Source organism: Ostrinia furnacalis, unplaced genomic scaffold (assembly GCF_004193835.3).
Source record: "Ostrinia furnacalis isolate ACB-3 unplaced genomic scaffold, ASM419383v2 OfSCF0631, whole genome shotgun sequence".
Taxonomy (NCBI): Eukaryota; Metazoa; Arthropoda; class Insecta; order Lepidoptera; family Crambidae; genus Ostrinia; species Ostrinia furnacalis.
The window spans coordinates 14,637-86,725 of record NW_021130870.1 but is presented as its reverse complement, the minus strand read 5'-3'; the positions used below and the strand labels follow the sequence as shown (position 1 = coordinate 86,725).

Below are 72,089 nucleotides of genomic sequence, written 5' to 3'. Positions count from 1 at the left end.
TGGCAATAGTCAAAATGTGACCAGGACTTAACAATTCAGCCGTTCAGCAGTATTGTGTCTCATTTTGTGGTCAAAAATATTAGATACTTAGTTAACTTCAAAAGATTGTATTTCGGTAATTGCTAAGAAACGCCTCATGGACAATTTGTGAACTCCTTCAAGATACTTCATTATGATAATTGTGACTTCAAACTCTGCTCACCTTCCGCCCATTAGCCACTAACTTTGTTATTGACTTGTTCCCAAGCGTTTCTTTTGACTCAGTATTTATTTTTCATCAAGCGGTCCAAATATTTGGTTAGTTCACTTTGCGGCTTTTGGAGTGGTTTACATAAAGACAAAAGAACAAATAAATCAATAGATAAATCATTTATTGTGTCAGTTATGGGTAATGACCCAGTATCAATACCAGTTTAATCGGTATATTAAAGTCCTATTTGATGTTTACGATATCACAATCAATACAATGTTTGTAGTTTTTAGGTAAATACTGACTGACGCATCAAAGGAGGAACAATAATTGACTATACAACTTGAAACAATGGATTTATAATTAAACTACAATCACCCTTGCTGTCACCATATACGGTCAAAGGTCAAATTGATGGTATTCATCATCATTTCAGCCACAGGACGTCCACTGCCGATCATAGGCCTTCCCCAACGATTGATGGTATAAGGTAATGCTTCCAAACATGTTCTAAAGTTTATGAATTCTTAAGTTACTTCTTTTCGAAATTTGAAGCATTTTAGCATTCTTAACAATGATTTAACTAGAGCAGTTCATACTGACTAAATTCATGTAACTGAAAATCATTTGATACGAGTACCTACTTAAATTGAAACTTACTTTATTGTTTTACTTTTACTGATGACGTCTCGGCGAAGAACAATTTAATTTTGTAGGTAATTAAAAAACGATGAAATGATTTAAAAATGTTTCAGTGATAGAAACAGTGATTTCATGGACAGGGTACACCAACCAAGCAGTGGTATTTAGCAGATGTAGAAATTACTTAATTTTTAGGGTTCCGTACCTCCTAAGGAAAAAACGGAACCCTTATAGGATCACTTTGTTGTCCGTCCGTCCGTCTGTCAAGACCCTTTATCTCAAGAACGCGTGAACGTATCAAGCTGAAATTCACATGAAATACTCAGGTCTATTGTCCCTTTAAGCTGTGAAAATATCAAACTTCTAAGCCAAGCCAATCAAAAGATACAGCCGATTATGTCGATATTTTCAACAAATTTTCGACACTCGCAAAGGAATCAAAACCTACAGGATACTTCCCGTAAACTCAGAATCTTGAAATTTGGCATAAAGCATTGTCATATAATGCAAATATAGGAAAAATTGCGAAAATTACATTTTTTTAGTTATATAATATAATAAAAATATTTTAATAAAATGAAACTTACTACCTTATTTCTCACGAACGAATAAAGGTATCAAATTGAAATTTATACCAAATACCTAGATCTATTGTCCCTTTAAGAAGTAAAAAAATCAAACTTCTAAGTTAACGCGATCAAAAGATACAGCAGTTTATACCGACACCTTAGACGAATTTCCGTCACACGCTAGGGAATCAAAACCTACAAGGTACTTCCTGTGAACTCAGAATCTTGAAATTCGGCACGAAGCAACGTTATATAGTACAGATAAAGGAAAAATTGCGAAAATGATAAATTTGAAGTTATATAAAATTTAAAATATTATTTTTGCTTACATGACATAAAATATTTAAAATCGGAAATACTGAAAACAGCATATAATAATAACGACACGTTTCGAAAAACCAGATTCGACAGAAATAACGCTAGCAATACAAGGCCAAACAATTCGGGATTTGCAGGAAACAATGCTAATATTAGATGTTTCAATTATTGTAATCAGGTAGGACATCGAAGTTTTAGTGCGATAAACATCTTGTTAAGTGTACAAATTGCGACAGACTGGGGCACCAGGCGGCAAACCGTTACCGAAATAAAATCACTGAAACTTCTAACGACAAAAATGAAAAAGACGTTTCTGAAGTGTGCATAGATTGCCTAGATATATAGATTAGATTGTTTATATCTAGATTGGATTGTCTATATATCTAGATTAGATTGTTTTACTAAGCAAGCAATAAATATAATATGAATGTAAAAGTTAACGATTTAATATTGCAAAGTCACTTGGATTTGGATAGTCAATGCGATGCTAAAATTGCTATACACCAATCTTATGACTGACGAAGTTATATTTATATGAATTGTTAAGAGGTATTGGCTTTAATCTTATTCAACCATTAGATCTCTTAGCTGCAATGGTCGAAGTAGGNTATCTGGGCGGATAGTTACCGGATATCCGTTTCATCTCTAGTTTAAACTCAATATTATGATCTACTACATAAATAAATAGATAATATTTATAAGTAATTTTTAAGTGACCCCTATGGTAACACAAAACAGGAATTTTGTTTCAAGTCTTTGATTGGAAAATAACTAATATTCCAAAACAATGAGACCCTACTCTATAAAACAATATCAGGGCAATTTATTAAAAACCTTACAATTTAACACATTACCATGGAAATGTGTTTATCTATTCTTAATTAATTACTTCGAAAATGTAAAAACTAGTTACTAAGTACGAGTACCTATGTTGTTTCTTATCTATAAGAACCTTGTGGCTCATGTCACGCGGGCGAAGCCGTGAAAAAAGCTACTTAGGCTGGGTTGCGCCATCTTACTTTAACTTTGACAAACGTCAAAAATCTGTCAAACTCCATACAAAAAGCACCCGTTAAAGTAATAGTGCGTGCGATGTGGAAGTCATTGGGGAAGGCCTATGTTCAGCAGTGGATGTCCTGTGGCTGAAATGATGATGATGATGAACGTAATAGTTACAGTATACAGTTAAAATATTGTGTGAACACTAGTTAGGGTCCATAGTTCGATGCACACTCGCGACAAAACATCTGTGAGCCCAATTGCGTAGAGGATGTTGTAATATGCGCCGACACGGCGTGTACAGGATGTTTTATAATTTAATTCGTTGTTATTTTGGTTGGGCTTGTTAGAGTCGTTAGAATGTCAGGAGCTAGGGCAATGGCTGTTATGGGACAGTAATTTATGACGTCACACCCTATTATTTAATGGTGTAATGTAATCATGTGATAGGGACGAGGAAATAAAATGAATATAATTTTGTTGTCTTCCAGCGACTTGGCCCACTTTTAGCTTGGTCCAACGTTTGACCGTGGGCCATGTCGCTGGAAGACAACAAAATTATGGGCATACTTACTCATCTTTCTTCAATATAATTCAAAATATTTTTTTATTAATACAAAAACTCGGATGGGTGACTAAGATACTGATTAAAACAAAGAAACATGACTCAGAATCCCAGAACAAATAGCAAATCGTAATAAATATTGTCCTTGCAAGTTTTTAAACAAATGAATAAGTTAAAAATATTCATTTTATATTAATGAATGTAAAATTAATCATTTATGTACGAGCGTGTCGGTCGGTTTTAGAGAAAAAAAAATACAAACAGCCGAACATATTTTATAACCTCCTCCTTTTTTGAAGTCGGTTAAAAATAACAAAAAATAACGTATCAAATTAATACTACTGCTTTCACAGGTATAAATTGGTCTAAATTGTATCAATGGCCTCTAAGTGGCATGGCAGCATACAGGGTGTCCCACTTTTGATTCATAAACAAGTCTCAATTACTTGTGATGATTTGGGGCAATCGAAGGCACAGATTGGTATGAATAAATATTAATATGCATGACTAATGCTATAAATGTGAAAGAATGTCTGTCTATTGTTTTATTTGAAATGCTTGAAATACAAAACCATTTAAAATGAAAAGATAGATTGGGCCTCAGAAAAGAACTGCCTGAATTTTAAGATCTAATGTGAATGCGCTATGAATGTGGCAAAACAATATTTGATTATTTCTAAAGTCTGAAATATTCAAATTAACATTAGTATTGGTATCAAACAGAGTGATTTAAGAGCCTTATTTTTGATCGTGAGATATCCTTGACGATTTGTTATAAGTTGACATTTACGTATTCTAAAATGTGTCATATATTTTGGGTATTTCTTTCGTTTCTTGTTTTGTTTAGTGTACAAAGTGCACATGTGTACATGTTTATCTATCAGCTACAGTCATAGTCATAAACGTTTATAGGCAAAGTCACGGGCAATAGCTAGTCATGATAATACAATAATACCTTCTATCGTTCTCAATGGACTCTCCTCAACAATAACGGTCAAACGCAGTTATGAATATTGATGGTTTACTCTCTATACCCTGGTTAGGGCAGTGGGTTCGATTACCAACACGTGCCATGATTCATGTGTCGGGGGCAAGGATCAAGTAGGTGATACGTGATATGATGACTCCGTGGAAAGGTTATCTGGAGGTAGGTATTTAAAAATAGTTAATCATCGGTAACATGCATGCGTTTGGTGGCAGGTAAGTGATAAATGTGATTCAATTTGCTTATTGCGTTTCTGTAACTTTTCAATCAAAAACATATTTTTAACGAAAACATCATTGTATGGACGATTTCAGAAACATTTTACAGTTAATGTTTTTATAAGCCGGTGTATGCTTTTGATCTTAATCAGAGGTTGTGTACACTTAAGTACCTCATTAAAATATTCGAGTTTTAAGACACCCAGCTTATAAGAGTGTGGGACGACAGACGATGGAAGAGAATTCCATTCCGCATACTAAACGTAAAGGTAAATAAAATAGCTTCGTTCGTATCAAATCGTATATCGTTGTAGGACTTGAAGGGTATGAATGCTCATTTCATGTGGTATATACTCGTAATAAAGAGTAGGTACTTGCCTATTTATCTACATATATCTAGCTTTATACCGTTGTACTTTCTCATAATCTAAAACTAGGTTGCCGGAATCGATCAGATAAATAAAATCTAGCTGATATCGAACATGATAAACTAGACAGGTAGTACTCGACGTACATTTTGGGCTCAGTAGATTACACTATGAATTGTTAGGTNCTTCTTGAGTAACGCGATGGGACTCGCGCATTACAGGATGGCCGAGCTGTTAGGTTATACATAATTATAATATACTTGAGTTAGACTGTCTAATAATATTATTAATGTTTTCTAAGCAATAACTTTCAGTGTCCATTTAATTGTCTCATTATGATAATTTTACACTGCACTTCCGGTTTGTGATCTCATGTTGTGATTTGTAGTCTTGTATAAATTAAAATCAAAACAGTAAAATGTTAATATCAATTTTATTTAAAATAATGATTTATTACAATATTTTTAGAACATTGTTATAATAAGAAATAATTTATATCAAAATGCGCCGGGGTTTCCGCTTCCGATCACACTGTAGCGAAAACCACGTTAGCATTGTGTGGCCAATGGCGGGCAGTCGTTGGTGAACTATCGTGTCGAACGGACTATTCTGCCGAAATGTAATTGTGTAATACTGATGAGTAATGTTGTTGTACAAGTTATTCAATAAATACTATGAAAAGTATCAACCAGCGTTTGAACTTAAAAGGAGGACAAAAGTATGTATTGGTAAAGATAGTGACCTACTCGTAATTCTTGAAAAGCAAATAAAAACAGTGTTTTTTCTTATAATTCGTTTAATCTTTGACAAATAAATTAATATTTTGCTCATAAGCGACTTTTATGTCCGATGAGTTTTTTACTAGCGCTTTGAGACAAACATTGAGCATTTGTGTTGGAAAGAAGCGCCGCAACAAACTCAGTCACCACTGTCTCAGGTTTAAAAAATAAGTGAATTATCCGTTGATGTAACAATATTTTCAGTAGAAAGTTGCAGTACTGACTACACCTATTCTTTGACAGTTATGTAGTCTTTTTGGCCTATTTGCAACGATACTGCTTGTTTTTTATTTATTTTAAAGACCTGCTGATGTCTAGTTTAATGTTAGACGAATACACCCTTTAGATTAAGAGATGGTATTCTACCCAATCTACATACAGGGTGTCGAAAACAGGTCACTTGATTTAAAACACATTTGGCCAAACAATCTGTAACTACACGAACAAGTTTGATTTAAACAAGTGTCAAATTGAGTCCAAACCAGCCAGTGTGATGTCATACGACAATTAAAACGAATTTATACTAACAAGCGTCGCGCAAAACAGTTTTGTTGAATATTGATGAACTGTTGACTCATATTTATTAGTGGAAAGTGTATCCAACCGCTTTCAATTCGATAAAAGCGAGTATGTTTTAACAATATCTTTTAAACAATAGGGTATAGTTGTCCAACACTGAACCGTCCGCGTCCCACCTATGGGCTATTAGATCCGATTTTTGCCGCTTGACGTTTCAGAATCTAAAACTGTCATACCATAGAGTAGTAGTCACCCTAGTTAATTGACTTACTTTTTATGGACTGCCAAAACGCGACTTCCATAGAGTTTTTACGGAAGTGACGTATTTGATTTTAAGTATAATAAAAATTAATTTAACAGCTAAGTAGCTTCAATTTCAGCACTAGAATGAAGCGTTTTTTAAAGAAAATCTGTCTTGAAATGATTGGTTATTTGTGTCAACTGGGTACCAAACTATGTTACCCAATTTAGAGCATTAACAAAATAAGGATGTCAGCATTCATAGGTTTGCCTTTTATAATAGCAATTACCTACGCATTCATTCAGGGCAGAGTACAGTCTACAAAAAAGTTATTGTTAACTAAATTATAGTAGTAGTAGTAACTTTCAATACACACTAATTTCCTCAAAATGGAAAAGCAAGCATTTGCAAATATGATGAATAAAATACACTTTAGTTTTTTAATCGTAATGAAATATTAAATCTCTCTCATTTTCAGTAAAAAATGATCGTTCCTATGAATCCGGTAACTCTAATACTCAATATGAATTAATAAAATACATAATAGAGATGTAATCGTGTATTTAGATGTTTTATTTTTGGCTAATTGCAGGGCATTTAGAGCAGTCTTGACGTTAAGTAGGGACCAAACTTTTTTTGTTTCTGACTGTACAGACAGACTACAACACTCCATAAAATATGTAGCTTAAGCAGTTCTGATATGAGCTACTTTGCTACAACAATTGTTAAGTCTGTTATGCTAGAGTCTAGAATTGCTAGAATTTGTGGAGTCTAGAATTGCTTCCTGATTAACAAAATTTCAAGAATTACCTAGAATCTCGACTAACGCCCGTATTCACAAACTAACTATGAGGTCTCACAGTGCGCGTGGACGCACAGGGGTCACCCTGTGTGTGTTCGTGTGTCAACACGAACCAATCATAGAGATCTATTCAACGCTGTGCGTTCGATTTGCTGCTCCACTTAAGCAAGCACCGTTTGTGAATACAGGCTTAAGTCCTTACGTCAGATTAGATTGTTTAAGAAGATAGTAGTTAGAAATGTTAGGATTGTGAGCTAAATGCTAAAAATAATAGATTCAATAACATAAACTTATCATACCAGTCAATCTGGTTTCTAGCGTCTTTCTCCAATTCTTATACTAGTTGAATGCATTAAAACTGTGGCTAGAATTCATATTATTGTCTAAAATGTTAAACGGTCGAGTTGTGGCGCCATGTACAGTCGCGGAATGAAAAGGTTCGTCACCTTAGTGTCGGTTTTCGCTTGCACTAGGTACTGTAAGAGTCAAACCTGCCAACATAACAGTGCAAGAAACAGTGCTGCTAACATTTAAATAAATATGACGTTTGCTAACGAATAAGGTTTTGCTTGTTTATTTTTCTATCCCATCAGTGCAATGCAATGATGACATTGACCAATTGACAATAGTTTTTGAAATAATAATGGCAGATTGAACCAACAAGAAGGTTTTAGTTTATCAATCATAGTAACCTTCTTGACAAGATAAATCGTCAAACAACATTGATCTGAATAATTTTGAACTTTACTGACGAACAGTTAAAGATTATTTTCTCTAACTCGAGATTATTCTGTAACATAGTTTCAAAAGGTAATATGTGCTCGCGATTCGTTGAAGGAATCAATTTGAAAACTGACGAACCTTTTCATTCCGTGACTGTACCTACCTACTTCAAAATCAAATCATATCTATTTCTAAGAGACACTTAAAAGTATAAGTTAAATTAGCTAGACAATAAAATCGAACTGTTGGTTTGTATGTTATTTAAGTATTTTCACATACATCTAGCTCTGTGACAAATCTAGATTCATGCGGGAAAATGCAATATTTCTATATTGTTGTAAGGGATTGATATCCACTTAATTAATTTGCAAATAGATTACATAATTTAGGTGACCTACTTATTTGTGAAAATCTGCCGTGTCACAGAATATCTTGGGTTATCTAGTACAGTCAGCTTCAAATAGTTCGTAATAGTAGTAGCCAAGAAGTTCGCAACATTTCTTTGTTACTTCGAATAAGTTTGTGTTGTCAACTTTTTGGCCACTTTGGGTCACGAAATATTTGACGCTGACTGTACCTACTTCGTACTGCTTTACTTAGGTGCTGCATTACAACAGAACGAATCGATAAACGAACTTGAAATGAATCAAAACGCTCGATCAATGTCACGGGTTTACCTTGATCCTAAACGTTAAGATAACGATTTCCTCAAACTCTACCAAACGTTGCAATTACTGGTATTTCTTATAATATTTTTTTCTAAATTGTAGTCACAACCAGGCCTAGCTTAACTCATTCAGTGCCTATGGGCCTATGGTATGGAATCGCCACGGGATGGTCTTTGTTCTGTCAAACGTCAGCGAGACTTCAGATCCCTTCAGATTTATATATGCTCTGTCACGTCATAATATGTCAATGTCACTTCTCCCTCGCCGCTCCCTCCCATACCATGAACCGACATCAATTTCTGACATGACACCCCTCGTTTGGATTATTCCCAAAGGTCCACGACTCTATTTTTCTTTTTTTCCCACCGAGTCCATGTAATATTAACGTGACCTTAGAAAAGGGAATCATACTCCCTATCGATTAAGTTGGTTGAATCCTGTAATTATGGTGACTACTCCACCATGGATCAATACAAGAAATTACATGAGTGATTTTTTGGAAGCAAAGAAAAAGTATTAGGTTTTAGAATAACCTATTTATACTGTAGCACAAACTCTCCTATTAATTTGAAGTTCATTAAGTTTTAAATAGTTGTATGTAGTAGGTCTGGCCATCGTGGGGAGTGTAGACCAAATCCTGCATCTGGTAAATTAGACTGCAGCGGTTCCCGAATGGTGGTCCACGGAACCCCAGAAAGGCCGCAAGGGTTCCGTAAAAAATATTATCCCACGTTTCGTGACCGACGTTGTTCGCTCGCACCGACTTGTTTACGCACAAGGGAGGGGCAGGGCGTGCGGGCGGAGTAGTACGGGGGTTCCGCTAGGAAAAGTATAATCAATTAGGGTTCCTTGGCAAAAAAAAATTGGGAAACCCTGAATTAGAGGGTCGTGCTCCTGCAATGGAGACTAAATGACCTGATCATGACTGTAGTTATGGATTAATATTAATCCTTAATCAACTGCTACAAAATACGATTTCTCCCAAAATATACCTGTACACATAACACACTTAATTTATTTATTCCTAAATACAACCACTAAGTTCCACAATTCCTCCAATATTTTCCACCATCACACAAAAATAGTAAATTCCACACACATCAATCACCCAATTTCACTATCCTATCATGTTTTCAAACATATTTTTATCACATAACAATATTACACGTAAATATGTAATAGGTACCGGTCGCGGCACGATCTACGATGCGACTGTACTCGAATAGTCGTATAGTATCTTATCACTGCTGATTGTGAGTGCATTGTGTCCATGTGTGTATGTTACAGTCAAAATTCCTAGTCGGTCAAAACCACTTTTGACTGGAAAAATCAGTCAAATGGTTTTGACCAAGGGCGTTAGAAAAACCACTTTTAACTGCAAAGAATCAGGCGAAAGTGGTTTCGCCTGATTAAAAAAATTACCAATCAGTAAAAAAAAGTGTTATGATTAGTGAAAATGAATAGAAAAACCATCAAAAATTATAAAACCATTTTAAAACGTAACGTTTATGTGATTTGATCACACCTCTTAGTTACTACAATAATGTTGTTTTTTATTCTTTCTCATATTTTAAAGAAATCTAGGCATTCATCAGGTAAAAGATAAGTAGTATCATGCGAAAGCTATTTTGACTGATTGTTTGCAGTCAAAAGTGGTTTTGACTAACGCCCTTGGTCATAACCACTTCTGACTGCAAACAATCAGTCAAGTGGTTTTGACCGATGCCCTTGTTCAGTATCTTTTTTTTTACTGATTTTCCCAGTCAGTCATTTTGACCGATTATGAGTTTTGACTGCAACATGTACACATAAACCTACACATTGTCATAGCAATATAGACTCAATTATAGTCACATAAGGGTCTATATCCCATCGTGTAGACTGTGTAATGATGTGTAGAAGTTTTTGATACGCCCAATAAGCGGAACGGGTTGGACGTAACAGTTAATCTACGGGAATAAGTATTTTCTGACATTAGTTAGTTAAATGGAATATAATTTATATTTTGAAAAAATCACCTGTCGCTTTCTTTATTCCTTTTATGGGTAAAAAAATAAACCTAGGTAGTTACACTAATTATAACAAAATAATTTTTAATAGCTCGCTCTAGTTAATTAACTAGGTTGTCTGGAAGAGATCGTTGTATACCGATAAGACCGTCTAAATTGTGCCGAGACTTTTGTGTATTTCTTTCTTTTCTTGAGTCCGGTATCACTCACCCCCCAAGCTAATTTACTAATTGAATTGCGATTTCATACTTTTATGAGTCTTGAATTCGCGAATAATTTTAGGGACCAACAAATTTTTGGGACTCTTTTTGGTGCCTCCCAAGACCTGATGCCCTAAGCAAATGCTTAATTTGCTTATGGGTTAATAAGGCAATGTCAATATGTATGTAGGTACGCTGTTCCTATTTGGAAAAGTCCCTTTGTATAAAAACGACAAATAAATTAAGTCAGGTGCAGGTGACGAACGCGTTATAAATTAACTTATAAGTAACTAGCACATTTCCTGAACCACAGCACATCAACCGTGACACGACCACCGCCCTTATAGCCATCGTAATAAGAGCTACTATCGCGTGCATCTGTCACACTTGACTGGCTGTGTGTAAATATACTAGTAGACAAGCTGTCAACACAGTCGCGTCGCTTTCACTGATGTTTGTAAACACAGGTGTGACTAATTGCTACTACATTCAAAGATGGGTGTAAAATTAGCTGGTGAGGATAGACTAGTGCATTTGGTAGGATATTACAATGTTATGTATGTATTGTTTCTTTTTTTCTCAATAAATGCATTAACATCTGTAACTAATAGCACAAAATAGTCCCGATAACGCGTACGTGAGCGGTGTCTATGTGTGTGTGGCTCGAGCGCACTTAGTATGGAGTTTACCTTCTGTTATGTTTTGTGCTAATAGTCATTACATAAACATTAATATATTTACTTCTCGGTTGTTTGCTCCTATAATATACGTGTAAATACCTACTAACAATGAAATTTTAGCTACAACCAACACCGCGAGAAACAATACTGAAGGAAGGAAGCCCGGTATATTACTTTGAACTGTTTAAATATAAAATAGATTCTTATCTTTTTTTTTTTTGAAGATTTGTTTTACACTCAACAACACTTAGTAAAGGACATAGCACACTTATCAACCCGGAAATGAATCGTAAGTTAACCGTATCAACTCGAGGCGGTATGTAACTCTATACAGCAACGCACACTTTTCCACACCGCAACGTAAACTACTCGCCTCGCAGTTGACAAGGCGATGACAGCTCGCAAAAGGCGATACGGTGTTGAACCTTTCCGAGTTGATAAGTCTGCTATGATCTTAATCCGGTAAAAAAGTATTTATGTTGCATTAGAAAAATAACTAAAAATCTTTTCGTCATAAAATAACAAAAACAAAACACTTACCTCTCCTCAAAAATGGCCGAGCTCATGAAGCTATCATCAATCAGACTGGAATCCTCCACAGCGCTTCTGTCAAATCTGTCATTGGTCCTGTCAAACTCGTCGTAGTGGCTCGGCTGGATCTGACAGGTCTCGTCGAAGGACCGGGCCTGTTCGGACCGGTACTTCTGGTCCCAGAGTTTCTTGGTCTCATCCTGGACCCGCCTTTTGAGTTCTGATATCTTCTCACGTTCGTTTTCTATTACTTGGCAGCCTGTGGAAAAAAATGGGATGAGCTAACTTCATGAAACTTACAGGTCAAACTAAAAATGCCGACCATGACATATGACGTCAAAAGCCTGGTGTCAGACTCAATGAGCCGCGTCTTATAGTTCCAAAATACTGGACTGTCCTGTCGATGACATTGACAGTGGGGCGCCACCGTCAATACCCGATCGCTGGTTCAGATTTTTGCCATGTTGGAAACCATATAGTTGAACGATGGTAGCGCCCCCCTGTCATTGAGTTTGGTGGGACAGTTCAGCGTGGGTCATCTATACATGGCTCAATCGGACCAATTCACGAAGCACAGATTTCATATCATTTTTTGGACTAGCTTGCAATGTCCAAACCAAACTGAGAATACATACAATATACAAGTGATTTAATACTGTGTTCCCTGTACTGTACTGTATCCCATATGTAAAAATAGAGCTAGAAACTTCGAGTAAATAAATAAGGTGGAAATAAAGTGATATTATTTTGAAATATGAATGTTACAGCGCGGTTTCATAAGAGTAACCATTTCGGGTTGCCGTTTTCCCCTAAAGAACACAAGTAACTATGGAGTCAATTTCAAAATAAATTAATTATGCTTGTGTTACGAGTGGGTTCGCCACAATCGGCGAGATAACGAATCGGCTTTCCGACACCTATACCGTTCAGCTATCGTCGCTTCAATATTCTTCCACTCACCTTGTTCTTCCAGCATTTCCATCCTCTTCCTCTCGATCTCCATTAGACTATCCAGTGTCCTCTTCCCAAGCGAATTCATGTCAGTATCGCTTGACAATATCGGGGCGTCCATCGTCACCTTGGAAATCCTATCTATATCATCCTGAGAAGGAATCTTCCCGGAATCAGATATCCTTTGCGCATCCACAGCGGTTTTAATACTAGGTTCATCCCCACAGCTCTTTCTGTGTAGGATTTTGGCAGAATTCGCGTTGTCTATGGACGCTTTACGCATGGTTTCAAATGTCACGTGCCCTTTTTGATTCTGATTCGCCTCTTTTACTTCTTCTGCTGTTTCTTCTTTTAAATCTTCTGTGTAGTTTATTTTGTCCGGAGAAAGCGACTTTGCTTTGATGTATTTGTTATCTGTTAGGATTGGTTTCGGGTTTTTCACGTAGCGGTTTTTGATATTGTTTTCGGTTACGTCATCGTTTTTGACGTGATCCTTGGATTTTTTGCCAAAAGAGTCTTTCTTCATGATCTTCCCTAACGCGGCAAATGTAGGGATTTTCGATGAGGAGTTACTTTTGACAGGTCCAGTATCTTTCTTCTCTTTCTTCTTGGAATGTCTCAAGCTGTTGAACTTGTCGAAATCGGTCTCAATGTTCTCAGTATTGAAGAGCATATTCTCGTTCAAGCTCTGAGACATGATGTCGATTTTCTCCGGTGTCTTTTGTTTCTTCTTACGTTTGAGCGAATCGAAGTTCCTTTCCCAAAATCCTTTCTTCTCCTTCGAAGAAGTGGAAGACTTAGACGGACTTTCGCTGTATCGATTATCGTTATCAATAGGATCGATGTCACCAATCACTCGCCTTTCGATTTCTACGAACATCGACTGCGACATCTGATCTATCGAGTTGAACTTATCCTTCATTTGTTTAGTGTGATCTTCGGATATCTTTGTTATATCAATTTCGTCGCTGTCCGAACTTTGCGGGGAATACCCGAACTCGCCGGATTTGGTTCGCGTTTGGTCCGTGTAAAACGCGCTATCTGGCGATTGGGTTCGTTCGATGTCGTTTAGCTTCGCCACGATTGGTTTGAGTTCTTTCTCTATGGTCTGCACTTTGCCCGTCAGTTCTTCGACGCGGTTGAGCAGTTTTAAGTACTCCGCCCGTAGGACTTTGGTCTCGTCTAAAGCTGAAGTGAGGTTATTGTTCGCTTCCGACTTCAAGTTAAGTATTCGAGATTTCTGTGCTTCGATCTTCTTGGTCAGGACTATGATTTCGTTCTGGATGTCTTCTCTGTTCGCCAATCTGTGAAACATTAATATTGTTAGAAGAATAAATTATTTAATAAAGGAGTAGGGTTTTTACATTTGCTGAATTCATCGCTTAAAATCAGTGTTTTTATCAATATCACGTCTATACCTGCTCAAAAATACAATTTAGAATGAACCTTTTCTATTGTTTTAGGTACTTTTCTGATGATATTTACTATCAGACATTTAACCGTACTCCAAATGATCCAGTTGCCCTGCAAAAACCGTACTTATTCTATTTAATTAAAGTACTACTTACAATTCAGACTCCTCCTCCAAATGCTGGAACTCCAGGTCCTCAGATATTTTGGTCTCGTTGTCTAAGATATCTTGCGCGTTTTGAAGCTCTTCCAAAGTCGCTGTGTTGTCTTTCATGTCTTTCTCCAGCCTATACATAAATATACAGTTTAGATAAAAACAGAATATATATACACTCGACATCAAATAAATCGCACCTCCCGCGACAAGCATTTTCAAACGTATGCATCCCCACTTCCTACCAATATTGGCACTATTTAAAAGTCTAGTTCTAAACTTCATTTCATTAAAGGAAAGGTTTCTTCCAAAGTCGCTGTGTTGTCTTTCATGTCTTTCTCCAGCCTATACATAAATATACAGTTTAGATAAAAACAGAATATATATACACTCGACATCAAATAAATCGCACCTCCCGCGACAAGCATTTTCAAACGTATGCATCCCCACTTCCTACCAATATTGGCACTATTTAAAAGTCTAGTTCTAAACTTCATTTCATTAAAGGAAAGGTTTTTACCCCAAAAATGCGTCTTTAGAAGGATCCAGAGTCACTTCTTCAAAAAATAGGTAGTTATACTTGAGCCACCTTTTATGGCTATAAAACTGTTAAGTTGGGATTAATCGCTATCCATCTGTTAAAGAGGACACGTGCGATCATTATTTGGTTTTATATCCATACAATTTGGTCTAATTGATCCCAGAGGTGAGCCCAAAGTGAGGTCTTTTTTCAAGTCACATTATGGTATATGTTAATCGTTTATTAAGAAATTAAATGTGTTTTTCTTTAAGGATATTTATTAAGCTTTCAAATAACACCAATATTGTTTGGGCACCATGATTATGTCAGGAGAAAATCTTCAAAGTTCGCGTCGCGGAAGGTGCGGTTTATTTGATGTTGAGTGTATATGGTGCTACAGATCGTTTCATCCACTCGGACGCGCCCCACCAATGTTTGGTCTCGGTCGCGCGGGTGCGGGGAGTTTGATCCGAGCAATCCGTAAGGCATTATTGTAGTGTGCGTGTGCACTCATGGATGATTTAGCGTGTACCGATAACACTCAAACATTAGCGGAAGAATGGTGGGGCGCGTCTTCGTGGATGAAACGATCTATACTTTACAACCCAATCGAGGTTACTACACACCTCGCTCCCTCCCGCTCCCCCTCACACCTCCCCGTCCGTACCAGAGCGTCGATGTGACGTCACGGCTGTTAGGTGCGCAGTTAACACAACCGGGTTGTATATTAATTTACGAGTACAAGAAAATTATTCGAATAGCGACACCACACAACACGAAATGGACAATCACAATGAGAATCTACTTCATAACATTTTGATTCAGTACCTTTGATTTATCCTATTAGGACTGCTATAAATATATAAATTAGTTTAAGATAGGTTTAGAATCATAAATGAAAAAATCCTATACATTCAACACTAAGGAAGTTAGAAAACAATACATGAATGTTTATAAGGTATTCAATATTTCTTTTTGTTTTTGAATGACTTAAGATTTCGACTTTTAGAGTAAGCGCACACCGTTGATTTTTCGTCGGCCGATAGTTTAGTCGGGCAGTTGATCAGTATGGGCATGTATGGGAGTGCGCACACTACGCCGATTCGATTTGGCCGATTCTTCATACAAATGAAAATCGGGCACAACTATCGGCCAACTAAAAATCAACGGTGTGCGTCTACTCTTATAAGGCAGAGCAAATATAGTTCTCAACATATTTTCAACCTTATTCCCTTGCCTTAAGGTCCACAAATTAAACAGACATATAAAAATAACTTACCTTTCAACCTTCATAGTAGCGATCTCCACCCGATCTCGCATCTCGTTCTGACGCGCCTCTTGCTTCTCTTTCAGTTGCCGTATTTCTTCTTCTATCCTCTTCGCACTCTCAGCCAGTTCTATTTTCTTCTTCTGTTCTATATTTAAGATGGCGATTTCGGAGTCGTATTCGCCTTTGATCAGTGCCTTTTCCATTTCAAGCTGTAAATAAATTGTTGGTATTATTACAGTGATAAGAAAATTTTAATAGATGGTGGAACACTATAAATGACTAGCTTTTGCCCGCGGCTTCACCCGCGTGAACTATGGTTGTCACAGATCGTGATAATTTATAGCCTATAATATGTTATTCAGGGTTATAAACAATAACACTGTAAAGTTTCATCAAAATCCGTTCAGTAGTTTTTGCGTGAAAGAGTAACAAACATCCAAACTTTCGCTTTTATAATATTAGTAGGACAAAATACATAAATTATATACATCAACATGGATTTTACTATGGGATTGGGGACCTGTCACAACCTATAAAAAACTCATTTGTTTTTGCAAACAGGCATTTAAAAATGCCTATAAATGGCTTTTGTATGCTTATAAAATATTAGTTAGAAAGGTAATTTTTAAAACTTACCTCTCTCAAAATATCATCCTCTTGCGCCCTAATCTCAGTCATCTTGCATTTGATTTCATGGATTTCAGCCACCAATTTCCTTCTTTCATCTTTCAAACTATCGTACTTGGTCTTCAGATCATCCGTATTATCGTCCACGACCGCACTGTCTATAGAATCAGCTTCTACGTCGACCTTTTTGATAGTTTCAGTGATATGCTTCATTAGTTTCTCTTGTTTGTTCTGTTTTAAGTCTTTTTCGAATTCTTCTAACTCCGGGATATCAGCCATTAATTCCTTTTTGACGTCATCAAAGCTCAGATTCTTCGTCAGAACTATCTCAGGCTCTTTAGGCCAATCCTTTTTTACTTCTTCGTCTTTATCTGTGATGATTTTAGAATATCTAAACTCAATATCATTAGTTACATCTGAATCATCGATCATTGGGATTTCTTCTTCTAAACTAAGTTGCTTTTCTATTCCTTCACACTTATTTCTTCTTGTTACTTCAGTGTGGTCATTTGGACTATTTTCATTACTTTTGACTTCATTTTGAGTTGGACTCTTTTGACTGTCACTAGGAGAACTACTTTGACCGAATTCAGGAATTTTCGAATTATCTTTAGGAGGCGGCGTTGGGAATATAAAATATTGTGGTGAAGGTAGAATTTTGTGAGCGAAAGTCGTCTTTATCCGCGTCCTGGGACTTTGGGTGTTAGGCGATTTTGGCTTGAGATTCCCATACACATTGTTCCTGTAATACACGTTTTCGTAAGGACTGCCTATCGGGGAGGACATATTGGGTATTCTATCGGTGCTTTGGTTGTATTTCCTAATCATAATGGGACTAGATAGTTCGTTGGGGTCATCGAACACTGGGATTCCGATTTCGTCCATCCTCCCTACGTTTTCGTAGTTGCTTTGGTTTCTGATCGTCACTTCTGGGGTGGTTTGTTCGGGGGATTGGGAGAGGTCGAAGTTCTCGTAGCTTGATAGGTTCCTCTGGATTGGGAGGGATTTGCTAATGGAATTGTTGCGGTTTTGACTAGTATCGAACCTGAAATGAGAGAGAAATAGACGTGGATAAATAAATAGTTTTAATACATGATATTTGAAAATTAAATAAGGATTGACTGTTTGAATAGATTTCTGAGAAGGTTGCTTGACTTACATCTTTCTTGGTCAATAAACAGAAATGTTTCTTACGCAAAAATCGATATTAAGCTCAAATTACTATTTATGATTATTAAAACATAGGTATAAATTAGGCTCAAAATATAACTCCAACTGTTTAACCATTGCCTTGAGGGTTAATCACCTTAGTTTTCTTTAGTCCTACTCTTTGACACGCATCTTGATAAGGATGCTATAGTTCTTGCAACACGAAGGCGAGTGAGCTTTACTTGTGCGTACGTGTACATGCACATAACGGTAGTGTAATGTCTATTAAAACTTGAAAAAGAGCGTTTGCGATCCACCACAGATTCGTGAATTGCAACAACTATAATCTGAGAAGTTGTTCGGAAATGGAATGATGATGATGTTAGTGATGATGATAATGATAAATCCACTTACTTATAGTACCCGTCGCTGGTTTGCACGAAGTTAGGGTTATTCAGGGCTCCACTCCGAGGCAGTGAGCCGTTGGTTATTATCTTGTTGTGCGACCGCTTCTCTGTCGGTGTGATGGGGATACCTGTAAATAGCAACATACTTAGCTATTGAACTGAGATACATTTAGGCTGGATTGCACCATCTTATTTTAATTTTGACAAACGTCAAAAATCTGTCAAACTCCATACAAAAAACACCGGTTATCGTCATAGTAACGGTCAAAGTTAGGTGGTGCAACTCAGCCTAAATTTCTAATTTGTGTCGCATGTCAACAACAATCTTGAAGCGACTATAGCCCAAGGGTGTCGATATCGAGATTCGAGGAACGTGGGTTCGAACCCTACCGCCACTGAACTATTGTGATGAACCCACTCGTACCACAAACATATTTTAGCTTACCACAAGGGGTTGAACGACTATAAAAATTGTAGGTTGCAAGCTAGCGAGAGGAGGAGACAGTTAACTAATGGCGAAAATACTAATTAGTGGTTAAATATAAACAAAGCACAAATAAATGAATTACGTTTAATATTGGACCAAGAGTCAATGTAGGTAATATCGAGCCTTTACCGCCAAATTATCGTAAGCGACACTTTTGTCAAAAAACCGTTTTTTATCGAAACTAGTATTTCAAACCGTAACGGACCCATCCCTGTTGGTGTTTCCCGCCAAAAAAAACCGTTACAAAGTTATAGCAAGTGCTAAAATTATCGTGAATACACATTTTTTCTAAAACTTAACGTAAGCGACACACGCATTTTGTCGCAAGCGACCGCACTTGTTATCGCAAGCAACATTAGCGCTTCACTGTGGGTGTTTATTGATGCAATTAGAGATTGCAATCGAATATTCGAATTTTTAATTTCAAATTAGTATTCGAATAGTAAATTAACATGTATTCGAATATTACAAAAATAAACAGAAAAGAAAGAAAAAAGACAACTTAGTGTTTGCAAATGCAGTCGGAAGCATAAAAAAAAACTAGTCATTGATGCTTCCAGTAGGTATAATTTGATCTCATTATTCCTAACGATTACTATGAATAAATATTTTTTGATTATTATGTGGATATTTCATTTAAAAACCTTTTAAAATGCCTATTTTTTAACTATTATAATTTCTTGGACATAGTAACTTTGATAGGTAATGTTATCGTAAACGCCCGAATATCTAAAGACTGTGACAGCAAAAATATTGTATGCGCCATAAATGGTATAAATACTCATTATTTTTGTTTTATTTTCAGTCATGTATTTAAATCTCTAAAAATCATTAACGTATGTCATTTTTCTTGTTATTAGCACACTTCTGATTAAAGATAATTAAAAAAAACCTTCTCATGTAAAATTTGGTTTTTGTCGGTTGCGCTAAAATGGCGGTAAAGGCTCGATATTTGTTGTTATTGTAATCCATTATGTATGCAAGCCAAATATCCAGTGTTTCTTGTAAATACGGAATTTTTGAGTGAACACATTCCCTAAGGTAGCTAAAAAATCTATATTTAACACTTTACCTGACGCGATCTGCCTCTCGTACTCAGCGCACATATTCAGTATTTCCTCGAGGCGTGCTGTCTCGGCTTCCTTCTGCTCTTCTTCCTTCACTCTGTCCTGGTACGCCTAGAAAGGGAATAGTGTATTCTTAACGCAATTGTCATACGGTCTTGCACACTAGGACACTTTGGCTGCAAAATCGAACGTATTAGAACTAGGTATGTAAGGTCCAGTGGTAAGCTTTATGTACAGAAGACGTCCATACGTCTATATAAACAATTGAAGTCTAGACTTGTTTACATATTATTTGTTGACACTTAGCTTAATCAAAGTATACAAAGCTAATAATAGAATTTAACTAGGCTACGGTCACAGTTCATTGTCCTTTAATAAAATAACGTAGAATAGGCTGTCAAAATTTAGAAAAGTCTTTGTTATGTAAGAGTTACCTTATTTAAAGGCTGCTTCACAAAAAATTAAGTAAATGAATGCATTGCAATTAGAAAAAGAATATTTAAAAGTACCTATGTCTAATTCATTTACAGATAAGTACAGATTACTTGCTATCCTACACAGGCTACACTAAATCGCAAAATGTATTTAATTATTGATCATTTAGATTAATTAACACAGTTATCAGTCTTTTACACATTTCATTAATCCACATGATAAAATAAATAGAAGTAACAATGTCTTGATTTAAAGTTAGTGTAAAAAATATTGAGCAAAGATAAAACGTGACAGAATTAAACTTACCATACCACAAAAGAGCTTATCAATTTTCTTAATAATGCTGTTGTATATTTCATTTCTAATATACAATTGATTATATTGACTGTATTTAATATCATTTCCTACCACAAAAACGTTGCTATTTTCAATAGAAGCAAGCTTATTTAATTTAGGATCTTTATTTTTATCAGTGGCAACACCATCCGTGATTTTTGAAATGTCTTTCCTCAAATCTTCATAGGATTGTTTTATTTGTTTTTCTAGTCTAATAATTTTTCCATCCACACTATTTTCATGGTCTCTCGTTTCTTTTATGTAGTGGTTGGTTAAAATTGTGTTTATCGTACGAAATATTTTAATATCATTTCGCAGTTTGTGCACTACGTCTAATTTTTCGTTCACATTGTTCGTTAGGTCGATAATTTTCTCGTAGTCTTTTCGCTGATTGTCTATATCAATTGAGGCCTTCAACTGTTTTAACGCTAGTGTATTTTTCTTCAGATTTGCAACGAAGAGTTTAAGCAGATCTTTATTTGATAGTTCTTTTTTTGGACTTGTCTTTTTACACATTTTTTGCACTGTCAACAATCGATGTTTTCAAAACACAACACTCATTATTATACTAGTGCTGTCTTCACAAAAACCAAACGTAGACTGCCGTTTCGTTTTCCTAAACGAAAGTTGTAATGGATATTTTTGACACTGGTTCAGGTATTATGTTACAATAACAAAGAATTTGATTTCGATACACTTGACTGATCATTTGATAGCTTTATTCAGTTCAAATCTAACATAATTTTGAATTAGCGAGTGATTTTGTTCGTTGTGAAGCCACTTTTGTATTAACATTAATTGGTTTTGCTTTTTTCACCTTCACATTGTAAGAATTATTTTTAATTGCATTTCAAAGGTCACTTCTAGTTGTAAATTGTTTAATACTTTTTACTAAGTTTTCAAGTTAGTTAATCACGTTTAACTTTTGAACTTTTTTCACTAGCACTTTTTTTGTTTCAACGCTATCATTTGTTTTACGAAGTACACTTTAAAATAACTCGGCAATTAATTTTGGTCTGATAATCTCGGCCTTGTAAGGTTGAATGTAATCACATCTGCAATGTTATCAATACGTCACAATCACGATAACTGATAACGGTATTGTTTCCTCAACTAAACTACACGTGTGTTTGGTTTGTTCGTTTGTTTTTATTATCAGTTTAATTAAAAGTTGTATAAGTAGGAGGAACATTAACTATTCAGAGAACCTAAAAGAAGAGAACTGACCTAAAACAGAAAGAAGAAAGGCAGAGCTAATAAATAAGAATGATAGATACTTTTTTAATAGAAACCACGCAGTTATGAAACTTGAACAATTTTACTTAACGACCTACAAAGCGATTTGGTCCTTCGAGCCGGATATGTCGTGTCGATAAGACGATGTTACAAGAGAAAGATAGAGCAAGTATTTCCGTGTCAAATAAAGATTTTCTATTTCTATAAGAGTACTTTAAGATTCATTAAAGTACCTCCTTTTTGAAGTCGGTTAAAAAAGTAACGAAACCAGGAATATAAGCAATAGTTTTGCAAAACATGTTTCTATTATCACATTTTAGTGTTTGACAAAGTCTATCTATATTCTATAGAGATAACAATGTATTCGGAGGCTTAGACCTACAAATAATTGTTTTAATTGTCGCGGCGTAGTAAGTCAGTGTGTTATGAACTGAGATACATGGAATTGGTTAGGATAAAGGTATTTCACATTTATGCCAGCCGCGGGACGATGATAAGTCAATAGATTTTGAGCCTTATATTAAAGTAATAAAGTTGATATTTTATTGAGACATACGTATTTGCGTATTGATCTGCTGTTGGTATCCCTACATCTTGTTCAATGAAATGGAAAATGTCTGACTACATAGAAGAAGTTATAAATGTTGCTTTAACTTTTACCAATTATGATTAGTAGCCAATTTATTTTGAACTTTATTTCGTTTGGTATACGATTCCAAACCTAGAAAAAATCTGAATTTTTCTCTATATCGTGGTTATTAGTAAACATACCTCGTTTTAATTGATAGTATATTAAGGCTGAGTTGCACCACCTTACTTTAACTATAACAAACGTCGAAAATCTGTCAAACTCCATACAAAAAACACCGGTTTTCGTGTTAAAATTAGGTGGTGCAACTCAGCCTTAAGATTATAATTCCATATAGATTTGGTTACATACCTTGATCCTCTTATTTTCGGCCTCCAAATTTCTGTCATAGTTATGGAAGTTCGCATACACCGGTGAGTACTGAGGATTCCTGTCAAACGCCGGTGATGGCAGCGTCAAAGTCTTCGTGAGATTCACATTCCTATCGCCAATCCTTCCATATGCTTCATTTCTAGACTGTTCTGTATCACTTCTCGCAGTTTCGACGTTGTTCTTGCAAGTTTCAACATTGTTCTTGCCAGTTTCGACATTATTCTTGCCAGTTTCGACATTATTCTTGCAAGTTTCAATGTTATTCTTGCCGTTGTCCACATTATTCTTGCAAGTTTCAAAATTATTCTTGTCGCTTTCTTGCTTCGCGTTTATTCTACCGTAAATATGATCGTTTTTCACTTGATCATTGTTGACTTTTTTTGGTAATCTATGATCGTTTCTTGTACTGTCATCGAAATTTCTTACAATATCGTCTATTTTTGTTTTATTCCTAATAGCTACGTTGGCGTATGAGCAGTTTTTGGGGTCTACTGAATTATTTTCGTTTAGTAATATAACTTTTTGATCTTGTTTTGTTTTATTCATGTAATTAGGCACTGTTTTGCCCCCTAAGACATCTTTTGCAGGGGTGTTGACTGTAAGAGAGTTTGAACTGAATACTTTAGGAGATATTTCGTTTTCATTTGAAGTGTAAAACTGGCTTCTTCCAATACTCTTTTGCTGTTTCGCGTAATACTCGAATTTTGACACTTTGGCCATGATACTAGAGACTTTGGGCCTGGATTCTTGGTCTGAATTGGAATCTGATTGGTCTAGGTCTTTATAGGGTTTCCTAGGTGCTACAGGCGGCTTTTTTCTAGACATTTCTTTGAGGGTCATGTCTAGTTCTTGGTCTAGCTGCGATAGGACGGTGTCGGCGTAGACTTTCTGCATATAGGTGTTCTGGTAACATTGGTTGGTCGGTTCTGAATGGTGATTCGCGTAAGCTGAAATAAAACGTTAAGGTTATAAGCATTTGTTACTGATAAAATATTGTTATAAGTATGTATTGTTTAAAAGATGCGAAAGTGTAACATGGTGGCCATCATTTGATTAGGTGAGATGTCTGAAAAAATTATAATAATATTCCGACCCGGTCAACTACTCAAGGAATGCTAGTAAGATTTAATATACAGGGTGGAATCGATCTCACTCGATTATTTCTAAACTATACAAGATATTGAAAAACTGGTTACTGATCCTGAAAGTGCTATTAAAAGAAAATAATAATAGTACATTCATAACAGGAATAAAAGAGCTATTAACTACGAAATGCTATTACACCATAAAAGAATATCTAGACGATAAAATTAATTAACGATGTACCTAACTAAACTATAACTTTCTATCTATAAAAAGAAGCCTCCTCTCCTTAGATTTTAAGTTTGCAGCGCCCAACAGGGTCCTTAATGATCTCCAAATATATGTAACACCTAAATGTACTTAAGGAAGCAATAAACATATTGAGTATTGAGTTTACAGAATAAACTCAATCTATCCGAAAATTCAGTGTTTCCAGCTGGGACTTGGCAGCTCTGGTGAGCTTCCATACTTACAGTTCTTATTATCTTTATATCCAGCAGTGGACTGGCTTTAAATAGGCTGATGATGATGACCTTAAACCTAAGCTTTACCAGGCACACACTCGCTTGGCTGAAACTGCAGAGGCGCCATGGAGAGGTGGCCAGAAGGCAGCACACTTCATCAGCTTGGCCTCCTCCGGGTGCTCGAAGACATGGTAAATAACGAAATAGAAGCCTATGTCCAGTCACAGGCCTGTTAAAAAGGCGCGTAGACGCTTATCCAGTGGTTTTCTAAAGGATGATGATGATGACCTTACTCTTAAAGGTAGTTTTACCTGGCACACACTCGCTTGGTTCGAACTGTGATGTGACAAGCTGAAGACAGGGTAAAACCGCGTAAACGCCTATATCCAGTGGACTGCTATAGGCTGTTGAGCAAGAGTTTACTCCTAACTGCTATAAGCTGTTGAAAAAGACCGTATTCTTAGTGTTGTTTTACCTGGCACACACTCGCTTGGCTGAAACTGCAGAGGCGCCATGGAGAGGTGGCCAGAAGGGAGCACAGACATCTTCAGCTTGGCCTCCTCCGGGTGGTTGAAGCTGGTCCGAAGACAGGGTAAATGACGAAATAGAAGCCAATGTCCAGGACTGTTAGAATGACGCGTAAACGCTTATGTCCAGTGGTCTTCTAAAGGATGATGATGATGACCTTACTCTTAAAGGTAGTTTTACCTGGCACATACTCGCTTGGCTGGGACTGTGATGTGACAAGCTGAAGACAGGGTAAAACCGCGTAAACGCCTATATCCAGTGGACTGCTATAGGCTGTTGAGCAAGAGCTTACTCCTAACTGCTATAAGCTGTTGAAAAAGACCGTATTCTTAATGTTGTTTTACCTGGCACACAGTCGCTTGGCTGAAACTGCAGAGGCGCCATGGAGAGGTGGCCAGAAGGCAGCACAGACTTCTTCAGCTTGGCCTCCTCCGGGTGGTTGAAGCTGGTCCGAAGACATGGTAAATAACGAAATAGAAGCCTATGTCCAGGACTGTTAGAATGACGCGTAGACGCTTATCCGGTAGTCTTCTAAAGGATGATGATGATGACCTTACTCTTAAAAGTAGTTTTACCTGGCACACACTCGCTTGGTTCGAACTGTGATGTGACAAGCTGAAGACAGTGTAAAACCGCGAAAACGCCTATATCCAGCGGACTGGTATAGGCTGTTAAGTAAGAGCTTACTCCTAACTGCTAAACTGCTATATGCTGTGTTCTCAGTGTTGTTTTACCTGGCACACAGTCGCTTGGCTGAAACTGTAAAGGCGCCATGGAGAGGTGGCCAGAAGGCAGCACAGACTTCATCAGCTTGGCCTCCTCTGGGTGGTTGAAACGGAGGTAGTTGGAGCGGCCGATGGTTAACATGCTACCTGTGGAGGTAAGAATGATGGGTAAGTAAGGAACATATCAAGACAGTTTAGACTGGACGGTTGATATAACAATTTATTTATTTATGCGAAAGAAACCTTAATCTCAAAGAGTGTATTATTATAGGCTCCTCTGGGCATCGTCAGATGTGACATACCTTCTGACATCATACAGCAGATGACTAACATTGGGAGGGCCTGGACCCCCCACACTAGAACACTTGATCATTGTGAGAGCTTTGTGTAATTAACCTTGAGATAGCCTGGACACAGACGCTGGAAGACTCGACTATGGAAGAGCCTGATGAGCTAGATGATAATCCTTGGAATAGCCTGGCCTGGATACATGCTAGAAGACTAACCATAAGGGATCCTGAATACAGACGCTAGAAGAACCTTTAGAGAGCCTGGACACTGACGCTAGAAGAACCTTGGGAGAGCCTGGACACAGGCGCTTAAAGAATAACCTTGGAAAAGCCTGGATCAAACTGCTAGAAGACTGACCTTGGGAGAGCCTGGACTCACACGCTAGATGACAGTCCTTGGAAGAACCTGGCCTGGATATACTATAGGAGACTAAGCTTGTGGGAGCTTGGACAGGGACTCTGGAAGACTAAACTTGCGAGAGCCGGGTCGGCTTGTCCTGAACCCACACGCTAGAAGACTGATCTTGAGAAATCCTGGACACAGAACGCTAGAAGACTACCTTTGCAAGAGTTTTGATTATACAGGAGGGCACAGCGTCATCATGCCACGCTAGTTGAAGTCTGGCTTCACACAGTCGAAGATTGACCTTGAGGGAGCCTGAGAAGCTTGGACACACAGAACAGAAGACTTACTGACCTTGCGAGAGCCTGGTGGGCTTGTCGACAGGTAGACCGTCGAGCATGGTGCTTTCACTCACTGGGTATAGCGTGACCACACCATGCGAGTTCTCCACGCGGCAGTGCACACGCCCGTGCCCAGGACATAGATGTCGCATGTAAGAGCCTGAACACACACGCTAGAAGAACCTTTAGAGAGCCTGGATACAGACCCTAAAAGAACCTTTGGAGAGCCTGGATACAGGCTCTAGAAGAGTAACCTTGCAACAGCTTAGAGCCCCGCTCGAAGAATGATCTTGGGAGTGCCTGGACTTACACACTTGTCTTTGGAAGAGCCTGGCCTAGATTCACGCCAGAAGACCACGAGAGTCTGGATTTACACGCTAGAAGCCTGACGTTGAGAGATAGCCTGGACAATGCACGCACAGCAGAAGCTTTTGAGAACACTGGCATTGCTAGAACAGAAACAAGCGGCATAAGACTAATCTTGCTAGAGCCTTCAAGACCAGAATTGAGAGGACCGATGTAAATCTATGCATGTAAGCATGAAGATTGACCTTGGAAAAGCCTGGATGTCCAGGCTTTTCCACTAGAAGTTTGCACATATGAGGCAGGATACTAACCTTGCGAGAGCCTGGTGGGCTTGTCGACAGGCAGACCGTCGAGCATGGTGCTCCCGCTCACTGGGTATAGAGTGACCACACCATGCCAGTTATCCACGCGGCAGTGCACGTTGGATACGCCCGTGCCCAGGACATAGATGTCTAATAGCCTGGATACAATACAAACCCTAGAAGAATAACCTAACAAAAGCCTGAACTCATACGCTAGAAGACTGACTATGGGAGAGCCTGGATTCACACGCTAGCCGACAGTCCTTGGAAGAGCCTGGCTAGGATACATGCTAGAAGACTAAGCTTGAGGGATCCTGGATACAGACGCTAGAAGACTGATGTTGCAAGAGTCGGGTTGGCTTAGACCATCAAGCAAGACTGACCTTGGGAGAGTCTGGTGGGCTTTTCCTGGACCCACACGATAGAAGACTAATCTTAAAACAGTCTTAGAAACACGTGGCATAAGACTACCCTTAAATAACAGTCAGCTTGTCCTGGACTCACACACTATAAGACAAACCTTGGGGGAACCTGGACATAATAATATACACTAGGAGCCTGGACACAAAGGACAGAAGACTTACTGACCTTGCGAGAGCCTGGTGGGCTTGTCGACAGGCAGACCGTCGAGCATGGTGCTTCCACTCACTGGGTATAGCGTGACCACACCATGCGAGTTCTCCACGCGGCAGTGCACGTTGGACACGCCCGTGCCCAGGACGTAGATGTCGCATGTGAGAGCCTGAACACATACGCTAGAAGAACCATTAAAGAGCCTGGATACAGACCCTAGAGGAACCTTTGGAGAGCCTGGATACCGGCTCTAGAAGAGTAACCTTGCTTAGAGCCCCGCTTGAAGAAAGCTCTTGGGAGTGCCTGGACTCACACACTTGTCTTTGGAAGAGCCTGGCCTAGATACACGCTAGAATACAAACCTTGGGGGAGTCTGGATTTACACGCCAGAAGCCTGACCTTGAGAGAGAGCCTAGACAGTGGACACACAGCAGAAGCTTTTGAGAACACTGGCATTGCTAGAACAGAAACAAGCGGCATAAGACTAACCTTGCGAGAGCCTTCAAGACTAGAATTGAGAGGAACGATGTAAATCTATGCATGTAAGCATGAAGATTGACCTTGGAAAAGCCTGGATGTCCAGGCTTTTCCACTAGAAGTTTGCACATATGAGGCAGGATACTAACCTTGCGAGAGCCTTGTGGGCTTATCGACAGGTAGACCATCGAGCATGGTGCTCCCGCTCACAGGGTATAGCGTGACCACACCATGCGAGTTCTCCACGCGGCAGTGCACGTTTGACACGCCCATGCCCAGGACATAGATGTCGCATGTGAGAGCCTGAACACATACGCTAGAAGAACCATTAAAGAGCCTGGATACAGACCCTAGAAGAATCTTTGGAGAGCCTGGATACAAGCTCTAGAAGAGTAAACTTGCAAAAGCTTAGAGGCCCGCTTGAAGACTGACCTTGAAAAATCCTGGATAGAGAACGCTAAAAGAATAGCCTTGTTAAAGCCTAGACACAGACGCCAGAAGACTAACCATGCGAGAGCCTTATACAGGAGGCTACAGCGTCACCACGCCGTTCTAGTTCTCCAACCCTAGCCTGAAGTCTTCACACAGTCGAAGATTGACCTTGAGGGAGCCTTAGAAGCTTGAACACACAGAACAGAAGACTTACTAACCTTGCGAGAGCCTGGTGGGCTTGTCGACAGGCAGACCGTCGAGCATGGTGCTCCCGCTCACTGAGTATAGAGTGAACACACCATGCGAGTTCTCCACGCGGCAGTGCACTTTGGACACGCCCGTGCCCAGGATATAGATGTCGCATGTGAGAGCCTGAACACATACGCTAGAAGAACCATTAAAGAGCCTGGATACAGACCCTAGAAGAACCTTTGGAGAGCCTGGATACAGGCTCTAGAAGAGTAACCTTGCAAAAGTTTAGAGCCCCGCTCGAAGAATGATCTTGGGAGTGCCTGGACTCACACACTTGTCTTTGGAAGAGCCTGGCCTAGATCCACGCTAGAGGACCACGAGAGTCTGGATCTACATGCTAGAAGCCTGACCTTGAGAGTGAGCCTGGACAGTGGACACACAGCAGAAGCTTTTGAGAACACTGGCATTGCTAGAACAGAAACAAGCGGCATAAGACTAACCTTGCGAGAGCCTTCAAGACTAGAATTGAGAGGGCCGATGTAAATCTATGCATGTAAGCATGAAGATTGATCTTGGAAAAGCCTAGGTATCCAGATTTTTCCACTGGAAGCTTGCACATACGAGGCAGGATACTAACCTTGCGAGAGCCTGGTGGGCTTGTCCACAGGCAGACCGTCGAGCATGGTGCTTCCACTCACTGGGCATAGAGTGACCACACCATGCGAGTTCTCCACGCGGCAGTGCACGTTGGACACGCCCGTACTCAGGACATACTCGTAGATGTCTAGTAGCCTGGATACAAACCCTAGAAGAATAACCTAAGAAAAACCTGAACGCATACGCTAGAAGACTGACTATGGGAGAGCCTGGACTCACACGCTAGATGACAGTTCCTTGGAAGAGCCTGGCTAGGATACATGCTAGAAGACTAAGCTTGAGGGATCCTGGATACAGACGCTAGAAGACTGATGTTGCAAGAGTCGGGTTGGCTTAGAGCATCAAGCAAGACTGACCTTGGGAGAGTCTGGTGGGCTTTTCCTGGACCCACACGGTAGAAGACTAATCTTAAAACAGTTTTAGAAACACGTGGCATAAGACTACCCTTAAATAACAGAGTCAGCTTGTCCTGGACTCACACACTATAAGACAAACCTTGGGGGAACCTGGACATGTACACTAAAAGGACAGAAGTCTAACTAACCTTGCGAGAGCCTGGTGGGCTTGTCGACCAGGACGTAGATGTCGCATGTGAGAGCCTGAACACATACGCTAGAAGAACCATTAAAGAGCCTGGATACAGACCCTAGAAGAACCTTTGGAGAGCCTGGATACAAGCTCTAGAAGAGTAAACTTGCAAAAGCTTAGAGGCCCGCTTGAAGACTGACCTTGAAAAATCCTGGATAGAGAACGCTAAAAGAATAGCCTTGTTAAAGCCTAGACACAGACGCCAGAAGACTAACCATGCGAGAGCCTTATACAGGAGGCTACAGCGTCACCACGCCGTTCTAGTTCTCCAACCCTAGCCTGAAGTCTTCACACAGTCGAAGATTGACCTTGAGGGAGCCTGAGAAGCTTGGACACACAGAACAGAAGACTTACTGACCTTGCGAGAGCCTGGTGGGCTTGTCGACAGGCAGACCGTCGAGCATGGTGCTTCCACTCACAGGGTACAGCGTGACCACACCATGCGAGTTCTCCACGCGGCAGTGCACGTTTGACACGCCCGTGCCCAGGACGTAGATGTCGCATGTGAGAGCCTGAACACATACGCTAGAAGAACCATTAAAGAGCCTGGATACAGACCCTAGAAGAACCTTTGGAGAGCCTGGATACAAGCTCTAGAAGAGTAACCTTGCAAAAGCTTAGAGCCCCGCTCGAAGACTGATCTTGGGAGTGCCTGGACTCACACACTTGTCTTTGGAAGAGCCTGGCCTAGATCCACGCTAGAGGACCACGAGAGTCTGGATTTACATGCTAGAAGCCTGACCTTGACAGTGGACACACAGCAGAAGCTTTTGAGAACACTGGCATTGCTAGAACAGAAACAAGCGGCATAAGACTAACCTTGCGAGAGCCTTCAATACTAGCATTGAGAGGACCGATGTAAATCTATGCATGTAAGCATGAAGATTGACCATGGAAAAGCCTGGATGTCCAGGCTTTCCACTAGAAGTTTGCACACGGATGCTAGAAGACTAAACTTGCGAGAGCCGGGTCGGCTTGTCCTAGACCCACACGCTAGAAGACTGATCTTGAGAAATCCTGGACACAGAACGCTAGAAGACTACCTTTGCGAGAGTTTTGATAATACAGGAGGGCACAGCGTCATCATGCCACGCTAGTTGAAGTCTGTCTTCACACAGTCGAAGATTGACCTTGAGGGAGCCTGAGAAGCTTGGACACACAGAACAGAAGACTTACTGACCTTGCGAGAGCCTGGTGGGCTTGTCGACAGGCAGACCGTCGAGCATGGTGCTTCCACTCACAGGGTATAGCGTGACCACACCATGCGAGTTCTCTACGCGGCAGTGCACGTTTGACACGCCCGTGCCCAGGACGTAGATGTCGCATGTCGGGTCCGAGCCGATGGTCACGCGGCCTGGAAGGTGAAGATTGTGGGTGAGTGACGTTTATATGTATTGCACATTAATAAAATAGCATTTTTACTCAAATTAGCATTTAATTAACTAAGAGGCGCACAGTTATTCCAAAGACTAATCCTTTCCCGGGATTGTCTAGAAGAAGTCGTTTCCTAACGCCTAAATGTTGTATTTCTTTTGGTTTTATGTAGTTCAATACAGTATCCTATCTAGCATAATATCTATCTATGATGACCTTTTTAAAGGCACTCTTGGTCTATGTCCTGCCTGCCGGGCTAGAATATGCACCGTGACAAAATCTTATCGCGTAAAATCGATAAAATGACGCGATAAAACTAAAAATTTATCGCGGCGCGCATCCTCGGCCTAATGAACGAGATAGTTAAGGATTTATCCAAAGATTTTTGTGTAGGCCTTAGAGTAAATAAATACAACAGTAAAACAATGATGGTGGGAATGGGACATTCCTCTTCGGACGGGGAGAGCCTCATGTCTTTAATCCACAGTTTTTTCGTGATTTTCTGACATTAATTATACCAAACTATGTTCAGCAGTGGACGTCCTATGGCTGAGATGATGATGATGAATTATACAATCGAATTGAAAACCTCCTTTTGTTGAAGATACCGCTCTCAGCTCACATGGTGTCCCACTTGAGTTGAGACTTTAATAGAGGGTTATAACAGTAAAGAAACTTACCCTGTTTGATGGGGTGCAGGGTAACCGCCGTGCTCAGCCGGCCCGTGCCCAGGCTCACCAGGTGAGGAGTGTTGGTTGCCACCCTGGAATCACAATAAAGGTTTGGTCAGACACGTGTTCTAAGGTCATGGTCGGAGTGTTGGTTGCAACCCCGGAATCACAATAAAGCTTTAATCAGACAGTGTTCTAAGAGGCCATGGTCAGTGAGATGCCAAATAAAGTCCGGTCGCCGAGCACGTAGAATTTCGTCAATGACCCCAAGCCACCCATCCACATCCTTATCGCTTGCAGCGCGACAGCAATATAATAATAACACACGAGCCATAAGGATGGGTAGCTTGGGGTCATTGGACGAAATTCTTCGTGCTCGGCGACCGGACTACAGCAAGGAGCGCCTGTTGCCCTGGACAGCCACTTGTTATAAAGAGGTGGTGAATGTGGTGATTAGTATGCTCGCAAATAGTAAGGGTATGCTATCTGCTATCCATAAATTGCAAACTTTAACGGACAACTTATAAACATAGATACGAACAGTACAAGTTAAATAAAAGCTTGAAATACGTCTAGATAGACAGTAAGTAATCCTAAAGCATGTGACAGTTACGTTTTGTGGTTACTTCCAAGGGGCACCGAAAAACAATGAGGATCTGCCCTTATCAAGGACTAGGTCCAACCCTAGTTCTGTTGTAATATGAATTGAAATATTCTAGACAAAAATACTTTAGTCATTGAACTATTTTAGTTTGTTTTGTCTTGATCTATCGAGCGTGGATAGAACCACCTTCCGCATTTCCTGTACCGTAAGATTTATCTTATTTTATTCAATGACTTTTATCATTCATCTCCACTCCTTTTCAATTATGAAAATATCTTCAACATAAAAACTGTTACATTGCAGTCGCTATAAATTTTCCACCACATCTGTCTGTTTTATTTTTATTTCACAGTCACACATTGAATCTTAGTTTTGTTTGGTTCACACAAGTTTTTTCAGGATGCGCTAGGCGCCAAGCTGGTGTTGGTTAGGAAGGATATCACACATTGCTGTAACCAATAAAAAAAAACTGGTTCTTTTTATAACTTTTGCCCTTTCCTATTACTTTGTTTCTTACGAGTTATGCATGTGATATTACTAATATTATAAATGCGAAAGTTTGGATGTCTGGATGTTTGTTACTCTTTACAGTATTATTGTTTATAACCCAGAATAACATATAGGCTATAATTTATGACGATCTGTGGCAGACTAAATTTCACGCGGGTGAAGCCGCGGGCAAAAGCTAGTGTACTATAAATATATAGATTACCCCATTAATTTTCTTCCCTAAGCAGTGATAGGGTTAAACTATTATGGATTAACTAGAAGGTATTTGTAAAAACTGTAACTTTCGTGACTTTTCATATTAGACCTCGAAGGAGACTGTGAAAGATCACATGAAGAAGTTCCTCAATTATTGGAAGATAATATCAACTTAGTTAAACCGGTGCAGCACGTGCGCACCTTTGCACAGGAAACGTCTATTTCTGGTGGCGTTTACTTTTGCCGTTATTGCATTTCCTTTTCGTTCAGGTGGGTTTAAAGTAAAAAGACATAATTATGGGGAAAAGAAGGATATTCACAAATGTAGTGACTTAATTTCGTTCATATTTTATAATGTTGGGAAAAAAATAGGAGGTAATGTATGTGTTTTATCCCGAGACGCGCTTTAGTTTCTATGATAGACCTAAAAATTAAGTCGCGGGCGGACGAAAGGTAGTCTAATTTACTCTACAGGATGACCCAAAATTAGCACGACACCAGAGGCCCTAATACGCATCGAACAAATCTATCAAAATAACTAATATCAGTCATATTTCAAAACTCATTTGTTGCATAAGACATAAATTAACTATTGAATGTATGAATTATTGGACTAATGTATTAAAATATGGATAAAATGTATGAATAAAACGACTTTCTTTCAGCTGTCAAAGTGAAGAAGTGATTTTATTTTGTTTAGAAGAAAAAGTAATAAAAAGTATAAAAACTCCTTGTTGGTTTCCAACATAGTCTCGCGCGCGATATGCAACACGCACTAGAATTAAAGCTATTTGTATTAAGTAAACAATGAATAAAAACTTATGATTAAACTGACTGAACTTGCAATTACTCTTAAAATACAATTATGAAAGATAACATTTGCAGATGTAGTAAATCAAAACAATCATGAAATATGTAGACCGGTCTATGTAACATTACATTCTCGAATCGTATGCGATCTAACACATCATAAACAATTAACAGAAACACAAAACACTTGTCGTTTATCGAAAATAATTGAATACTTAATAAAATTATTATTATAATGAAATTAATAGTAATTAAAACAAAAGTTTCCGCACTTGTATAAAATAAAAATATTGACATTTATGGACGGATCAAGTCACCATCAAGTTTGACCCATTGTATGAAAAGCCTTTGTATTATAATATGTATGAAGACCTGGCATGACGACTAAGGCCTGATTACAAAAAGAAGTTTGACTACATGAGTCTACAGTCTTGACGACATGAGGCATTTTTGTCATATTTTGCCTTTGTGTATATTTAGTGGGAAACAAAACCTTTGAATTATTATTTGAATGAGTATGTACAGATTCACATGAATGATTATTTACAGTGTTGGATGCATGCAATGAATTAATATGTACAGGTTTTAATTGTAGAAATGAGCTATTATGTATTAAAGAATTATGCGAATTCTCTTTGCATAAGGAACATGTAAAATTGTATCTACATTTTTGTGCATGCTTATTTAAACATATTTTACATAAATTGTAATTATTTACATATGAAAGCCTTTCTGAATTAGTCATCAATAAAAAAGTAGGGCATTTGTACAATTTGTGATAGTCATTTTTACACAATAAACAAGGAATCATTCTTGATTTTGCATTATTACACTTTGGATTAGGTTTTGTATTACATGTTGGAATATGAAAAGACATCGACGAAGGTCTTTCTGTACGGCTCGTGTCACAAGCCGAGCTAGCCTCGAGCGAGATAGCACGTCTCTCTAGAAAACTCAGCAGCGACTCCATACTGGGCATGCTACGAACGTCCTGCTCTGCATTAAACAATCTTACAGTCAGTGAATCTAATTTCTTCATTATGATGCAAACCAATATGGAGTCCCAGCTATCAACGGGTTCATCATAGCTACGTAGCGCGCTCATTTGCTGCGAAATCTGTGACACTAAGGAACGAATGGCCTGGGCAGTGCCACGCGTAATACTAGGCAGATCTAAAAGAGCACTAATATGCGTTTTAATCATTAGTCCCTTAGTGTCGTATCTCCTATTTAACAAAGCAATAGCATCATCGTACGACTGGTTTATGAGAGGCAGATTATTTACAAGATTCAAAGCCTCGCCCTTTAAATAGCCCTTTAAATAATATAATTTTTGTACATTGGATAACTTACAGTTTTTGCCTATTAATGCCATAAAAAGCTCCATGAATGGCTTGTATGTACAGACGTTGTTACCGTCAAACGATTGGATTTCTATCGGAGGCAGCCTCGTGGTCTCGAACAGCGGCGTCGAAGCGTCCACGGCACTCGCAAACCCCAGCGGCGAAGCACTGCTGCGGCGGTCCAGAAGAGCGTCGATCCGGGAAAGGACATCGTAATAGCGGTCCTCGAACTCCTCTTCACCGTCCAACACCTCCTGGCCTTGCAGAATGGCCTCGTCCGCCAGCTGGTGGTAGCGCGCGAACGCTTCTTCTATTGCTTTCCTTCTGTTCGTCAACTCGAAAACACTCGGGTCCGTCTTCTTGTTCAAAAAGGTAACACATCGTGTTATAGCGGCCTTGCACTGCCCTTGTAAAAGCTTGGTTTTTTGGTTAGTGTCACCACAAACCTGGGTAGCCATTATACCTACTGCAATCGGCAACTATGCCGGCGTTGGCCCTCGGGATAATTTTCCAGCAGCACACAAAAAAACCAATGTGAATTATGTACGGGTTTCGGCACCAAATTTATGTTGCATAAGACATAAATTAACTATTGAATGTATGAATTATTGGACTAATGTATTAAAATATGGATAAAATGTATGAATAAAACGACTTTCTTTCAGCTGTCAAAGTGAAGAAGTGATTTTATTTTGTTTAGAAGAAAAGGTAATAAAAAGTATAAAAACTCCTTGTTGGTTTCCAACACATTAAACTTTTCTAGGGACATCATTAACCAAAATTGGTCTTATCTCAAAACTTATGGAACTTTTCTGAGGACAAGTTAGACTTTTTCGATGCATCTTAGGCCCAGCTATAGTCTGGTCTACGAGCACGTAGAATTTTGTCCAATGACCCCAAGCTACCCGCGAGCGATAAGGATGGGTAGCTCGGGGTCATTGGACAAAATTCTACCCTCTAGTGTCTTTATGACGTGTTAATTTTGGGCACACTTTGTATAAAGAATTTATCTTTATTTCTGTGTATGTGATTGACATTTCCCTTTCCTTTGTTCTTAATTAATACCTAGACAATAACCGCATAATGATTCAAAATAACTGAATTAGACTCGTGAGTAACGACTTGACTCAAAACCCACCCCTGACATATCCCAGACTTGGTTTGTTTTCATCTAATTCCATACAAAACCAATGTTAATGGCCCTTTGAAGCAGATCTACTACAATCAACTCTATGCTCTCAATTTTAGAGCCAATTTTCTATTGACAGAACGTTACTTGGTCGATGACTGGTAGACTTTAATGTTCAACCTATTTTAAACTTTAATCGTATTGAAATAGAGTCCAATGTCGAATGGCAAGGGATTGTCAACACTGAAACCTAAAGTTCAGCTTCCCACTTTTATCCTTGTTGTGTGACCCTTATGTCAATGTGGTTAAGGGCGAGGTTGTGTTGTTTATTTTATTACGTAAATAGACAGAAACACGTGCTGCGTTTTGTAAATATTGACTTTTTTTGACTGACATTCTGTTTCGAATGTTAGTTAAATTATCACAGAAGTCGTGTAATTTAACTTAATAATTCAAACCAGCTGCACCCTGGCTTCGCACGACTTTATTTTATACTAATAAAGAAAATGAGACATATTTTCATAAGTAAAGAAATAGTTTTACAAAAAAATAACCAATACTAAAATTCTTCGGTATTAATGCCAGAAAAAAAAATTAAAAACTCCAACGCAAAAAGAAAAAATATTATTTTATCAGTAAAAACAAGTTTTCTTTTTGAATTGGTGCTATAATGTGATAGGAAAATTTAACAGTAATTTAACGAAACTTTGAAGTTAAAACAATAAAAAGTCCAATAAAATTGGCCCCAAGAACTAAATCAATAAACAGTTGACTGACATTTCTCTAACAGCAAAGTGGCAGCGACTGATAGTGCTGAACAAAAAGTAATGCTAACGATAAGCTCGCATGTCTGGTTAAATAAAAACCGATCGACAATTAATGCACTTCTTACGATGCAGTAATTGAATCGTCCAAGCCACAGCTAGGAGAGAACGGCCAGGTCAAGATAAAGTTTGAAACATTTTTGTTTCATCCTGGAATTCTCCTTATCTTGGTACACAACTGTTATGGTTACCTAGGAACATTTTTTAAACTTGAAAAAGACATTTGCTGCATGTTCCAATTAAACAAACGAACACCAACCAAAATTCTAATAGCTATTTCTAGGAAAACACTTGCAGGATGTCCATGGCTTTATCCAATTATTTATTTAAGTTTTTGATTGAAAGAAAGAAAGAAAAAATGTTTATTCAGTATCATCGACAATACACTATACAATACCTAACATTATTTAATGAGTAGGTAATGATACTGAAAAGGTATCCACTCAGCATGGTGTCGTAGCATCTCAGTAGATAATGCCACGACGCTGGTCTTCCGTGGACACCCAAACAGGGAGAGCACTACTATGCACAACAATTATTGCCCATAAACGCGTCGTTTTATACATAATTGTCTAAGATAAATAAGAAGGCTATCGCAATAACCAACTTTTTATCTTCTAAAAAAATTAATACCTATCATACGTCCCGTTATTTTTCATTTGTTCACACTGTACTGGCTGTTCAACTTGGCCTGCATGTTACTCTCATTCCAGAAGCACGCCAAGTGGTAATTATCTGGTTAGTTGCCTGATAAATTATTAATTTATTGTGTGAACTTGCCAATAATCATACACTCGTAAACCAATTTGTTAACTCTAGTTTGATGAAGTTAGTAATTAAAACTAGGTAACTTTACAATCGATTTATTAACAATTCGCGTGTGTTTGTTTGAAATTAATCAATAAATTGTAAAAATATTTACTTATAATCCGTGTTAATAGAAACTGGCACATAAATCTATATTAATGTTGTAAAGCCGAAGAGTTTCTTTCAAAAACTACAGGTCCGGTTTGCAATTTTCTTTGTGTTGGATAATAGCCTATTTATCTAAGAAGGCTATAGTTGTGGCTATAGGCTATATAACATGACGCTGCGACCAATAGCAGTAGAACATCAACTAAGAATGTTGCGAAAACGGGAAAAAATATTTTTAACTGCTGGCTGAGTTGCACCACTATAATTTAACCGTGACTATAAAAATAACCGGTGTGTTTTGTTTGGAATTTAACAGACTTTTGACGTTTGTTAAAGTAAGATGGTGCAAGTTGCAAACAAGCCTTTAGTGTACCTATCCTACTTCCTACTTAATATTACAAAGGCAAAATCTCTGGATGTCATGATGTCTGGATGTTTGTTACTCTTTCACGCAAAAAATACTGAATGGATTTTGTTGAAACTTTACAGTATTATTGTTTATAACCCAGATCAAGATATAGGCTATAATTTATGTGTGTGACGTGTATAAAAAGCACCATCTATCGTCATCGGTTAAAATCATCTTCAGCGCTGGACAAACTACTGTTTTGACGTTCGTAAATATTCATGCGGGGGAAGCCGTGAAACGAAATCTATCAACATGATATCTAACGGGGGTAAAACGAGGTCCACGCGTACGAAGTCGCGGGCGGCCGCTAGTTTACTAATAATTCTTACAAAGAAATGTATCAGCCATCCCAATAATTCACGGGAGCTAATCACAAATTAACCACAAAACATACTTATCACTACCACCTTAAACAGAACCACCGCAAGATTGGACAATTACCCAACCGCAGGCAAAGAGGATAATGTTTCTGTAACCGGAGATTAAGCTGAGGGCGGTGTCAGGTGCCTGGTTAGAGTTACTGTAACCGGAGTATGTGGTAGATGTGATTTGCAGAACTGTATGGATTTGGTCAAGATAAATATGAAGAAACAACAACAAAACAACGCACACTCATAAGGATGGGTAGCTTGGGGTCATTGGACAAAATTCTACGTGCTCACAGACCGGGCTTTAGTATAGATCGTTCCATCCACGAAGACGCGCCCCTCGGAGGGGCCCCCTCCATTCTTCCGCTAATGTTTGAGTGTTATCGGTACATGCTTTATCTATGATTGCACACGCTCACTACAATACCTAGGGCACTATTTAAGTTGTGAGCCTCGACAACATAACGTGTTGTTAGACGACATCTGATACTTTTAATGAAAAGTTTGATATTTTTGACTACAACTTTATTAAAAACTTTTTATCATTTGAGCACGTTTTGTATTATTAACATTGAATTGAAAATTATCTTGACTACAAAAACATGGAAATGACTTGCGGAAACTTTCGCGCGAAGATTTATTCTGACTTTCGACGTGGTTAATCAATACAAAACTGAAGCGGTCAGCTAAATTTCACTTTTGGTGATAAAGATCTGTCCTTTACCATTGTAAAACGCTAGTTTAAGAAGTATAATATTGTATGTCATTGGCTAACCAGTGAACTTTGCGAAGGTCGTCCAAAATGACTAATAGATGTTGAAAACATTGATGTTGTCAGAAAAATGGAAGAGAAACCTCGTCATGTGATATATCGTAGGATTGAGATAATCCTAGGCATTAATTCCACTAGCAGTAATAAAATATTGTATGACCATATTATGGTTAATACGTTTTTTTCTCGCTGGATGTCACAAAATTTTTCAAACGCTCAATAAGACGCTTGTGTCGTTTAGTCCTTGAAAATGTTTGATAAATACGTTTAAAAAGCTTTAAAAGCCGTTTTTAAAATTGTAACAGTTGACGAATTAAGTAGAATGCACAATGATCCTGAAAATAAACAGCTATCGACTATGGAGGTGTTTTAAGATGAACCAATTCCAACAAAAGTCCCATGCGCTCGGAACACTTTGAAACTTACGGTCGCCTATTTTTCCGAAATGTCCGATTATATGACAGAAACGTCACTAAAGAAATTTAGAATGGTTAATTCTTAATAGTAAACAGCCACTTTTTTCCAAAAGTCTTCAGTTTATTAAGGGAAACTGGCCAGCATAGTCGAATCGCCATTCGTGACGAAAATGTGAGCTTTTACACGTCTCGTCAAACAACTGACTATTTGAACACTCAAAATATGAAATAAACATGTCCAACGCTACAAAATTCTTGCTTGGAATCTAAACACTTCTTTTGGTACCCATTATATTAAAATTAAATGCGTGAACAGCGATTTATGTAGCCAGAAGCAACTGTCGGTGCGGTCAAAAACCATGCTTTGGAGGTGCCTCAAGCTGAGTGGAAAAAATGCTATGAAAAGTGTTTCGGACACATTAAAAAGTACATAAATCATGAAAGACAATACCAATAAACGCAATCAATACCATTTTAATAATAAACTACTTTGTTTTCATAGTTAGGCTCACAACTTAAATAGTGTCCCACGTAATGCCGCTCGGATTGCTCGGATCAAACTCCCCGCACCCCGCGCGATCGAGACCGAAAATTGGTGGGACGCGTCTTCGTGGATGAAACGATCTGGACCGGAAAGCGCAGCGTAGAACGTCCATCCATAAGGTGACCGACAACCTCATAAAGGTATCAGGAAGGCGCAGGCCGTTAATGTACAGCAATTTAGTGTAAAACTAAGAAATAGTGAAACGTGGCTATAAGAACACTTTTGATCTAGACCAGCGGTTCCCGAATGGTGGTCCGCGGAACCCTGGGGTTCCGTGGAAAGGCCGCAAGGGTTCCGTAAAAATATTATCCCACGTTTCGTGACCGACGTTGTTCGCTCGCACCGACTTGTTTACGCACAAGGAAGGGGCAGGGCGTGCGGGCAGAGTAGTACGGGGGTTCCGCTAGGAAAAGTATAATCAATTAGGGTTCCTTGGCAAAAAAAAATTGGGAAACCCTGATCTAGACAAACTAAATCAACTAGATCAAAGTCGGAACATCACTTCATCCCTTCAAGTACTAGTAGCACTAGTAATACTAGCGAATCGAGACACAATAAAAATGTAATTGTTACCGCGGTCTTATGCGACCACTTAGGGGAATACTACCCATACCTTATGGGAATTTATGGGCTCATCTCCCAAAACCCTTTTACAGCCTGATAACGTACAATAGGCCCGCCATATTGGCAGCTAGATCCACAATCCAATATGTATCTGTCCGATAAGATACCGCGCGCCTGCGCTCTGACTCATCTGAGAGCTGTAGTAATGTATAGTGGATTCTTTGATATGCGTCGTTGGGAATGTTGGGATAGATCTACGTAATATTTCTATTACACACTTAATTTTAAACTTGCCGTTTAAACTTTGAGCTTAGTAAAGCGAGCTTAAGATAAAGTAACATAGCTTCCACCCACAAGGTGGACCGACGACCTCATAAAGGTAGCGCGAATGCGCTGGATACAGGCCGCCATCAACCGGCCATTGTGGAACTCATTGGGGGAGGCCTATGGCTGAAATGATGATGATGATGAACATAGCTTAGCTCTTGGTCTGTAACCAGGACCACAAGGAAAACCTCTATAAAAACAATTGGCGTAGGGAATAGGCAACCCCTCGAAGCCGAAGAGGCTCGCTGGACAGCAAGACTCTAGCCTGAGACGGAGTTGCGGACGAATGTTCAAGTTAAGGACAGTAACTCGCGGCTCCGTTTCAACCCGCAAAATCATCTGTCAGATTAGCCGAATGCTTGTTCGAACCCCGCCGCCGCTGGACTATTGTAGTTATTCATCATCATCATCATTTCAGCCACAGAACGTCAACTGCTGAACATAGGCCTCCATAATAACCGGTTGGTAGCGGCCTGAATTCAGTGCCTTCCTAGTCCTACTACTTTTATGAGGTCGTCGGTCCACCTTGTAGTGGACGCACTACGCTGCGCTTTCCGGTACGTGGTCTCCACTCCAGAACCTTGCTGCCCAATCGGGATAAGCGAGACTACTAAAATGTTCTTTAAAAATGCCTTTTATTTGACTCACTTACTTCTCAGATGCCGCAAGAGATACGCCGATGGCCTGCCAAAACATGACTGTCCTAACTGGCGTATTATGTCAGTGAGAATATATCTTAACAAAACAGAAACGACGACAATTTTGCTTTATCTAATAGATAAAGTCTTTACCTTAGCCTTGACTATTCAATTTCAGACAAATGTGTCCGCAAATATCTAGACAAATGAGTAAAAACCTGATTTTGTTTCACGATCTTGTTAGACTTCCTGAGTTTTTGCTAAAAGCTATTTCCTTTTAAATAACGTAATAGAAGTAAGGTTGCCATGAGCATGAAAAGACATTTTGCAGTTTTAAATATGGTAGTTATATGATTTCATTTAGATAAGAACTCATGTCAATGAACTAATGGTATTCAATCAACTACCCCATCCCGTCCAATCCAATGACAGTTTAACTTTCCCCTGGGACAAACTTGACCTTCACTGGCTGGGTTTTTATTGGTGGTCAAGCTGTAGATCCTGGCTACACAGGAGTTGCAGCGGTGGGGACGAGAGGTGGGAATAGTCTCGTACCCCATCCCATAGCCTGAACATCAGGCAAATAAATAAAACTATTATTATATTGTTCTCATGGAAAAGTTCAAAACCTAGATTCTAATTCGTACAAGGCAAACCGTGGGTTCTACTTGAATTAACATACTTTCGCTGGTGATTCAGTAACTTATAAAATTGCATAGAAATAATTTGTTTAGTCAGAGATATTGAGTTATGTAATGTAGTTGTTTTGTCTTATAAAAATTATGAGTCATCATCTTTTCTATAATCCTCGGATTAAAAGCGAAAGTAACTATTTATGTCTGCTGGTTTATAACGTTTAAAATGAACCAATTTAAATGAGAACCTTTGATTAGGTTAGCATAGAGATATATTCTTCCTTGGAGAAGAACATAGGCTACTTTTGTTAGTCTTGAAGGAGTTGCATACTTACCTATTTGCAAAGGAATTTATGATGTTTAATCGTTTAGTAAGCAGGTTTCATACGACAAAAACTTGAAGTTCATCATCATCATCATTTCAGCCACAGGACGTCCACTGCTGAACATAGGCCTCCCACCAATGATTTCCACATCGCCCGGTTGGTACCTACCTAATAATCTATAAAAAGTAGAGATGAAACGGATATCCGGTAACTATCCGGTAGGCCGGATATCCGGCCTAAATTTACTATCCGGCCGGATACCGGATAGTAACTCACTATCCGGCCGGATACCGGATATTAAAAAACTACGACAATTTCCTATTAATAAAATGAAACACATTAATCTTTGAGGTAAACATCAATAAAATGGCTTATAATAATGACGGCTTTTATTTAAAGTCCAAAAAGTTACAAAAAAGCCATATTATTAGGCCTTTAAAAAAACTAATTTCTTTTTCCGGGCTATTCACTCTAATGACGAATACATAAATAGTAAATACCTATCTGTTAATGACGAAATAAGGCCAAATAAAATAGGCGATCTTTTTTTCACTGATGCACAGTGTGTTTCTATGTATGGGAGCGTTGGCAGAAAATCGATTTTGTAAATATGATAAATACCCATTTTTTTCGTTATGATTAGTGAGTCAGATAGTAGACGCACTTATTTTTGCTATAAGAAGGTAAATGTAACAAATACTTCCAATAGTATGATGTTTTCTTTGCGCGCTATTGATACGAACGTTAAATTAAGTCGCTGTTTTGTTTACGCACTTTTTGATTTTTAATTGTGGTTTTTAAGTACAAACTTAGTAATATTCAATATGAATAGTGAAGTAGAAGGTGTGTACGTTATGTAACAATAATAAATATTCGTATTTTTTTTATTTGCGTATTCTTAAAGAGGTATCAAAAATGAAAGAGAGTAATTTTCTGTAGAAAAAAAATTTCATTCGTGGTTTTGTTATAAGTTTTTATGAATTTCTATATGATAGTTTAGTTGTAGCATACAAAGCACAGAACTTCTATTATACGAATCAGTAAAAAAAAATTGCTTTAGGTTGCGGTTGTTTGAATTTTATTGGTTGTAGTTAAGTAGGTCAATTAATTTAATTTTAGGCTCGTGCGCTGTTTTGAGAAGAAACTTTGTGGAAATCCTTAAATACACCGCCTTCTAAAACCAATTATAGTCTATCCAATATAGCTTGATTAGAATGACGGCTGTCAAACGAATGTGACTAGTGATGGGTATGTTTCGTACGGTTCACATAGATGTATCGATAAGTTTTCGAAAAAATGATATGAAAAAATGCACCCAATTTTTCTTCATATATCTTTATTCATAAAAATGACAATTATGATTTAAATTTAAAGACAGTATACCTAAGTAGATGTACAACCTAAGTCGTAGTCATTATCATCAGTGTTCTTCAGTGTTTTTTTCCTCTCGCTAGTGGGCGGTGGGCATCTCTTCTAGAGCAACGGTGCTATGAATACCCAAAAAATTACCGGTGATTGATTTCCGATGTTTGATTATTTAAGAATGAAATGTTTTTTGGTTTTTAATAGTGAACATTTAGAAAAACGTATAACTTGACTTAAATATGTTAAAAAATTAGTTAGAAAAAAAATTTGTTAAATATGTTAAAAAAATAGTTTTAATTTAATATGACATTTGTCGATATGTCCCAACACTAACATTTTTGTAACTCGAGATAACCTTGTAGAGACGTCGTTAATACTCTAGCTTGATTTTTATAATTTCGAATTACTACTTATTGGCGTAATTTAACGCTGCATTTACACGAAATTATCATTTTTATTGGAAGCACTGTCGTCGAAAATATTGTTTGTAGGTCAGACGTGAATTATTTCTTGTCCGCCAATATTTAGCTCTCATTGATCGCTACTACAAAGTTATGTCGTTACTTTTGATGACAGCTGTCATTCTAATCAAGCTATATTGGATAGACTATAATAATAAATTTAAAAGAATTCCCCACGAAGTCATAAGCGTACGAAAGGAACTTGTGCCGCAAACATCTACGTATAGCTCGAGTGCTGTATTTTTTTCTGAAACGGATTCATATGATACCTAGACACCACAAATTTTAATGTACCTATTTAGAATCATTTAGTATAACGTTTTTTATATACATTTTTCTTACACCATAAATAATTTCTGCCAACCCTTCCATACTGCGTAGCACACTGTGTGATGGTCTGATGTCATGATGCAGTTCAGTCAGATTACGCAGCAAGTTAACTAATTTAATTTTCACTATTCAATCACACACTCACAATGGCAACTGAAATCGCCCGAATTGTTCTGCCCCCTAGACAAGTTTCAAAATCTGACATTCTATTCGGACTGATTCGATTTTCGAAAAGTGTGACTAGTCTAGTCTACTAATCGCGTTCGAAGCACTTGTGCGACGTTAAACTCGTCACGACATGCAACGACACAATGGGTCAACTATCCGGCCGCCGGATATCCGGCTATCCGGCCTAGCAGCAGGCCGGATATCCGGTATCCGGTATCCGGCCAAACAACTATCCGTTTCATCTCTAATAAAAAGGCTTAAAAATATGATCGCAGCCTAACATTAGGGAGGTTAGATCTTATCAATTAAATATTCAAAAATATTCGGTCCATGTGAATGTCACCGCAATTAGATTTAATGATAATACGATAGCAATCAGCATTATAATAATGTGGGGGCACGGCAGTGACCCGCCAAGGCCGGCGATTGAACACGACAAAACACATGGCGTTTTATGTTTAACTTATTTTTATTAAGTAAAGTAAAGTTCGCACTATTTGAGTAATTTAGTTGAGTAGCGAGTACAAAATTACACGCTATACGTATCCGAACACCAAAAATTTAGTCGAGTAGGTAGAGCTCTATTCAACGCTGTGCGTTCGATTTGCTATTTCACTTAAGCAAGCATCTTTGTGAATACGGACGCAAGTATAGTATACTCGTATAGGGTGTTTGGCGGAAAGTTAGACAAACTTTGTGGGTGTATACTTAGATTAATAAAACCTAGATGGATAGTCTTCATACAAACGCTTCGTCAAGAGTGAGGCAAAAATCTTATGTCATTAGTGTCAATTTTGTTGGGGAGTGTAGACAGTGAAGGCGATTTTCCCGAAAGTAGGGAAATTTTTAATACGTTTTAAATTATTTTATAATTAACAAAAACAAAACGCATCATGTACTTACTTATTTATTTAATTCAAAGTACCTACCTAATAACAATACGATAAATCGACTTAAAAGTCTCAATTTCATAAAAAAGGAAGTGTATTTGTACGGCGAACAATGGGAAATAAATTTTCTTGTTACTGGTATCATTCCCGTATTTAATTTTTGAAAGCCAAATTCAAGCAAAATACGCGTTGAATTGTAGAACTTACTTATGAAATGTAACACTGGTCACTTTCTTTCGTTTTTCTGATGTATTTTAAACACCCTTTCACAGCACAAACCGTTTTAATTAATTAAAATTCGTCGGACGTGTTTACCAATTTTTCACTTTGACAGTTCATGTGACGTTTACGGGTGAGCCGTGCCGGCTCCCTAAAAACTGCCTCACCTTTCGTGCACTGACTATCTATCTAGGTTTTATTAATCTAAGGGTGTATAGGTAAGGTCATTTTAAGAATACAAGTTCGCCCATTTGACTGTAAGTGAGCTACTTTCTTTTTCTTAAAATGACCTTACCTATACACTCACGAAATTTGTCTAACCTTCCGCCAAACACCCTGTATGTATAGGTTCTTAGATTAGCTCTCAACATGTGTGGCCTAAGACTGTATTAATGAGGGTATGCATGTCATTGCACGTTCAGTCAGACGTTATGTTCTGAGGAAGACTGACTGAAATAGAATTTCACGTTTGTTGTTTAGTTTAGGACTTAGAAGCTAGTAAACGGCTGTGGGGTGTAATATGTATGGATGGATAGCAATTCATTAGAAACAGTCTCTACTTAGAAAGACACTAATGCCCGTTTTCACCATCAATCCCTAATTTTTAAGTGACCCCAATGCAGGAATTTTGTTTTCAAAGGGGTCACTTAAAAATTAGGGATTGATGGTGAAAACGGGTATAAGGCTAAGTTGCACCACCAAACTTTGACCGTAACTATAACGCCGCCGCGCCGGTGTTTTTTGTCTGAAAATGACAGATTTTTGACGTTAGTCAAAGTTAAAGGAAGATGGTGCAACCCAGCCTAATGAAATTTAATTTAAATTACTGTCTTCGTAAGCCTTTTTGTATTCCTTTTAGGGCAGATTTTTCAATTTGAACACATTCAATGTGCTGATAGATTCCCCAATCATACAGTCCCGTGTCCTATTTCTAATACTGATCGATAATCCAATAGATAAAATGATATCAAAAATAACAAAGTCCCCTTCTGAGTTGATGATTGCGCCCCAACGCCCCCAGAATAGTTTTAACGAATGAATCAACACGGCGCTAACCGACTCTATTATAAAATTAGAAGCCGAAACCAAATAAAATGCGTAAAATACATATTCCGACCATCATTCCTTCGTCACACTCTATGCGTTTTGTCATAGACTGAACAGGAGAACAGAAGAGACAAGCTCTTGATACTTCTGCTGATGTTATTGACATGCCTTTACTTAAATATCTGGCAGACTTTATACCTACTAATGTGTGACTTTAATCATATAGGCAGGATATGCTGCCGGCTGAACCATTTAAGAACCTAGTAAGTGCAGCGGAGCAAATTTTACAGGAGAGCGAAAAAACGCATTTTCATTTGCCCTGCTAAGATGCTTAAGGATTTGGATAACTTCCGATGTTTATATTAAATATTAGTTACTAAAGTATACTTTATGGAATAAAAGAATATATTTAGTTAAAAATTGCAAGTTTTATGCTCTTTACTAACACTAAAAATTATTTTTTTGACAAAAGTGTCTCGTAAAAATCAAAATAAAAATCGAATATGAATCAGTACTCATGTAGTCCCCAGATTTTGATATGGTTATCGAGTGTCAGCCAACAGAACTCGAAATAATATTTAAATTACAGTAGCATTTTACCTCTAGTAAGTCACATTGACCATTTTGAAACCTAGTAAGTCCATGCACTTACTAGGTTTTAAATGGTCATTGTAACTTGCTAGGTTTTGATAATGGTTTTTGCAGATTTGAATTGGACTTACTAGGTTTTTAGCAACGCGTTTCTCCGGTGTTAAGTGTAATAGAGCGATTTCTGTCTTCACATCCTGTGGAGACCTTAATTCTAAGGTGATTTATGACAAAAAACGAAAATCTGAAAAAGTGTCCCTTACTAGGTTCTTAAATGGTTCAGCCGTGCTAAGATTGGTGCTAAACTTAACTCTCTGTAAGACCTTATTGTCAGTTATTGTTTATTCAATACAAACACTATGTACACAACGCGTGGATAAAGTCTACTAAAATATCGCCTTTTGGCTTTTTTATTACACTTGTGCCAAAAGAAAGCAATAAAGAAAGCTAATACGACTCAATATATGTAAGACATCATAAAGGTAGCACGGAAGCGCTGAACGCAGACCGCTACCAATCGATCAACGTGGAAAGCATTAGGGGAGGCCTATGTTCAGCAGTGGTCGTCCTATGGCTGAAATGATGATGATGATATGTAAGAAGCTGAAACACCTGATCCAATTTTTTCACCGGAATAATTTATTTATTTATAGGTACAACAACAGAACATGTTCCATATGTGACATTTACAGAAGGGCGCTACATCAATATATTCATGGGTTTATTCCGATTTTTGCCACTTGACGCTTCAGAATCGTTGCATTTTAATATAAGAATGCCAGTCATGTTGCCATCTGATCTATTCGGCGAGCATAGGTCAAAAATAAAACCACGATCGAATGGAAGTGACGCATCTGTCCCCTATTCTATGCACAACCAGGAATAAGCGTTTGTGGTTCGTCGACCCCTCTAGTTGCATCAATTCAGCTTAATTGTTACTGCAGAGCCAAATAGTTTGTTTGCTGGCCGTTAACCAGACTTGTCTGATGTCTGACTAACGCTTCCTGGGTGTGGAGGCGGGCTTGGGAGGAACACGAGAACGGTTTTGGAAGAGTGACACTTAGGCTGGGTTGCACCATCTTACTTTAGCTGTAACAAACGTCAAATTTGTCAAATTCCATACAAAAACACCGGTTACTGTTATCATTACAGCTAAATTAAGATGGTGCAATCCATCCTTGAAGTGAGAGTGATCAAACTTTATCTCGATTGTATGCAATACTAAGGCTGATTTGCACCATCTTAGTTTAACAATAACTATAACCATAACCGGTGTTTTTTGTATGGAGTTTGACAGATTTTTGATGTTTGGTAGTCAAGATGGTGTAACCCAGCCTAAGCAACTTTCGGTGTAGGGTGGGTGTCCGAAATCTGTTGATTGTAAAAATAATTAATTCTAATGTAGAAGCTATTTTATACTACTAATATCCTACTTAATATTATAAAGGTGAAAGTTTGTGTGGATGTTTGTTACTCTTTCACGCAAAAACTACTGAACGGGTTTGGTTGAAACTTTGGCGAATCTGTGGCACTAAATTTCAGCGAATTGCGGGTGAGGCCGCGGGCAAAAGCTAGTTTTTAATATTTTAGGGAATGAATAAGAATAAGAATAAGAATGTCTTTATTCAGCATAATTATCATTTAAGGTATACAAAGCAAGAGTAAGTACATAAAAAAACATAACAGACAATAAATAAAAACATATGCTGAAAAGGCGCCCGCTCAGCAAATATCGCGACATGACACAAACGTCATGCCGAGAAGCTGGTTTTCAGCGGGAACCAATTCGCGATGAGGGTTGCGCGCCCTTCTGGTTGAGACCTGTGGCCGAGACGGTTTAATCAGACAGTGTCAGACAGGTTAAAGGCAAGCTACAATCTGGTGACACAGTCCCATGAATGCAAATGTTTTGTTCGATACAGAATTTATTGTTTAGGCGACAATGGTAACTGAGTAGTTCTTGCGCTGCTTCTAATCAGCGCTGGATCTTTTAGTACTACGAAGCTGTGGTAAGGTTAAAGTAAAACTAGGACGTGTAAAACCACTTTTTAGGGCCAATTTGCAGAAAATAAATTATTTTTAAGAGTACCTACTTAAAATCCATCCGAAAGTCTTTGCGTAAAAGATGATTAAGAATCCATATGCTCACAAACTTTCAAGTTATTGATATTAGTACGATTTTAGAAATTATTTACAATCGCGTTGTCCATTTTTTATAATGAGTAACGGCTTCGTATCACAATCTATTTATGAATCATAATCTATTTATAGAATTTCAGGAATAAATTCAAACGACTTCGGGAATTCTCCCCCACGCACTGATGAATCAACAATTTGTCCGGATGAATCCGATTTTTTGGGCTAAATTTTCTGCGACGTAGCTGTCCAAATGACACTAAATTCTCCTTGGGAATAAAAGTGCGTTTTTAAAATAACAAACTTTATTTTTGGGTGGTCGCTGGTGGTCGTGATTTCAACAGATTCAGGAAATGAAGAGAAATAAAAATAAAATCATTTATTAACAGGCTGTTAAAGCTAAAAGGGAAACTGACAAGCATACAAGAGAAAAAATGGTGATGTAGTAAATTACTCGTACGAAGCTAAGTGTTACCAGCTATTTTCTTAAAGTCATCGCAATAGTAATGGGGTGATATGATTAGTGAAAAGTGGACAAATACCTGCCTTGTTATGAATAAAAAAAAATCTTTCTAACGTTATGCGGACTTAGAATGCCCCAAAAGCACCTAAGTTTTGGAAAGCATTTTGTCCACCTAAGATTGTTAGACAGGAGGTGCATTTTTGCCGAAAGCAAAATGAATACCGGCCCTGTAAACAAATTACAAAACGTCACAGTTGTAATTCCGAAATCGCTTCGCTCCGACGTTTTTTAATGTAGTCACTTCGCTCTGTGAAGTGATTCGAAATGAAAAATGTCACGTTTTGTAGCTTGCCTAAGGGGGCTTGCTTACCTAAAAAACATTTTAAAACTACAGAATTCGACCCTCCCGTTACTAAGTACTCAGTTTACCCGTTAGGCCTACGTGATATCAATCTCGTCGCCACTTCTCCGGCTTCGCGTCTTGACCTTCAGAGTTATTGGATTACCCGCTCCGCCGAGCGGAGAATTTGAATCAACGCACTCGTGTGAGCAGCCATACTGGTGCGGAGACGAAGCGGACACGGGCTATAGTTCTTGCAACTAACGAAGGCGAGTGAGCTTTACTTGTGTGTGTACGTGTACATGCACATAATGATAGTGTAATGTCCATCAAACATGTAAAGCTCACTCGTCTTCGTGAATTGCAACAACTATACCTACTCAACTCAAACACGTCATCCGAAGTTTTGAATGTAGCCATCTTTGTCTTGCAAATTCAGATGACAGCATGAGTGACAGAGACATGGAGAAGAAACTACGTGAAAAGCGTTACGGAATTGCCCCCGCTAGCGACGAAAGAAGAAGAAATAATTTCTGATCATATATTGAAATGACTGAGCAACGTATTGACGAAATAAATGGCGCACACGAACACGACGATGAAGAAAGAAATGTTCAGAATTCAGATGGAAAAATAAAATATTCCTTTGATTATTCAGGTAAAGGCAGTCCACTGCTGCATAGTATAAGTTTCCCCGTAGGAACAGCGTCAAACCTACTCAATGGACTCACGATCTCAAGAAAATAGCTTAAAGCAGCTGTCTGAAAAAAATGAGAGCTCGTGCTATTTTATCCTTGGAGAACTAATGCCCGTTTTCACCATCAATCCCTAATTTTAAAGTGACCCCAATGGTAACACATCAGGAATTTTGTTTTCATAGGGGTCGCTTAAAAATTAGGGATTGCTGGTAAAACCGGGCATAATTAGTGTCCTTAATTCCAAAAAGTACGCAATCTAAATCCGGCTGTAAATCTGAAGTTGGAATATTCCAAGATTTCCAAGAAACCCTCAATTTCCATAATCGCGGAATGTGTTCACACCGATCGGTTTGCTAGATCGTTAGCGATTGCACAAGCGAGAGCAAACATCGTTAGCCGTATTCCGACAGGACTCGAACTTGTATTTGCATTGGCATTCCAAATATTTGTTTGTATTAAACGGGCTAAGTTAATGCTTTAGGAGAAAAGTAAGTTTGTCTAAAAAAAGACTGAGTGGCACCATCATACTTTGACTTTAACAAACGTCAAATATGTGTCAAACTCTATTCAAAAAACACCGGTTATCGTTATAGTTACGGTTAAAGTTAGGTGGTGCAACTCAGCCTAAGACTTTTAGTAATATTTTTTTTAATCGAATTGCCTATTTACGACCGCTAAGTGCTAACGTTAAAAAATTACAACTATTCGTAGTTGTTTTGAAATTAATAACAAATAAATATTATAAGCTTTCACAATATTTTTACACGCATAATTTTTTACTTTGTCCAATCATAAATCTTTTTATTTCTACTTTTATTCTAAGTGGCTTTTTTACATTGAAGGAATGAAAAGTACGAGTACCTAGAACAAGAATAAAAGTTAATTGTTAATAATACCATTTTGCTTCGCAATTTTGTGTTTACTGAGTTGACCCACGAAATAAGTAAGTTACACATAATACTTTTTATACTTTTCTCGATTGTCTTGCCACAGAATGTGCAAAGCCAGACTATTGTTTCTAAACAACAAAAAGTGACATTGGAGTTATGTAATTAACTAGCGGTGTGACCTACTTGTTGAATACAAGTTCAATGTGACAAAAAACACCAACTTGATTTGGTCTGAACTCTACAAATAAAAGAAAAAACCCAATTACGTAAAAATGAACTAAAAAGATAAAAACAAGACAACTTAGTTTTCACAAATGCAGTCGGAGGCATCAAATACATCACCAACAAAAAAAATGACATTGATGCTTCCGACTGCATTTTTAGTTCATTTTTACGCAGTTGGGTTTTTTGTTTATTCAATAATAATTTTATTTTAATCTTTTTAGTTAAATAACGTGCATTTTTGTAAACTACTTAAAAAGTCCTTTATTTTGATTCCCCACTCGATAAGTTTTTAAGACGCCGCTTTTATTTTGATATTTTTTTCATAAACTTTAATATAGCCAGTGTCACTTTCACGATTAAGACAAATCTAACGACACCACTCACGCTAAGGCGCAGTCGGGTAAAAAATCATGCAATTTACTTTTAGCTACTGCTAGTAGTTTTAGTCGCACCACAAGTACCACACGGTGAGCTATGGGAGAAACGCCCATTTGGGCGTCTGCTATTTGACAGATTGGTTTTTGAAAATAGTAGAATATCTGTACCGACAAACTAAACCGAAAGCCTAGGAATGCCTCGATGACTCTCCGGTGACAGTACTGTACAGGTAGGAATGTTTCACTTAGGCCCGGTGTTTTGATCCGTAGTTAAAATAACCAATGGTCAAATTTGACAGATGTCAAATGACAAGTGGTTAAATATCAGAAAAAAATGTTTTTCGGACAATGGTTAGCTTGACATTTAATACATTTTTTAACTATTAGTTTACATTTTGCTAATATTTAACCATTAGTAGCAAAATTTAACAATTAGTTATTTTAACTATGAATCAAAAAACTGGGCCTTAGTATTTTCCCTTTTAAAGAGTGACACATCTTCATTAGGTAGATGGACGCAAACTAGCGATATGACCCTACATTGGTAAAGTCCATTTAGTCCGTGCCATCTTACATAACAAAATAAACGTAATCAATATTCGACCCATTACGAAACTCTACAATGGCACTTTGTTCTAATATCATTCGATTAATGACACGATAACAGGAGATCTTTGCCGATGTAATTATGAAGTCTAGTAGATTCAGCAATTAAGCACCTTAATGGTACAGTCAGATACAATTTTAATGCACTTAATAAAGGGGCTATTCCCATCCCTAGATTACACCGCTACAACTCCTGTGTAGACGGGATCTACAGCTTGACCGCCAATAAAAACCCAACCAGAGAAGATTTGTCCCGAGGGAAGGTTACACTATCATTGGACCCGCAACGATTAATTAGAAGAACATAAGAGAAGTTCGAAGTTAAGGATCGACTCTGATTTAGCTTAGGGCCTTTTTCATCATCTCGAGTAAAGTGTCAAGTTGGTTACTCGTTGCTTAAAGTCACGAGGAGAAATGAGGATATTCGCAGGAGAACCAAAGTGACATAGCTCGCAGAATTGCTAAAATCAAGTGGCACATAGCTCGTAGAGACGATGGCCGTTGGGGCAGAAAAGTTATAGCGTGGGTAGACCTCCCACTAGGTTCGGTCTTTGTGGAAAACCTTGGGGGAGGCCTTTGTCCAGAAGTGGACATCTTTCGGCTGAAACGAAGAATGAACGAAGATGCCAGTGTTTACTTTGAAGTGTATATTCTGAGCCTCGAGTTGTAAGTTACAAGTGAGGATTTTTATTTCCGAGTGTAGTTTTATGGAGGCTGAGTATCCAGGTCAGACAGATAGACTCAAGATAGGCGTAATGTTTAGTTTAGTAATCACTTGGTTTTGTTTGTTTTTGGCAAAACTTAATTGAGTCATTCTTAGACGTAACTATAGTTTAATGCAAAGAAAAAGAAAAAGAGATTTAAACATTAAACAATTTTGTAATTATTGGGTTCTTAGTTAAATGGCATACAATTATAAGTACCTAATACTGACTGTAAACACAAAATAAGATTTATTTAACTAATTAATTCGTGGATATACGAATATTGATAATTAGAAATACTTATTAGGATAGAGATAAATTGAACCTTGGTATAAAAGGGTAAATTAACGTTGTAAGTTTGTGCAACTTCAGTTTTTTCTTCTTTTCCTTATCCAAAAAAAGAGTAGCATTTGTAGGCATTAGGTACATTATTATTATTATGATTTAACCACCATTTACCTACTACTTTTTTATAATTTCTTCACCGTAATTTTGAATTCGATAGTTTTAAATCCACAAATGCTTTTTATAAGCCCTTCTGTAGACATTTCAAACATTTTCGAACTGGACACACGGTCACGGCGTGTGACGAGCAATTTCTCGCTCTGATGGCTACTTTGCCAACATACGGACTAAATATTAAAGCATTTGTGACTCTCTAACTAGCAACATAACGTCCAAATTGCATCGGAGAAAATTTGAATTTAACAGCTTTAACTATGGTTTTTGTGTATAGCAATTTAAACCTTAGTACTAACTTTATAGGGTTCAAAATGTATGTAGTTGTTAACTAAAGGTTACAGACAGTCTGAGCATTTGAAACAAAACGGTTTCTTGTACTTTACTTGCAAATTATCTAACAAATTGCATTGTCATTTTAATACTGTGATATTAGGCTATGAATAGATTATTTTAGAAAGCTAGCTATAGCCTGACCAGGAACATAATAAACCCTCGCCATGTTGCGGAAAACTAATGGTACTAATTTCTTTTAATGGCAACAGTAACTGAAAACTTCATTAACATGTCACCTTGCATGTCAGTCTATTGTTGTCAAAGTGTAAACAAACTTTATTTTAAATGTGCGCAATTGGTTTTATGAATTAAATTGCTAAAATATTTTTATAGTCGTGAAAGAAAAGTGGTTCACAATGTGTTAAAGTATTTGTCGAAGAGAAATACTAAGGGTTCGGACAATATTTTCATTGAATAATGTTTCCGACAAAGGTTGTCAAATTGACTGACATGTTTATCGTATAGTACAGTCCACTATGAAAATTAGCTGTGGTTTGTTTCAACTACCTATTTTAAAAAAAATTGTCACTTTCTAAGTGTTGAATTTTATGGGATTGGGAAAGAAGTACCGAGTTTGAAGCGTTCATGAGCAGACATTGCAGTTGAATATTCAAGTTCTGAATTTGATTATTGATGAATAATAAAATAAATTCTTCTAGCTCGATTGATGGTTTCATTTAATTTATTTAAACCAGGTTACCTATAATAATATTTTTTCGTTAATTTATGAAAATATCAAATTAACCCGTAATCCTGAATCCTGCGTAATACATAAAGTTAGGCTATTAATTTAACACAGGTACGACTGTACTCAGTGTTGCACTATCAAATGCAATCGACGCGCCTCTATGCCAGGGTTTTTATGTTCCTGGTCAGGCTATACTTACTAAAAAAATTTAGATATTATTTCAATCTAGACCCTTATGTATAGAAAAAAGACCAAATTTCGACTCGAGACTTTTATATTTTGCTTACCGAGTCTTCGTTATCAATTTCTAATATTCTTTACGCACTTTTAGGTTTAAACGTCCGTATTACAGAACGCTCAATTCTGGATGCTTTCTCAGTCATAGATTCTTTCCTGTGATTTTTCAAAATATTGACATTAATTAAACCAATCAAAAACACTCAACCTAACCATGCTTGAAATTGCATCGAGATAATACGGACTTATTCTTAATCCTGATTCATCTTTTTAGATTAGCCAAGAGGCTAACAAAGGTGACTGAATTTCTTCCGCGACTTCTTCTCAGCACCAGCCTATAGTTGTCCTGAAGTGGTGGTAGGGCAAACTATACATAGAACGTGTGTACGAGTGCCTTGAAAAGGGCCTACACACAGATAAATAACTCAAATTTAAATAAGGTCATTCCAATCTCTTTAATAACCGACCTTTGGGTCCCAAAACCCACAAGCTAATGCCATTGGCCCAAGGCTGCCCAAATAGAGCTATAAGTTCTAATGTCATAATGACTGTCACTTATTGCCCACGTCACTGTAATGGCTATCATGCATGCCATTTTAGCCCAAAACACATACTCGATTATAGAGTAGGGACACCATAAGTTTTGTTTTTGTTCGTTCGTTCGTTTCAGCCAAATGACGTCCACTGCTGGACAAAGGCCTCCCCCAAGGATTTCCATAACGACCGGTCCTGCGCCACCCGCATCCAGGCTCTCCCACGACCTTCACCAGAGATCGTCGGTCCACCTAGTGGGAGGCCTGCCCACGCTACGTCTTCCGGCCCGTGGTCGCCACTCGAAAACTTTTCTGCCCCAACAGCCATTGTCTCTACGAGCTATGTGCTTGGCCCACTGCCAATTGATTTTAGCAATTCTGCGAGCTATGTCAGTCACGTTGATTTTGTACCGATGGGTATGTTACGGTCAAAGTGATAAATGTGAAAATTATGAATAATCGCCGGTTATTATGAATAATTACCGCATGATTTGGTAAATGTGATTAATATGAGGTCATTTCTGTGTGTATGTCGCAGGCAAATTGTATGATTCCGCATTTTACAAACGGCGTCGTCAGTTCACAAACGCTCGCTGCTCTATGAAATGCCGAAGGCAAAATGTAAATTGCCTGGGCACTTTATAATATGCCAAAACATTTAATAGCCAATTCAATTGCTGTTTACAAAATGCCGCGGCAAATTGAAGTATTTAGTTCTTTTTCTTACCACGCGAGGCGCTGCTAATTAAAACAAGAAAAATGGCGTCGAGTCGTGGTGTTGTGATACAGAAAACAGTGCAAATTCTACATATTAAAAGGACTTTTCACATAAAAAGACATTGATTATACTTAGTGAATTAAAAATATTTTACGATTCATAAATAGGAGCAGTGAAAAAGCTATGGAAAAATGAAATAGTTTTTGAGGTTATCCGGCACGTAAAAAACGCTAAGGTGACAATGGAATCTGGTGCTCGGACTGGTGGTGGACTGCTGCGGAATATTATTGGTTTAAAAAAATATTGTGTTGTCTTCTAGACTTCTTCTAGGTATAATTAAAATGTAAGAATTAAAGGACTGACTATCGAAACTTATTGTATGTCATAGTTTTACCTATAGGTACGTACGTCAATAGTTTAAATTAGTTTAGTGTTGTTTTTATTACGAAAATATTTTAATTACTTTAGGAGTAGCAAGTATCTTAGGTTTGTCTTACCTGAATAGATACCTACCTGATATCTATAATTAAGTCTGATTTGTCTAACATGTGTTTTATGATGGTCACCCTATTGCAACAATCATAGTCGAAATTTTATCAATTGAACGAGTCGCCAATTTGCCTTCGGCATTTCATAGAACAGCGAGCGTTTGTAAACTGACGACGCCGTTTGTAAAATGCGGAATCATACAATTTGCCTGCGACATGGGCCGGTAGTCCAAAGGCTTGCGCCGCATCAGGTTGTCCTTATGGGCGACCTGAACGCCAAATCGCAGGCTTGGGGCGGGAACACCACCGACGTCCGAGGCAGGGCCCTCGAGGACTGGGCAACGGAGGTCGGGCTGTCGGTCCTTAATACGGGGACAGATTACACGTGCGTGCGGCCGCAGGGCAACTCAAGGGTGGATGTTTCTTTCGCTACCCCTGCGACGGCACGCCGTGTAGTCAATTGGCGGGTAATGGAGGAGGAGACTCTCTCGGACCACTTGTATATCCGATTTGAAATCTCCCCCTCCTCGAGCCCCAACGCTCCCCGTCGATCCGATAGCTCGCCCTATCCCAGGTGGGCCATCACCAGGCTGGATAGGGAAAAAGCCGAGGAAGCCGCTATTGTCCAGGCCTGGTGCTCAAAAGGGAGAGCTCCCCCACCGGATGCAGACACCGGTGCCGCCGAACTCCGCGCAGCGCTGGTGGCGGTCTGCGACGCGGCTATGCCGAGAGTCCGCTGTGTGCCGAACCGACAGCAAGTTTACTGGTGGACCCAAGAGATAGCGGAACTCCGGGCCACCAGCAATGCAGCTAGGAGGGCGTACACTCGCCACCGCCGCCGCGCAACCCGCAACCCGGAGGAAGAAGGCCGACTCTACGATGCGTTCAAGGAGTCTAGAAGAGTCCTCCGGATCGCCATCTTGGAGGCCAAGGCGGAGGCTCATAACTCCATGCTGGAGGAGCTTGACGCGGATCCGTGGGGGCGCCCATACCGTGCTGCGCGTAACAAACTTCGCAGCCAAACAGCGCCCGTCACGGAAACCATGGAGCCGGCCCTTCTCCGACAGGTTATGGAGAGCCTGTTCCCCGAACAAGGGAACTCATCTGACCCAGCCCTCCCGGAGCCCAGGGTTANCAATTTGCCTGCGACATGTATAAAACTAAATAGGCGGCTTAGGGGTGGCCCAAGGGCCACCCCCGCCGCACCTTAACCTATTTTTCACTTTAAATCAAAACATTATGTTATAGGCATCATGGAAAAATAATATTATGCAAGAAACATTCCAAACTCATTATGCCAAATTATATTAATATATGATATCAAAACGTTTAAAAGTTTGGCAGCACACGAGCACGTACACAAGATGTTATTCTCTTTTATGAAATTTGTTAGTACTAAGGTTGAATTATTAAATAATCACTGTTAAATGTGATTAATTTATCACTTTTACCGCGACTGTCGGTAATTATTCATAATAACCGGTTATTATTAATAATTTTCAATTTATCACATTAACCGTAACAGATATATTAATCGAATGAATGAATGATCACATTGCCAACGACTACAACGTTAGTCATTAGTTGTGATTTCGGGTTCGAATCCCACTGGAGGCAAATTAAGTGTGATGGGTGACCATTCTTTGCTGGTCTTTCCCGAGCACTACAATCCGGGTCTCTTCAAGACTAGAGTGAATAGTCACTTACAATAGGGCAGGTATGTAGGTACTATCCTAGACTGCATCTCACTTAACATCAGGAGTAATTGCAGTCAAATACCTACTTGGGTTGTGACTTATGGCAAAGAATACATATGCTTATCGTCCTATGTCCAATAGGTGGGGGACAGAGGGAGAAAAAAGCCTACCTAATCGAAGAATTTCCGACTTCAGAAATCCTTCCAACACATTTTCATTCGCCGAGTGGTTACAATTAAACTTCGTAAATAAACGCATTCATAAGCAATTGTTTAAACGGCGGTTACATAACGTAACTAGTTTGAAGAACAAAAAAGATAATTCTAGCAATTATACGCAAATGGAGGATTTACAAGTCATCGGTTGTGAGTCATCGTTTGCAATTATGTTTTAAATATCGTATCGTAAGAGATAATTAAAAATGGTTTTGTACAGCCCGATCTAGTTAACTGCGTACCTGGCAGCCGTGACGTCACATCTACGCTCTGGCACAGAATAAGTAATAGTACAGGTACAGAAGGATCCGCAAGGCGATTTAAACAAATGCGAGTCTTGCTACGACGCGATACAGTGGAATTCAGCTCGCACAGCACTACGTACCTACAATTTTATTCACCTACAAGTTTTGTCTCTTTCTATCGCGTGCCTCTGACTGAACTCTTCTTACGCTGTTAGGGTTGCTGTCTAGTGAAAAAATAATTAATCTACTTATTTGTAATGAGGTACGTATGTAGGTAAGTATGCATTCATTATGGAAAACCTTAGGAGAGGCCTTTGTCCAGCAGTGGACGTCATTTGGCTGAAACGAACGAACGCATTCTGAGCAGTAGTCATAGTAGGTTAGGTTCCTATACTATCCTAAGAATTATTGATTACCTACATGGCCAACATACCTTTCAGCATCTTTGGGAAGCGAAAAAAAAAAGATGAATCCGGTAGATTACTTTTCGAATTTAAACACCCGAACGCCGCACAATATTTCTTTCTCTTTATGTCCATTTTTAAATAATACTTCGATCATAGAATTATAATCATACTACAACGCACGCCAGCGTCCTGACGGGCGCGCGCGTGACACTCGACTGATATAATACCCGCCGGCGGGGCGCTTCGCTGTAGGTAATTATCGGATGTACCGCGCGTAGTGAGCCAGGCCTGGCTCTGGTGCGAGGGAGTCGCATTCCAGCGAGGTACGCAGTTAGCTTGATTGGGTTATATTGGATGTTATTTGATATAAGAGTTTTTATGAGACTTGGCTGTCATCAATGCCATAAAGAATAACATGTTACCTAAGTGTGTTACATAGGATACAGAGTAAGACACAAATCCGTTAAGTAAGTGCCTGTTCGCACTAAAAGATCTACCTAGACTAGACCATGCCTTTAGGAAGACATCGGCACTGCTCATTGTATTGTTTTTATGGACTTGAAACCAAAATCACAGATGAGCGTCTTCAATAAACTACTCCAAGATAATAAAACTTTAGGTAGGTATAATTGAGGTCACCCTACTAACCTTAAAGCGCTTCCTTGTTCCCTAACATCGACGCCGTTGATAGCGTCCTCACTCCTCGCTGGAAGCCCCGACATCTTCCACCAATCGGGGCCAGGCTCGCCGCGCTCAGCCAATCAGAGGCGAGCACCCGCCATCACGGGCCCCCGACGACCAATGGGCAGCGAGACGTCATCGCCGGGATCATCGCTCTGAAAGACAATTCAAATTTAAAATTCGAACCACTATTATCGAATAAGGATGAAAGGAAGAGGTTCTAACGGTTATGCAACCGTTATAAAAATAATGAAACGGGCAAAATGCATTAACTCTGTTTGGTTTTATTTTTTAATAAAACAGAGTTTAACGTCTGTGTTTGTGCTTAAAAAGTGCCGTTAAGTAAATTCAGCGTAAGAATATTCTGAGATAAGTTCCTTGAAATTAAACATCAGCGTTCGACGTAAAGATGGAAAGATATTATCAAGATGGGAATTATTAAAGACGTGTAAAAGCACCTGTTTACACATTAACATAGTACTCATACATTACGACCATAAACTGCATAAAATTAGTAAATCTAGATGACTCATATTTATTTAAAACAAGTTATACGACCACAAATATTAAATCCATAACATGAAAAATCAAACTGCCTTTAGTTCGAGAAGAAGAATAACTTACGAGTACGAGTAGTTATGGCTGAATTGCACCGTCTTACTTTAACAAACGTCAAAAATCTGTCAAACTCCATACATAAAACACCGGTTACGTTAAAGTTAGGTGGTGCAACTCATCAGCCTAAGATTCAGTTCTTTTTTTTAATTTCGTCTTTGTTATTATTAGTGTTTTCTAAAATCACAACTCGAAAGCAGTTGTGAATATGAATTTTATTAGTTCTTACTTTACCTATTGCACAATTTTTAGAACCACAAACGATATTTGGAATATTTTTCAATGCACAGCTGTCGTGAAAAGTTGCATTTACGACACATATGGCGGATGTTGTATTATAGTCTCTGAAGACGAAAATTATTTATTACCTTATCCATCCACAACTCTTGGCGAGGAGAAAGCTTTGATATGCAATAAATATCCCGTCGCCCCACATGCCAAGTTCCTATATTTCGTCACAGCATCGCACCAAAATAGATCAGTAATTATAGACTAAACAGCGGATATATTTGTGACTCTATGCAGTTTCTCCTAAATCTAAAATTAAGATTAAAGTTAAAACACTTGTGAAATTAAAACTAAATTGAAACGACACCGTAACTAGATTAAAACAGGCCTATGGTTGATTGAATTTGAATATTTTTACCCGTCATAAAATAGGTAGGGTACGGGACTATTCCCACCTCTCGTTCCCTCCGTCGCAACTCCTGTGTGTGTAGCCAGGATCTACAGCTTGACCGCCAAAAACCCAACCAGTGAAGGTCAAGTTTGTCCCGGGGGAAAGTTAAATTGTCATTGGACCCGTAACGAAATTAATTAGGTAGGGATTACCCTACCACTATCAGTAGTTGAGTTGACACCAGTAACTCCAAGACAACTTTTCAAGACTTATTTGGGGCTCTTTTGGCAGAAACCCATTAAAAACCAAGGTACCTCTCACCCCACTCATCATATTATGCCGTGACCCACGGTGAGGAAAGCCACGACGCTGGTTTTCAGTGTGCCCTATGCTGAGTTTCAAGCTTTTTTTTATACAAAAATGCGAATCTACTGGCTCCAATTTGTCTAACATCAGAAATTCCTAGCATTCCTAGGTCCAAGACAAAAATATCTGCGCGGGCGGCGTTCAAAAATATCATTTGTTTATACACGATAATGTCAAGCGCTTCTTGACCTCGCGCATGCGCGTTACGTAAACTATGGCGTTCTCTATGGATATGTCAGGTATGTATTGATGTTACATAATACTGGCTTTGGATATTGCGGAGTTAGTCAACTTATTTATCATCATCATTTCAGCCACAGGACGTCCACTGCTGAACACAGGCCTCCTCCCAATGATTCCCACATCGCCCGGTTGGTAGCAAGTAACTAATTGTTGGGTTAATATTGCTGCGTCATCATCATCACCTCTAAATTCAACTAAATTAGTTTCCCTCATCATCATCATCAGCTCATTTAGTTTCCACTACAGGAGCACGAGACTCTCTAATTTAGCTTTTAGGCAAATGGAGGATTTGGCTTACAATCCTTTACCCTGGCCAGAAATGTGAAAGAGGCTTGATGCTGCATAGTAAATTTTTATTAACCCCTTTATTATCTAGGTTCCTTTGGATTAGGAGCTTTTATCTAGGTCCCATCGATCTCTAGTTATATATCAAAATTCAACCAAATTGTCTAGTAAAAACGTGACAGACAGAGTTGTTTCCGCATTTACCTTACTAGTTATGGATAGGCAAATATTTGGCCGATTTATTTAAAGAACAATCAAGATAAGTGGACCTTGGATTCACGAAGTTCCAAAAACTATAATCAAATTAGTTCTCCCCACGCATTTACAAACCAAACTAACGTTAGGGTGCGTCAAGCTGTCTCTACCAATTGTATTGACATAAATCTAATAACTATAGTTAGTATAAATCTCCATTATTCGAATCAAAATAGATTGGCTATTGACCCAAAATGATAGCAAGACATCTGCAGTTGTTTAGGTCAGTTTGTTTTGCTGTTTGTATAAACAAAGACTTAATAAATTGAGGTGAAAGAAAATTATTATACTTTAACGACAACACCGTAACAATATAAAAGACACATGAAGTCAAGAAGTAAAGTAAACGGCTACGAATATCATTAGACGATGTGATAAAAGAACTAGAGAAGAATTGCCAAGAAATGGAAGAAGCCCATAACTATGACTGTCATAGTTATGGGCTTGCAACATTGCAACGTTTTGGGTAAGGCTTTGTGGCTATAGAAAAGCTCTAAAATCTAGAGAAGACAGAATCTGGCCACTTTTACACGTTTCATAGTTTATTATGCTCACTTTGTTTACTAATCACTAGTAAAAACCTGTCATCCGCTTTACATTGGAGGGAATTCAAACCTTCACTTAAATGGTCTTCTGATTAATTTCGTTGCGAGTCCAATGTCAGTTTAACTTTCCCCCAGGACAAACTTGACCTTCACTGGTGGGTTTTTATTGGCGGTCAAGCTGTGGATCCTGGCTATACAGGAGTTGCAGCGGTGGGAACGAGAGGTGGGAATAGTCCCGTTATTCACTAGTAATTGGCTCTTGTGAGCACAGACTACCTACTTATGTCCATATTCACGTCTGCATTGAAGGTCAACTGTGCTTACACTTACACCATCATGGCGGGGGCAAACATTGCGTAAGCTGTGTTAAATAATTTCACACACTTCGCTCTAATTTGCGTGTAACCGATTGCACTAACGAAGCGTTTCAAGCGTGCACTGTATTAATTAAACATATAGCCAGTTTTTATGGCTGTAAGTGGACTTGTCGTGTTTGTATTTTATCGGCTCTATCTTGCAGTTAACTATCTTTCTCAAGACAGTTACTGCTTCAAATCTCCTTCTCAGTAACAGCTTGGTTCTTCATTGCTTTGTAGTCCTTCGGCAGAAGACCAAAAGTGTTTCTAAAATGTATCGTTTGTTCCAAACAAAACACGTCCACTATTGGACAAAAGCCTTATCCAAGGATTACAACGACCGGTCTTACGCTGCATCCAGGTGCTTCCAACTTACGACATCACCACCAGATCGTCGGTTTACAGTAAGTCGATTCGAAAAAAGAGTAAGAGTACACCCAAGACAAGGGTCGCTTTGTCCTCCTGCTCAATGGATCACGCCCTGAAGAAGACAGCTGGATTAAAGCGGGAGACATCCATTTACTGTTAAGGTGTGCTAGAATAGTTTAACTTTCCCCGGGACAAACTTGACCTTCACTGGTTGGGTTAGCGGTGGTCAAGCTGTGTAGATCCTGGCTACACAGGAGTTGCAGCGGTGGTTCCCACCGCTAGTTGAGAATAGTCCCGTTTTAACATAGTTTCTGTTTACATCTTTTTTTCATAACGTCATCAGGTGTTTGGCCAATGCACAAAAACTTCAACGACTCCGTCAAGGTCGAATACGAGCTGAATGGACGTCTTGTTAATTTTTGGGCATAAAAAATATGTGTAACATTCATGTTAAACTCGCATTACGTCATGTGCTTCATCATCATTGATGGCTGATCATTGTGTCATATACAACTTCAGAAGTTTAGCTAAAATTGATTATGCAAAGTGACTTAAAAGTTAATTACAGTTAATTTAAAACTAATTGCGTTAGGGTTAAATTAAGTTTTTGTTTAATTGAAATTATCAGTTAATGAAACAAACAAACAACCGAACTGTTGTTAATTTGGACAAACAATTACTTTCATGATTAGTAAAGGTAAGTTTGAGAGTGAGACATTCGATTTTAAATAAAATTATCATTATTTTCGAAGCAGTCAATTCGTTGCGCTAAAAGCATGTTTTTTAAACTAAAATGTAACTAAATCCTGTTTAGTATGTATTATCGCGTTTTCCTGTATTAGCAATGTAAATTCTGTTCTAATGTCGTCAGTTTTCTATTGTCCTCGCGACAGTTCGTCTGTCCGCCGTGTAACGTAGCGGTACAAGAGTGGATGGAAAAGCGGTTAATTTATTTTTTTTTGGTTTAAAAGCCCGGTTGGTGGTAGAGCTTGTTCTAAGTCCGCCCGACTCTACCACCATCTTACCTAAGTATGTCGCTATAACAACAAATAAGTTCCTCTATGGTTTCTCCTCTAGGATTCAGGGTAAAACTCGCTTCCACCTTATCAGCCTAATGATCACTTTCCATCAGGTGAGATGCAGGCTAAGAGCGTCTTCTTTGTGAATAAAAAAGAAGTATACAGTGATATTAGCATTAATAAATTCCTATTTCAAGTACAATTTATTTGCGTTTTTAGATATTTTAATAAAAGAAGGAAAGTCTATACCTTGTACCACGACTGAACGTGAGAAGAATGTCAATTCAGCCCACACTCACGGCATTGAGTGTCCGCTAGCAGCTATCCGCACACCCAAATGGTATTTGCCTTTACAGTTCAGCTAGCGGTTAGTTTTATTTATCTGCTGACCAAAACGAATCCTCAACAGCCTACTTCAAAAACGGTATCGTTTGGAATATGCATTTTTGAGAAAATAAGAACAGTTCATGGTAAAGTGAAAAGTGGTGAAGAAAAGAAAAAAGAGCAGGAGGCTTGCGAAACATATAAAACAATCATAGTCCCTAAATGGAAAACCGTGATACAAGATTACGTTACCACTGAAAATTAGGCCTAGAATTTGGCTAACAGAAGCCGTCAAAACATGATTTACCTATCTCTTTCTTTTCGTTAGCCTCTCGACGAGCTTCGAACTGATCAGCTGACCTGACCAGCACAGCACGACCTTTTATAGCCGTAAGATCTTGTGGCCTGTAGGTTCAAGAATCAAAATGATGACCTTGAAAGAGCTTAGCATGTCGTGTCATCACATCCAGTTAAAACTTAAACTTTAGAGCATCATTCACACACACCAAGAGGATCATGCAACAAAGTGCAGAATAATAACTTTTAACAATAGCTATCTCTTTACCATCAATCAATTCCAAATCATCAGCATCAAGGAAGCAGCAATACATCAATACATCCGACCGTAACCCTCATTCATCTACAATTATAACAAACCATTGTTAGTAACAGATTAATTAATTACCCATGCCAGCTGTGGGCAGCAATGACCTCAGGTGGGCTTAGTGGGTCAATGGAGTAACGTATGGTTATGTAAATCAGCCGAATGAATCAATGGTACGGAATCTCGTCGTCGTCGTTTCAGCCGAAAGACGTCCACTGCTGGACAAAGGCCTCCCCCAAGGATTTCCACAAAGACCGGTCCTGCGCCGCTTGCATCCAGGTACTTCCCGCGACCTTCACCAGATCGTCGGTCCACCTAGTGGGAGGCCTGCCCACGCTACGTCTTCCAGCTCGTGGTCGCCACTCAAGAACTTTTCTGCCCCAGCGGCCATCATCTCTTCGAGCTATGTGCCCCGCCCACTGCCACTTGATTTTAGCGATTCTGCGGGCTATGTCAGTCACTCTGGTTCTCCTACGGATCTCCTCATTTCTGATTCGATCACGCAGGGAAACTCCGAGCATAGCACGCTCCATCGCTCTTTGGGTGACCTTGAGCCTTCTTATGAGGCCCATAGTAAGCGACCACGTCTCAGAGCCATACACCATCACTGGCAACACACACTGGTCAAATACTTTTGACTTGAGACACTGCGGTATTTCGGACGTGAGAATTTCGCGAAGCTTCCCGAACGCTGCCCAGCCGAGTTGGATTCGACGATTAACCTCTTTCTCGAAGTTGGACCTACCTAACTGGACTGTTTGTCCCAGGTATACATAATATGTGTGGGAGAGGAAAACACTGCGCCTGAAAATGCAGGCATTGTTGTAAATAGTGTAAAGGAAGGAACTGTACATAGTGTAGATATGAAGGAAGATGGTGCGAAGCCTAGCAGCGACAAGCTGCAAAACATCATGCAGCTCCGCGTGGCACGTGTCTCGTTGGAACGCATCGACATCGAGTCGGACTCAGCATCAGCGGTGTCCATGCACTCGGTGGGATCTGGCTCGGGAAGCGAGTGTGCCCGGAAGAAGTTCTGGAGCCGGAAACGAAGTTGGGAGAGGAATACTGCCGCTTCGGATTCCGAGAAAGATGAGAGCGCCCCAGACCGAAAAGTGTCGGCGGGGAAAGCGTCTCGAGGCCGGGGCCGGCCGCCAAGTACAGGCGAGTATGTTGGCAAAGCCAAAGCACAAGCGGCGTTCAGAAAGGCCAAGTCCGAACTAGAACGGGAGGAGCTTCGGCTTGCAGCCGAGAAGGAGATCGTGGACCTGACGGCTCAGGCGCGGTCAACCAGAACCAGCGCGGAAGTCAGGATTGCCACTAAACAGGCGATTGAGGAAAATGAGACGATAGACGGCCTGCTGAAACGTGTGCAGACCGGGATCGATCTCGTACAAAAGGTGGAGAAGAAGTCGGGCCGTCTCCAAGGTCCGATGCAAGCTGCTCTAAAAGAGGCAGTAGTAATGATTAGGGCGGCTACTAACACCCTGGCCACCCGCACGGTAACGGAGGAGATCCACGACCTTCAGGCCCAGAATGATGTCCTGAGGGCCGAAATAGATGAGATGAGGAAGGAAATGGCCGAGTTAAAGGCCCGACTCCGGGCGAAAGCCCCAACAAATGTGACCTTGAATGAGACGCCCCCCTGCAATATGGAAGAGTTGGCGTCCCATATTCTCAGCGTGACAACGGCGCGGATCAACGCCCGAATTGAAGGGCTCGAATCGCGCCTGAACCCAGAGCCGAGGCTTCGCCCGGCCCTGGCATTTGAAAGACGGCAAAAGGAGGCCCCTCTACAGCCTCCCCCTCAAATTGTGACGTCACACACGCAACCGGAAACGCCAAGAGAAACGGAGAAAAGGCGCTCTCCTCCGGCTGCGCAAAACATACCTGCCCCAAGGGCTAACGAGGCCCCGAAGGGCAAGACCAGGAAGAAGAAGGGGAAGAAAAACAAGAAGGCAGAAGTAGTCCCAGTAGAGACTGCTCCACCCGTTCCCCGCACGCTACCACCTGCGCCAGCCTCTATGAGCGAGGGCTGGAGCACTGTCGTCAAGAAGGGAAAGACGAACGGAGATAAGGGGAAAAAGGCGCCCTCTAAGGGCCCGAAAAGGACGGCTCAACCCGCCCAGATCAAAACGCGCCCGCCCAGATCAGCCGCTGTTGTGCTGTCTATACAGCCTGGAGCGACCGAGAAGGGCGTTACGTACGAAAAGGCGATTGGAGAAGCCAAGAGGCGTATCGACATCGGAGAGCTTGGCATTGAAGCCGTGCGCTTCCGTAGGGCCATCACCGGGGCCACAATTATCGAGGTTCCCGGGGCCACTAGTGATGGTAAAGCAGACGCCCTGGCTGACAGACTTAAGGGCATCTTTAAAGACGACGAGGTGCGGGTATCTAGGCCCGTAAAGTGCTCGGAGATCAGGGTATCGGGCCTGGACGACTCAGTCACGGCGGAGGAAGTGGCAGCCGCTGTGGCAAAGCTGGGAGATTGCTCAGTGGATAATGTGAAGGTCGGGACCCCTCGCCGCGATCACACTGGGTTGTTGGCGGTGTACGTTCGGTGTCCCACGGCGGCTGCTAAGAGCGTGCTGGAGGGTCGTCTTCTTGTCGGCTGGGTTGCCGCCAGAGTAAGACTGTTACCGAATAGGGATCTGAGGTGTTTCCGATGCCTCGAAGCGGGGCACGTCCAAGCAGTATGCCCGGCACAGGTGGACCGCAGTCGGCAGTGCTTCAGGTGTGGCCAGCTAGGACACATCGCAGCACAATGTAGCAATGACCCTCACTGCTCACTCTGCGCGACGACAGACAGACCGGCGGGGCATCGAGTAGGCAGTAAAGCCTGCAAGGCTCCTGCCACTAAGATTGGAAGGAGGGCAGCGGCAAGTGCTAGGAAGAGCCAGCCAATGTCATCCCAGCCCGCACCGGGGCACGAGGAAGTTCAGATGACCGGCGATTAGTATGGCTCAAAGGTTCTTGTTGGCGAACGTCAATCACTGTGCCAGAGCTCAGGATCTTCTACACCAGAGCATGGCACAGTGGATGACACACGTATGTGTGGTGACAGAGCCTTATTACGTGCACGAGAGGGATGATTGGGCCGGCGACCTGGAGGACAAAGTCGCAGTGATCACCAACCCAGCAGCGGATTCCTTACCCTTCAGTAAGATCCGGAGGGGCCGGGGATGCGTCGCCGCTCTGGTAGGCGACATTGTGATAGTGGGGGGTTATTTCTCTCCGAATCGCTCTGTCGCCGAATTCGAGACGTTCCTAGCAGAGGCCGGTACTCTGCTGACTGGGTGGGGTCGTCCCCACGAAGTGTTGGTGGCCGGAGACCTCAACTCGAAATCGCAATCGTGGGGCTCCCGTGTGACGGATATTCGTGGGGAACTAGTGGAGGACTGGTTGGTATCGCACGGACTGGTAGTGGTGAACCGGGGAACGGTTGACACATGCGTGCGAATGCAGGGCGGCTCCGTTGTGGACATTACGTTCGCGAGCCCTGCTCTAGCGCGCCGTGTCCAGACCTGGGAGGTGATGGAGGGGGTTGAGACTCTGTCGGACCACAGATATGTGCGTTTCGACATCTCTCCCCCCTTCCAGGTCCCCCCGAGTAGCACAAATCGAGCCCCGGAAGAGATTGGTCCGCGGTGGGCGCTGAAGCGCCTAGACCGCGACACACTGGCAATAGCAGCACTGGTAGAGAGCTGGTCGCCGTGGTCAGATGGAGCAGAGCCAGGCCGCGAAGTTGAGTGGTTCAGGGAGGCCATGTCGCACGTGTGCGATGCGGCGATGCCCAGAGTAAGGGTGCTGCCGCCTCGCACAGCAGTGCACTGGTGGTCTCCAGAACTGGCTCGACTAAGAGAGGCGTGTGTAGCCGCACGGCGCTGTTATTCTCGACACCGCAGGCGAAGAAACCGGGACGAGAGTCAGGACAGTCCGCTGTATGCGGTCTATCAGGAGGCCAAAAAGGCGCTCAGGGGTGCGATTGGGGCGGCGAAAAACGCTGCCTGGGAGGAGCTCCTCTCCACCCTAAACCAGGATCCGTGGGGGAGACCATATCGGCTTGTTATGAGCAAGCTGCGCCCGTGGACTCCCCCGCTTACCACCACCATGGATCCTGGTCTACTGAGCAATGTGGTTGAGGCCTTGTTTCCAGCAAGAGAGGAATGGGTTCCTCCAGTGTGCTTCAGCTCGGAAGGAGTCAGTGGAGACGAGGCACCTGAGGTCACGGAGGGTGAATTGGGGGCAGCCATACTTCGCCTTCAGGCGAAAAACACTGCCCCTGGACCGGACGGAATACCAGGGAAGGCTTGGGTCCTTGCCCTGAAAAACGGGTTGGAGCCCCGGTTTAGGGAACTCCTCACAACCTGCCTAAGACGAGGCCATTTCCCTCGGAAATGGAAAACGGGGAAACTCGTACTGCTGAGGAAAGAAGGTCGGCCAGTGGACTCCCCGTCGGCATACAGGCCAATTGTTTTACTGGACGAGGCTGCCAAGTTGTTGGAACGTGAGGAGGAGTGTACATATAGTGTAAATAGATGTGTGGGAGAGGAAGGCACTGCGCCTGAAACCGCAGGCATTGTTGTAAAT

At 39.6% G+C, this 72,089-nt stretch overlaps 2 protein-coding genes across 2 annotated transcripts; one reads left to right on the top strand and one right to left on the bottom strand.

Moving 5' to 3' along the window:
• Nucleotides 1-12,011: 12,011 nt before the first annotated feature.
• Nucleotides 12,012-62,056, bottom strand: LOC114366388 (uncharacterized). Its single transcript, XM_028323252.1, has 12 exons — nucleotides 61,870-62,056; nucleotides 32,372-32,454; nucleotides 31,498-31,671; nucleotides 25,826-25,963; nucleotides 22,996-23,963; nucleotides 20,054-20,159; nucleotides 18,502-18,622; nucleotides 16,948-17,983; nucleotides 16,321-16,520; nucleotides 14,526-14,654; nucleotides 12,967-14,261; nucleotides 12,012-12,265 (listed from the first exon to the last, which is right to left on the bottom strand). Exons 1-12 carry the CDS (start codon nucleotides 61,941-61,943, stop codon nucleotides 12,012-12,014), a joined length of 4,578 nt encoding a protein of 1,525 aa, XP_028179053.1. The 5' UTR covers nucleotides 61,944-62,056.
• Nucleotides 62,057-68,365: 6,309 nt separating this feature from the next.
• Nucleotides 68,366-70,456, top strand: LOC114366387 (uncharacterized). The gene has a single exon (XM_028323250.1). It carries the CDS (start codon nucleotides 68,366-68,368, stop codon nucleotides 70,454-70,456), a length of 2,091 nt encoding a protein of 696 aa, XP_028179051.1.
• The last annotated feature ends 1,633 nt before the right edge of the window (nucleotides 70,457-72,089 follow it).

What these genes read in the sequence shown, in the direction of transcription:
- LOC114366388 (XM_028323252.1), bottom strand. Translation starts at nt 61,943, where the DNA reads ATGTCGGGGCTTCCAGCGAGGAGTGAGGACGCTATCAACGGCGTCGAT. An exon ending in GCCAAGCGACTGTGTGCCAG is followed by an intron (nt 23,964 to 25,825) that starts GTAAAACAACAC and finishes GTTTTATTTCAG; the next exon opens with CTTACGCGAATCACCATTCA. An exon ending in GGAAATGCTGGAAGAACAAG is followed by an intron (nt 12,266 to 12,966) that starts GTGAGTGGAAGA and finishes TTTTTTCCACAG; the next exon opens with GCTGCCAAGTAATAGAAAAC.
- LOC114366387 (XM_028323250.1), top strand. Translation starts at nt 68,366, where the DNA reads ATGAAGGAAGATGGTGCGAAGCCTAGCAGCGACAAGCTGCAAAACATC.